This window comes from Spea bombifrons, chromosome 2, assembly GCF_027358695.1.
Source record: "Spea bombifrons isolate aSpeBom1 chromosome 2, aSpeBom1.2.pri, whole genome shotgun sequence".
Lineage (NCBI taxonomy): Eukaryota > Metazoa > Chordata > Amphibia > Anura > Pelobatidae > Spea > Spea bombifrons.
Genome location: NC_071088.1, coordinates 64,887,634 through 64,959,722, shown reverse-complemented (window position 1 = coordinate 64,959,722; position 72,089 = coordinate 64,887,634). Strand labels below are relative to the sequence as shown.

General features: G+C 39.1%; 3 protein-coding genes across 3 annotated transcripts; all 3 read left to right on the top strand.

Moving 5' to 3' along the window:
- Positions 1 to 13,257: 13,257 nt before the first annotated feature.
- On the top strand, positions 13,258 to 14,849 carry GJA9 (gap junction protein alpha 9). The gene has a single exon (XM_053454576.1). It carries the CDS (start codon positions 13,273 to 13,275, stop codon positions 14,833 to 14,835), a length of 1,563 nt encoding a protein of 520 aa, XP_053310551.1. The 5' UTR covers positions 13,258 to 13,272; the 3' UTR covers positions 14,836 to 14,849.
- Positions 14,850 to 30,837: 15,988 nt separating this feature from the next.
- MYCBP (MYC binding protein) lies at positions 30,838 to 34,931 on the top strand. The gene is made up of 5 exons (XM_053454579.1): positions 30,838 to 30,977; positions 32,493 to 32,565; positions 33,783 to 33,831; positions 34,018 to 34,147; positions 34,733 to 34,931. Exons 1-5 carry the CDS (start codon positions 30,963 to 30,965, stop codon positions 34,775 to 34,777), a joined length of 312 nt encoding a protein of 103 aa, XP_053310554.1. The 5' UTR covers positions 30,838 to 30,962; the 3' UTR covers positions 34,778 to 34,931.
- A 2,407-nt stretch (positions 34,932 to 37,338) lies between these two features.
- RRAGC (Ras related GTP binding C) lies at positions 37,339 to 44,432 on the top strand. Its single transcript, XM_053454577.1, has 7 exons — positions 37,339 to 37,868; positions 41,409 to 41,612; positions 41,860 to 42,059; positions 42,352 to 42,466; positions 43,264 to 43,406; positions 43,523 to 43,671; positions 43,902 to 44,432. The coding sequence occupies exons 1-7, from the start codon at positions 37,683 to 37,685 to the stop codon at positions 44,051 to 44,053; spliced, it is 1,149 nt and encodes a 382-aa protein (XP_053310552.1). The 5' UTR covers positions 37,339 to 37,682; the 3' UTR covers positions 44,054 to 44,432.
- The last annotated feature ends 27,657 nt before the right edge of the window (positions 44,433 to 72,089 follow it).

The window sequence follows — 72,089 nt, the reverse complement described above, 5'->3', positions numbered from 1 at the left end:
GAGAGAGGAGTTGGGGCTTGTGTATGAGCAGAGAAGGACATGACACAGAAGTCCGTGCTCAAGCAGTTAAAAGGTTAAGGGATGGAGGGAGATCATCATAGGCTGCCGCACAAGGTTGGCGAGAAGAGACTAGTGGGAACCAAGCATGGTGGACCTGGTGGGGAACACACATGATATACAAAAAACAAAAACTGTCTGCGCTTCTTACCCTAATAAAGTTGGCAACAAATATATAAACATAATATAAATGAGAGGTTTTGGTTATATGAATTGGCCAAAGCATAATTAAGCTCACCCGCCACGTCAAGGCACACTCTCAATAGGGTGAGAACCTATGCTAATTATGCTTTGGCCAATTCATATAACCAAAACCTCTCATTTATATTATGTTTATATATTTGTTGCCAACTTTATTAGGGTAAGAAGCGCAGACAGTTTTTGTTTTTTGTATACATTGTACAGCCAATACACTGTTTCTTGCTGCATGCTTACACCTGTTTGGTAGGCCTCGTATTACACATTTGTATTATTTGAGCCTGTGACTAGCTTAGCGCACCGACATATTTTTTCTTTTCCCTGTTTGCACATATTTGAGGTTGTTGGCTCCTCATCAGTCTGGTTGCAGCTTGCTGTCCAGGGGTTAATGGGGAGGAGGTGTAATTGCACCTCCCCCAACACATTAATAAGGTTTTGGTAGCAGTATAAACTGCTTTGTGTGTCCACTATGTAGGAGGTGAGAGTAGGTTCTCACCCTATTGAGAGTGTGGCTTGACGTGACGGGTGAGCTTAATTATGCTTTGGCCAATTCATATAACCAAAACCTCTCATTTATATTATGTTTATATATTTGTTGCCAACTTTATTAGGGTAAGAAGCGCAGACAGTTTTTGTTTTTTGTATACATTGTACAGCCAATACACTGGGGAAAACACATGAGTCAGGTCAGGTGCAGCCTCAGGTCTACCCAGCAGCCTAGTATGCTGCTCAACACCCAAGAGGAGGGTGAGGTTCTTTCTGACATCTTTCAGAGTTCTGCCACACACTGCCATCTACAGGAAGTATGCAAAATATGTCTACAATCAATAAAGAAAGTGTGATATTTTTAATATATGCATTTAAAATATGAGATGCTGTATTTTAAAACTATTGAATTACAAGCAGCTCATTACTCCCATAATATATTTGTATTCTTAAAGTATGAAAACCATACACGTGCATGATATCGTTCTACCTCGCTTAAAACATGTTCTACCAATATACTGCAGGTATAACTATACTTGACAATGGAAATGATTAACAGAAAAAATACTTTTGCAGACTTTATCAATCAAAAGCTGTTTTCTCTAAAAAGTAAAAATAAAAATCTTAAGTCATCTCAAATGGTATTATCTTTAAACAAGAAAATAAAATGGTCTGTTCATAACAGAGCAGACCATACTGTATTACATTTATGAAAACATAAATATAAAAAAAGTTAAAAAGTGAAGCTTTACTCTAAAGGGCCATGGTATTTACTCTAAAGTGTAAGCTTGCAAACAGGGCTCTCTTTAGTATATTGGTTTGTCTTAGTCTGCCAATTCTAGTCTTGTCATACCCCTTGAATATATCTATTGTAAGGAGCACTGCATAAATTGTTGGCACTATATAAATAAAAGATAATGACTATTTTGCCATCTTTTCCCTACTTGGCACAGGATTTTGGGAAGCTTGTTAGTGGTTAGAGATTGGATATTGGTGCTCTTCTGTGTAAATCAAAAATTTGCTCCCACAAGTGGTCATCCTCCTGACAGCAGGATCCTTGGACGTCAGGTCTGTAGATAAAGGAGACGAGGGCCAGGTCTGGACCCTCGTCTCCTTTATAGGCAACCACCGAGTTTCTGTGGCTTCTTGGGTGAATAATTGGTGTGTGCGAGAAATGTTTGTTAGGAGCAAGTAGCAGGATCTTACGAGGGACTTAATGTGAGAAATTAAGGAGAAGTTTCAATCCAAGATGACCCCAAGGCAACGGGGCAGGTTAGTATGAGAGATAGTCATATTGTTAATAGAGATAGAAAATTTAGGTACAAGGGTGGAGAGCGAAGGAGGGAAGATAATGAGTTTTAGATAGATGAAGCTTCAGGTAGCATTGTGACATCCATGAAGAACTAGCAGTTAGTAATACGAAGAAGCATTTGGGGAAGATCAACTACATTATAGATGATACTGGAAGCCAAATGAGTTGATTAGTTTTCCAAGAGATGACATGTAGATAGAGAAGAGCAGAGGACCAAGGACTGATCCCTGGGGGTGCCAACAGGAAGTGGAAAAGGTGAAGATTGAACAGCTAGAAAGATATGTGGAGATCCAGTGGAGAGTTGTATCATTGGATACTTTTGTTAGAGTTGTTTCAGTAGAGTGAAGGGGTCTGAAATCAGACTTTACTTTGTCAAAGAGGGAATCAGAGGAGAGGAAGTTAGTTAAGATTGTATACAATTTGCTCAAGCAACTTAGAGGCAAAAGGAAAGAGTGGCCAGTATTAAGTCAACCAGTTGGGATCTTAGGTACCTTTCCAGAGTAGAGGGAATGGTTAAATAGGTGGGTAACTGATGGACAAAGGGAGAGGAAGAGAAACTTTGCAAGATGTGATAGGATGAGCAGGGACATAACTAAAAACCACAGAGCCCCAGTGCGAAAAACCCTGAGGCCCCCCAACTTCACCAAGCAACATTTGCCCCAAACAGCTTGTGAGTGCCACTTCACTTCATTTGCTTCAAGCAGCTTATCAATGCCATCTTAATCTCAAACACGTTGCCTGTGCCAGCCTTGCCCTCAACTTGTCATTGCACCCAAACAGCTTATCTGTGCCATCTTTGCCCCCAAACAGCTTGTGCGCGCCATTATTGCCACATGTACTCTGGCACATATATGTAATCAAACTTACACAAATTTACAATGCAGAGGCCTCCACTTCAGGACTTCAGTATGTAATATTTAGCTGGAGGTAGCTCTTAAAGTGAGGTGTTCCCATTTGTAGACACTGAGACATATCTGCACTGTATATTCAGGTTTTTGTATATTTTATGAAACTAATCCAGTAGTTAAAAGTTATTTTGCTTTCACACATTATAAGAGAAGCAGCAGTACAGTTTGACTCTATCTAGTGTTCCTCCTGTCATGTTTTGAAATGGTCTTTTTAGGTCATCTGACCGCAGAAAATATAAATCAATGCTATAAACGACAATGCTATTGAGCGAGCTGAATTAAAATGTGTTTGATCTTATGATACACAATGTTTCCACCAGCTCTCTCTATTCTTACTGTTGTTATGTAGCACTGAGAGGGTTATTGCAGCAAGGTAAGTTGTGTTGGTTTTCTGTCTGTGTTTGTAGCAAAAACTGGCAGAAACATTTTTTCCTAAAAATTTGACTTGAGGTTTTATTGCATACATTAGAACGCTAAATTGTAGTTTATGTATTCTGTTAATTCATTAGGAGGAATTATAAAATATATTCTTTTTTTTTCTTCCTAAGAAGTAAATTGGTTAAGGCATTGCATTAAAATGCCTTGAGAAATAGATGATAACTGCATGTAAGGGAGTTACTGTATAGGTCAAATGGTCCTTTAATAACTATAATCAAGTCTTGTTTGTTATTTTCAAAAAATGAAGCTGACTTTTTTTAAGAGACACTATTCTGTAGCTTCTCGTGGCCTACACGGAAAGATCTTGTTACTTGTTTAAATTACATTAAAGCAGCTATATGTTTTAACTTCATAGGTTTAATGACGCATGTTAAAACTGGGGCAGGGTTTTCATTTAACTATGAAATCGGACATGACCGATTGATTGACTTTCTCTTGCTCCGTGCCAGACTGTGAGGCTATTGATTGTGCTCGGCCCAGAGTAAATGTTGTGATTTTTTTTTTTATTATAGTCTGAATCCTTATATCACCAGCCTCAGTGGTAAATACTATAAGGATAAACACTGAGTGATGACCATTCATTTTATGATGTATCAGTATAAGTTAGCTACTGGTATGTAACCATTCATAATCAAAAGGGAATTTTTCATTTCAAATTTACTAGTTGGAGGATTTCTTTAAAAAACATTAAATGTTACAATAATGTTAACAAAAATGTTCCTGTTAGGTAATTATGTAAAAGCACACCACACGTAACATAGTTACCTAAAAGAGAAGATGGTGTACCGATGACCAATATAAATATGTTAATACCCACCTCTGAGAAAGTGGAGAATTTACCAACAAAATTCCCAACAGTCTATAAGGTGGTGGGCTTGTGCCTAAACACTGCACTAGTGGCCCAAGGTCTTTGGTTCCTCTCTGATATTTAGCCAAATCATGAGATTCTAAAGGGTCCATCATGCAAGTTGTCCAGGACCATCCCTGAATATTAGGAAAGACAATTGGATTATTCAAAATGCCCCTATCGACGCGTGAAAATTAAGTCAGAAAGTTTCCAGAGAGGGCTACTCTGAAATCCCTCCCCACCTCCTTAAAAACCCTATTGAGAGTGTGCCTTGACGTGGCGGGTGAGCTTAATTATGCTTTGGCCAATTCATATAACCAAAACCTCTCATTTATATTATGTTTATATATTCGTTGCCAACTTTATTAGGGTAAGAAGCGCAGACAGTTTTTGTATCAAGGGTTGACACTGCAAGATTGGTGCTGGTAGGGGGTTAGAGTGGGTATTAAAAACATTGTTTTCTAGATCACGTTTAATCAATTAAGTTTACCATATGTGTTACAAATTATCCAGATTTTTTTTACACCTTAGAAAAGTTCATACATTTTAGGAAAACTGGAAATGGATATAGTGTTTCTTAAAAATAAATAGCTCCATCTTCGAGTATGTCTCAAAGATGATGCTAACCATGCAAGCGGCACCTTAGCATGTGAGAGAGGATTAGCCAAGGAGAAGTGGTTGGGAGCAGAAGGGGAATTGAGAGTTGAGAGTGGCTGTCATGGAGAGAACCAGAGAAACAACAACCCAAGATCCACCTGGTGGAGTATTGCATAAGTGACTCACCTAGAATCCACAATGTTGCAGATTCCAATCCCTGCGGTTCCTGACATGCACACTCTGGTACACATATGTAAACACAGTTACACAAATTACACACACTTATTCATACTTACTAACATACCCGTGTACATATTCAATCTAACACACACTCCATTTCACCCACTTATACATCCATGCTCACACACACAATTACACATTCATGCTCACTCACGCACACACACAATTACACATCCATGCTCACCTACATACATATATACAAACACATTTACACATATACATACATCCTGCCTGCCCCACTTACCTCTCACCACTCCTGCAGCTTGCTAGCCTGCTTCTCGCACATTGTCACGTGACGTCATGTGATCCCAATACACTCCTATTTTCTTACGTCGGATAGTTTCTGTTGGTGTACAGCAACCTCTAAGTCATGCCACAGATTCACAATTGCATTGAGGTCTGGGCTTTGACTAGGCCATTCCAAGACATTTAATCGTTTCCCCTTAAACCACTCGCATTTTGCTTTAGCAGTATGCTTAGGGTCATTGTCCTGCTGGAAGTTGAACTTCTGTCCTAGTCTCAAATCTCTGGAAGACTGAAACAGGTTTCCCTCTAGAATTTCCCTGTATTTAGTGCCATTCATTATTAATTCAATCTTGATCAGTTCCCGGTCTCTGACAATAAAAAACATCCCCACAGCATGATGCTGCCACCACCATGGTGTTCTCGGAGTGATGAGAGGTGTTGCCAGACATAGTGTTTTCCTTGATGGCCAAAAAGCTAAATGTGTTTGCTTTATTTTTTCTTTAAGCAATGGCTTTTTCCTGGCCACTCTTCTGTAAAGCCCAGCTCTGTGGATTGTGCGGCTTAAAGTGGGCCTATGGACAGATACTCCAATCTCCTCTGTGGAGCTTAGCAGCTCCTTCTGAGTTATCTTTGGTCTCTTTGTTGCCTCTCTGATTAATGCCCTCCTTGTCTCCACCATGAGTTTAAGTGATTGGCCCTCTCTCTGCAGTTTTGTTGTGGTGCCATATTCTTTTGATTTCTTATCAATGGATTCAGTGGTGCTCCATGAGATGTTTAAAGGTCCCTTGATCTTCATGATGCCGCTTGCTTGGTGGTGTCCCTTGCTCAGTGGTGTTGCAGACTCTGGGGCCCTTCAGGACAAGTTTATATATAATGAGATCATGTGACAGATCATGTGACACTTAGATTGCACACAGGTGGACTTTAGTTAAATAATTATGTGACATCTGAAGATAATCGGTTGCACCAGATATTATTTAGGGGCATGATAGCAAAGTGGGTGAATATGCAGGTACCACTTTTCCATTTTTTTTTTTTAACAATTTTTTTAAAAAGTTATTTTCTTCATTTTATGTATGTTCATTACTTGAATTCCAAATAAAAATCCATTTCAATTACAGGTTTATTGCAACAAAATAGAAAAAATGCCAAGAGGGGTGAATACTTTTGCAAGGCGTTTTATGTAGATATAGATTTAACCTCGGAACAATAGGGCAGTCTATCAATAGTGGCAGGACTCATAGAATAAAGTTATTTATATAACTAGTTTGACATTGTGTTTATGTTGCAGTGCCTGTCAATATTCAGGGGATACAGGGATGGAGGAAGGATGGTTTTGAACTATATTTGGAACCAGACATATAGTATACAGATAAAGAGCAGACACTGTGACTTATGGGTGGGAGAATGTCTATACACAGACATCAATACAAATTAAGTTTAGACTTGTGGATTTGTACAAACTTGTTTTTTTTTAACGAAAATTTACTGTTTCATACATTCATATGAACAGTGGCGACTCTAGAAACAATATACAGGGGGGGCACACAAGATACCACAGTCAAACTGGGGGGGCATTAATAATTTCCACCATTAATAATTTTCCACACACACACATATATATATATATATATATATATATATATATATATATATATATATATATATATATATATATATATATTGCCAAAAGTAATGTGCTATGGAATGACACTTTTGTTAATGATTTCAGGGCCTTGAATGTTTTGTCACTGCAACTTCAGGAGGGCATTTTATCTCTGGATAAGTATAAATGAAATAATTCCAACTGTAAGATACGTGCCAGGAAACAGATGACCAAACACACACACCAACACAGGCTCTGTCACACCGACACCCAGACACACACCAGGACAGGCTCTGCCACAATGACACCCAAACACACACACCAGGACAGGCTCACAACAACACAGGCTCTGCCACACCAACACCCAAACACAAACACCAGGACAGGCTCTGCCACACCGACACCCAAACACACACAGGACAGCCTCTGCCACACGGACACCCAAACACACACTCCAGGACAGGCTCTGCCACACCCACATCCAAACACACACACACCAGGACAGGCTCTGCCACACTGACACCCAAACACACACACCAGGACAGACTCTGCCAAACCAACACCTATACACACACACACCCCAGGACAGGCTCTGCTACACTGATAACCAAAATCACAAAAACAGCAGGACACAATCTACGTCACTGACATCTACATCTGGATGAATTTTTCACACTGCATTGTCGTTTATACCCCCTTAGTGTTTTTGACCCTTGTGTATCAACTGAACAAGACAAACAAACCCTGTATTTGCAGGCATACATAAATAATGCATGGAAACATAGCATAGCAGATATGGATCTACAGAATAACACAAAAACGCAGCTTTACAGGTATAGATCAATTGGAATTCACATAAAAACACGGCATTAAAGGTATATTTAAAACCCCCTAAATTACAGGCATAGATCACAGGTTGCACACCCCAAAGTCGGCCCTGGCGCCCACACTGCTCACATAGAACCTGGCCAACACCCAGATAACACACATAAGATTTGCCATCTTTTTCCCCAAATAGCCCAGCACAAGTCAACTTTGTCCCCAAACAGCCTGGCCTGTGCCATCTTTGTCCCATATACCCCCTGTATGTGCCATCTTGGTCCCTAAGGCTCAAACATCCTGCTAGGGCCATCTTTGCCCTTCCACAATTATACATCTATGATACACACAAACTCATGCTCTCCCTCATTCAGACAATTCATCCACATATTAACTCATGCTCTCCCTCATTCAGACTATTCATCCACATATTAACTCATGCTCTCCCTCATTCAGACTATTCATCCACATATTAACTCATGCTCTCCCTCATTCAGACAATGCATCCACATATTAACTCATGCTCTCCCTCATTCAGACAATGCATCCACATATTAACTCATGCTCTCCCTCATTCAGACAATTCATCCACATATTAACTCATTCTCTCCCTCATTCAGACAACTCATGCTCTCCCTCATTCAGACAATTCATCCACATATTAACTCATGCACTCCCTCATTCAGACAATTCATCCACATATTAACTCATTCTCTCCCTCATTCAGACAATTCATTCACACATTAATTCATTCTCTCACTCATTCACACAATGCATCCACACATTAATTCATACTCATTCACACTTTACTTATTTCAATATTCTTACTACCCTCTTTCTTACTTTGTACCCCCTCTCCCTCCCTTATCACTTTCTACCCCCTCTCCCTCCCTTATCACTTTCTACCCCTTCTCCCTCCCTTATCTCTTTCTACCCCTTCTCCCTCCCTTATCACATTCTACCCCTTCTGCCTCCCTTATCACTTTCTAACCCCTCTCCCTCCTCTTTCCTTACTCACTATCTACCCTCTCCCCCTTTTGTATTTCACTCACCTTCCAGTCCTGCGGCAGGAGAACAAGGCTTCTACCTTCCTTCTCTGCCGCGGCGCGAGCTGCTTCACTGCTTAGCGCTAGATATGATGTCATATCCCCCCCTTGCCCCCCTGTAGCGATGCCACTGCATATGAATCTCCAAAAATGAGGGCGATCCCTGCAGAAACGAAAATGAATTGCTGAAACCAAACCGAAAGACATTTTGGATCACGGAGGAAGAAAGAAGATATTTGCAAATTCATTTGCAGTACTTCATAAGGGAAAAACATAAACTAAATAACCTTCTAAAATGGACTTGACAGGCTGAAATATTCCGCCATTTTTCTTTTAAAAGAGGAAACAAATATTTTCTGCACATAGTGAAAATGCCATTCATCTGATCTCAAGGGATGTACAATCTGTATGTTCTATAATAATACCTGGGAATTTCCCAGTGCAGGCTAACTGGAGCTCTCCCACTTCTGAGAAAATGACTGGGGGCTCAGAAGAAGACACACATGAAGATTGTACTAAACCTATTCAAGGGTATATTGAAGATGGTGCTAACCATGCAAGGGGCACAGTTAAACATAAAAAAGGGGCTAACCAAGCAGAAGGGGTTCAGGGAAGAGGGGGAATGCGAGGTGAGAGTGAACATGGTGAAAAAAGTGACGTGGAGACTCTGGGTCAAACCTGGAGACTTTCTAGGTATGCCTATAATGTTAAGTCCTTAAAATGACCTTTCATATATGCTTTTGATCAAAAGAATAGTTATGTAGATATAGATTTTACCACAGAACAATAAGACAGTATATCAATAGTGGCAGGACACACAGAATAAAGTTATATAAATAACTAGCGTGACATTGTGTTTATGTTGCAGTGCCTATCAATATTCAGGGGTCACAGAGATCGAGGAAGAATGGGTTTGAACTATATTTAGAGCCAGACATATGGTATGCAGATAAAGAGCAGACACAGTGATTTATTGGTGGCAGAATGTCTATACATAAACATCAATAATGTAAATTAGGTTTACATGTATTTTGTAACCAACGTGTCAGATAATATAGCCATCGGATATCTGCATTTGATATGGGGTCACAGACTGAACCATGCCATCTGCATGTCTCCTATAATGTTTCCTATAGCATCCTAAGGTACATGCTGATAGCAGTTTAGAGCAAAAGTACTAAGAAGTAAAAGTATAGATCGAACAGAATGTGTTCCTATCTTGGGTGAAATTTCACCATAAAACCTGACTTGAGTCACCATTAATAACAAAAAGTTCTGATTGTCTTATTGGTGTTTCAGCTTTCAGAGAGCTCAAAACAGGTGGCTTGATTCACTAAAAGAAAAATGATAAACTTGACTAATTTCCCTTGACTTGAATCCCAAGCATGCTACAAATTGATAAGCAACTCCAATAATCATTAATATTCTAGTAGGATGAAAGTGAATGTTGGTGTCTTTTAAAAGAAAATTTCCACAGCAGAGTCTGGAGATGGTTGCCAATCTACAGAGGCAATCCATCAGAAGCAGCAGCAGTCTGGGTAACGAGGGCTGAAGTGGAGATGTACATCACAAGGCACTGAAATATTCGGATGGTTGAAAAGCTGGACTTGGATACCTCTGAATGGGAAGCTCCAAGGTTCAAGTTGATGTTGCCTTCACTGTACTAGGAGGGCCGGTTCCAGAAGAGATGTGCCTAGAATGGAGAGCCCTGGAATTGGCCCATAATATGCAAGCAAACCATTTTTAATGCCTAATACTCCTGTGGGCCTGATATGTGAGTTTGCATTGTCTACTGCATCGTGGGTGAGCTGTTGTTACTCCTAGATGCTTCCACTTCACAACAATAGCACTTACAGGAGACCGGGGATCATTAAATATGGCGTATTACCAAATGGATATTGTGCAAACATAGCTGATCAGCATAACAAAACTGAATCGCAGCAAGGTGTAATTTCTTCCTTGGTTTGATTAAAATTTCTTTCAAGGTGTTTTGATTCTTACCTCTTAGCCACTCTAGGTATTAAAATATAATAATGTCTGCTCATAACAATGGAACAGCTTGAGCTCATTATCAACCAAAGAATAAACACTAAGCGATAAACTTTTAGTTGTTCTTTATTTTTCTTCTTGTGTAAGTATATTTCTCTTGCTGTAAACATGAACAAACGTACTATGTTGAAAAGAAAAGCAACATAAACCCAAAGTCTTTCAAACTCAAGCTGTTCAAATAGTAGCAAACAAAAAAATTAAGCTGGTATTGCTCAGAAAGTGTGAAAAATCATTTTTCTTTCTCGAAGCAGTCAAAATAATCTCTGCGTTAACCACTACAGAAGTTCTACTTAAATTTAGCACATTCTTACAAATGGAAGTCCAAACACACAAAGCACTCCAGCGCTTTACAGCCCTAATATGCTTCTCTATTTAAAAGAGAATTGGATGAGATTTACTAATACTCTCTAAATTCTATGTAGAATTTGCAAATGAAACTAGATATCCATTCGTAGCAGTTTCCTTGGTACTGAGGGTAAAAATGAATTCATATTCTTAAAAATGTAAGCATTCTTTCTACTTTCTAATGTTTATGGTGAAGGGTTTACAAGGCAAAATCATGTTGCAAGCTTCTGGAATACAATTGGTTACCCAAACCATTCCTATTTAGCTGGGGGGCATGTCAAGCTGTCCACACATCGATTTTTACATGCTGACTATAAGTTGAACACACAACATCTATCTTTCCTGACCTAATCACGATGAATGCTCCACAGCAAAGGAAGGGATTCACTTGATGGACGACCACCTGACCAGCAGCACCAGAAAGGGTATTTTAATAGTATTTCTTAGAATGTTAACCACCGCCTTTAATATTTTGACTGTATGACCCTAAGTATTTTATTGTTTGTGTTTATGTACAGTATATGTGTTATACTCTGTTATTCTACATCCCTACTCCAAAATGCAATAGACTCGATAATGCATTTAACGTTCTGATCATTGTCGCATTTAAAATATATCCACAAGCAAACCACAAAATAAAATCAACAGGAGTTAGTTGAGTTTTGTGTCAATTTTCCCAAAAGAATGTTCTATATTTCTTTCTGTTGTAGGTCGGGAACACGTTAGACTTTTGAGTACGGGTGGTTGATGACATAATAAAGTAAGCCCAATGGTCAATAGATAATAAAAAAATATTGTAAATGTATATTTTTTTACATATAAAAAGTTGCACGATATGTACAACTATTCTTGCCCCTATTCTGGTCCCTTAACAATCATAGTCTTTAGTACAATTTTGTTCTAGAGGTCATATAATAATTTATTATATTTAATTTATTATTAATAATCATTAGTATATGTTGAAAATGCAATTTTGGTCCTAGAATATACTAACTGCTACTAAGTGCAATTTTTTAGAAAAGTAAATAATGGTAGTTCTCAACACTTTATGTTGTAGCTTTGTAACAACATTGGGTTAAAGACTGACAGTGATATGGTATGGATGATTGTATTATTCCCAGATAGTAATTCTTCTGAAAGTACTATTTTTACCTACCAAAGACAGCAAATAAAATTGAAACATATACTTTCTAAAGGAAAATGAACAGATGGATTGCATTGTGTACTCCTAACTCTCTTTTTTATATACTTGACACTTTAGCCAATGGTAAATGGCTAAAATCAATCTCAAGGATTGGTTATTCTGTTATCCTAAATGAAGTAATGGAGGTCCAATTCTAAGTAAATAAACAACATTGTGTTATCCCAACTGTTTTTCTAAGCTTGACTCTATGGCAAGAAATGAAATGCCGAAGTATAGCTCAAGGACTGGCGTTTCGGTAAAATAAAAGTACTATCCTAACCGGGAGTTGTGTGTGATATAATATATAAACTTGATAATAGCTCCAGGTTGAGAAGAACCTGGGTAAGAAATCGAACTTTAATGCACAAACACAAAAGATAAGGAAGAGTTAGACTACCGGTAATTTAAAAATAGGATAATATACCATAAAATCACATGTCAAATGGCATTTCTAATTTTGTATCCAAATTAAAATGTCACATGCCACATTTATTTGTACATGAACCCCTTTATTTAAATCTCTTGGCATATTGAGATTTTATAGTCCAAAAGGACATAATATTCTACTGTAGATTTACAAGCTAAATGACATGTCTGACCATTTGATATCTTTTGTGTAATTCTAATGCTTTCCAGCCAATTTCCAATCATGAAGCTATGAAGAAATTTGTGGAACTTTACATTACAATTACCGGTAATATGATTTTATTTAGTATTATTGTTTACTTATTCCTTACCTTGTCTGTATGGTTACAAACGTGGATGGCGTACAACACATGATATTATATAAATAACTATTTATAAATACATTTTATACTTCTGCACTGATGAATATTACCCTTTTCTAAATTGTATGTTTCTTTATACTTTGCAGTGTTGAAATGGTGGACTAAAAATGGGAGACTGGAATTTCCTTGGGGTCATCCTGGAGGAAGTCCACATTCACTCCACCATTGTTGGAAAGATCTGGCTTACAATTCTGTTTGTATTCCGAATGCTTGTACTGGGAGTGGCAGCTGAAGAGGTCTGGAATGATGAACAGTCTCAGTTTGTATGCAACACAGACCAGCCAGGGTGTAAAAATGTCTGCTATGATCAGGCTTTTCCTATATCTCTGATTAGATATTGGGTCCTGCAGGTCATATTTGTGTCCTCCCCTTCTCTGGTTTACATGGGTCATGCCATCTATAGACTGAGAGCCCTAGAAAAAGAGAGACACAGTAAGAAAGCTCAGCTGAGAGGAGAACTTGAGAGTGTGGAATATGAGTTGACTGAGGACCGCAGGCGGTTGGAGCGTGAACTAAGACAATTGGAGCAAAGAAAACTTAACAAAGCTCCTCTACGGGGCTCACTCCTTTGCACATATGTGATACATATATTCACCAGATCTGCAGTTGAGGTTGGATTCATGTTTGGACAGCATATACTTTATGGAATACAGATGAAACCTCTATATAAGTGCCAAAGGGACCCTTGTCCTAATGTGGTTGACTGTTTTTTATCCAGACCTACCGAAAAAACAGTGTTCATGTTATTTATGCAATGCATAGCCGCTGCTTCTTTGTTTCTCAACATTTTAGAAATTGGCCATCTTGGGTTGAAAAGGGTCAGAAAAGCATTGCTGTTACGATACAATATTAAGGATGAATTTGATGATTTTTATGTAAGTAAGCCAAAGAAACATTCCATCATAACTCATACCTGTATAGGTACATCTTCTAGTCCACAAAAGACTCTCCCTTCAGCACCCAGTAATTATACACTTTTGATGGATAAACAGAATGATCCGGTTGTATATCCAATTTTGAATCCACCATGTGGGTTCCACCCAATTGGGGATGCACTCACTGAGAATGGTAATACGTGTGCTAATGATGAGCAAGAAACCAAATCTGTCAATGAGGTGAACTCTACAAACATAGTAGAGAGTCACTTCCACAATACAAGCTCCAACAATAATGAGAAAATCAATAAAGTGCATGACCCTGATCCTAAGGGAGCAAAAAAACATGCAGAACGAAGAAGTGGTTGCATAAGAAGTACTCGTTCAAGTATAGAAAGTACGCTTGGTCTACAAATGGGAACAATGACTGAAATGCCATCTGAGGACACAGAGGATTGTTCCATGCAAAATATTTCTTACTCAACAACTAATGCAGTCCATAAAACCAGACGGGTCAGTGCTCCCTGGAATTGCTCCAGAGGTGGATTTGTTCAGGATTCTGTAAGCTGCAGCAGAGGACGCTCAAGCTTCAGTGCTAGTAGATCATGGGCACTATCCAAGTCTGAACTTCAGGGAGCTGGCAGGCCAGTTACTCCGGACTCTGTAGGAGAGTTGAGTTCAGAATACAAAGAGAATAAGGCATATGATGGGCCTGTGACCTTCTCTCCATCTCGGCGGATGTCACTGGCAAGTAACGCCAGCAGCCGGCGTGTTACCACTGATCTGCAGATCTAACCGTTAGTTAACTTACCTGCCCATTACACCCAATTCCAGACACGTATAACACTGGTTTAAATATAATGGTTCAATTCAATGGCTTGTCTAAACTTTCATTGATTTCAATGGAGGTGAAAAATGCATGGGTTTGTAATTTAATGAGCTATCTAAAATCAAATTACCAGGGGTAAATCCACACAACATTAAAAAATACACAATCAAAGCCAGGGCCACCATCAGGGGGGTAGAACCATAACAACTGTAAGGGGCCCGGCTTTCCTTGGGGTCCACCTCAGCACTGGGGTCCAACACTCTGCACTGGACCAATAATTAGAGGGGATTGGAGGAGGAGCCCTCACTATGGTGAAGGAGGTCTCAGCCAATCAGGAGGGACTGAGTGTTCAGAAGCCTCTCCTGATTGGCCCAGTCCCTCCACACAGGGCCCAGTGTAAGCTGCACAGGACCAGGTATGAAACCCACTATGTGTGTATACGAGGAGGGGTGTTAATTGTCTGAGATAGCTCATGTCTGGTAATGACTGTATCTATATTATAATATAAATATATTATTAAATCTGAAGTCTGTATGATTCCCAGGGCTTCCTAATAACTTATATAATATAAAATAGATTTTATGTGTATGTGATGGTGTGTGCATATGTGAATCAGTGTGTATGTCAGATATATATATGATATGCCTGTGTGTGTAATCTCATGCGTTCCATACTGTGTCCATACTTCGATTATGTCTTTCTCCTCACGGCTTGCCTGTGCCATCTTTGTGCCCAAATGCCTTTTCAGTATCCCCAAATGCCTTCTCTGTGCCATTTTTGTGCCCAAACAGCTTGTCAGTGGTCCCAAATGGTTTGTATGCACCATCTTTGCCACCAAAAAATAAGTAGAAAATCCTGGGTCAACTTGGGATGGGGGGTCATCTAGGGAGGAAGAGGTATCTGGGAAAGGGGCCCAAATCATTTGTTTTGTAAAGAGTCCAAAACTTCTCATGGCAGCCTAGAAGAAAGCTGATAGAAACATTTTACATATATATATATATATATATATATATATATATATATAATTCAACAGAGCAGAAAATCAGTGCATGCCGTTTAGTCAGATTTAATAAATGACAGATCTAAGCTCAATTGCAGAGTTAAAGGTAAAACTAACACTCAACACAATATACTTAATCAAATTGAAGCAAATTACAAGAGGTTTTTCAGCAATGAAGATTGACAGGCAAACTCTGAGAAAAGGGTGAATGTGGAAAACTAATCTTAACTAATGTTACTCAGAAAAACTATTTCGAGACAATAACCCTTGCAATGCTGGCACCTTTTTAAATTGTGAACTATGATTTTTAATTAACCTATTTAATTTAGTTTGCTTTAATGCCCTATTTGTGTTATTTATTCAGAGGTCATTTCTTGCTGTTATTAATATAGTAATACTTCTGTTTTATTATTACTGTTAATAGTAATTATTAATATAAATTATACATATATTTGACACATAATTACTGCCAACATCTGCATGCACAACAGTTGCAACATACATATGATGATAATGTGTCAGATTTTTAAATATATCTGTAAAGGCTTTGTTGTATGAGTCTCAGTTTGGATCAAAGGGATCTGGACACATACCTATGACAAGTTTACCGTAGCAGGACCTATTTATTCAATTACTTTGATCTTAGTTACGTTTTCAAAAGGATTGGTTTGACCTGATTTGACAAGTAGTATTTTTTTTTTTCTGAAAATTGTGTTGAGAGGAAATACAATGTTAAATGCAACAACCCTGTAGGCAGGGCTGGTGCAAGGATTTTTGCCACCCTAGGCAAAACATAATTTTGCTTCCCCCTGGCCCCACCCCCACAAGCCCCTCCCCCTGAATGACCGCGGCTGCCTGCCTCCCATCAAGTGACCGTGGCTGCGCTTCTAATGAATGACTGCGGCCGGTGGTTCGCGGCTGCAGGCTCTGCCTATAGGTATAGTTAAGCAATTAGCGCATGTTAGCTCCTGACAGTCTAGAAATTAGCCGAGTAATTGAATTGGGCCCAATATATTTCACATCTCTTTCAGGTGGTTACCCAATTCACTAAATGGCAATACATTTTTAAGGATTTTTTTTCCTTTATTTTTTTTTTATTTATACTTCAGCATGTTACAATATTTTATATGACAGCAATGCTTTCTTGAAGTTTTATAATGATAACTTGGGTAACTACAAAACTTATATTATTGTTGGTATCTTTTTTTGTTTATATATTTTAAACCTCAGCCTGAAGAAAGCAGAAGTAAATGCTAGGTCAATTTAATAAAGTCGGTCTTTATTAATGGAAGCCTGTGAGCTATTTCGAGTATAGTAGAATTTCAAATGTCCCTTAAAATAAAATAAAAATATTGATGCAAAGAGATAAATAGCCATCTGGCTGCTCTTGAAAAGTGGTCAGTTGTATGAACTAAGGTTCTCAAGATACTGAAGAACTTATAGTGGAACTGTGTCCATGAATGGCTGAAATAGCCTTCACTGGTAGAGGTGTCGCTAGTCTACTGCGACAATTCGATGATGTCTTTCTCCTCAAACGGCTTGCTTGTGCCATCTTTGTGCCCAAATGGCTTGTCTGCACCATCTTTGCCACCAAAAATATGAGTAGATAATCCTGGTGGTGTGGATGGAGGGTCTAGTGGTATGACAATGCATGGTAACCGGTAAACAAAACAATTACTAATATTGTAGCGCTGGGAAAGCCATAATTTAATATGCTTGGTGAAACTATGGAGTTCTGTGACTGGGCATAACCCCTCTCAAGAGAGCATCGTGATAAATATTAATGTGGAGTAGGTGGTAGTAAAATAGATTTTTACGGTGGGTTTTATTTTATGGGTTTTATATGCAGTTAAGGTTGTGTTCAATAAAATATTTGCATTTAATTTAGAACAATGTCTCTTGTTGAGAAGATGATGCATCTCAGCAAGAAACCCCTTAACACACAATATAACTATCTTTAAAATATTTATAAAAAGCTACACTGTCATTTCCTTATCTCATCTGCTGAGATGATATAGTCTAGCAATCAATAAAGAATGTATTACTAATTGATAATCATAAGTGATCACCTAGTGACAACCAAAAATCTAAATAGTACTTCCCAACAATAGGCAGCTGCAACCCAAGAAAATACACTTTCCGACTGTCCAACACAGTCAGAGTGGATCTATCTGATATAGTCCAGTACCGATCTGCACCCCTGTCAAAACAAATACTTATTTTCTAACTAAATCCTTGTAAATTGTTCTTTAATTGTTACAAAGTCCAAAAAGTAGGATCATACTCTGACATGCCCAAGCCATACATCCAACCATTCTAAATGGCCATAACGTTTACAAGAAGAATAATATAATTTATTTAGACAATTGAAACATTTACCACTGTTTTGTACCTTTTATTGTGACTTTATGGTTGCAGAGCAAGATGATACACTCATTCCCAACAAATATTCTAATTTTGGGGCACATGGGAATTATGCCAAAGCGTAATGTATTTCATAACAGATTGTTGCACATTGTTTACTGCAAATATTCTAAAAACAGTGAAGCAGTGTGTTAAAAAGTGTGAGCAAAAATTGTTGTTTTTTTTTGCTGTGTCAGAATATCAAGTTTATTTCAGATCCTCTTTAATTCCTTAAAATCTTCATGATGTTCCATACTGTTATATATATATATATATATATATATATACGTATGCATTTACATATATATATATATATATACATATACTGTATATAAGGCTTACATTTACACTATACTTGAGACTCCATTCCTGGGGAGTGACTGCTGCTGATCGGTCAGAGACTCTGTTGCAGAAGACACAGAAATAATAAATACATTTTTCTATGCTGCAGTATGCGTGCCCCTGTGTGTAATGGAGTATGCCCTGTAGCTTCCAAAAAACATGCAATAACCTCCATTGGTATTTCTATAATCTGGAGATGCAGCTGAATATGTTGTGGTGATTTGTTGTGCACTTGCATATAATATTGACAAAACAAAAAAAACCTGTTATAATAAATGTAAAAATAATGCAAGACTTGCAATGTATTTCTTCTTCCCTATAATTGCCATAAAGATATGGGAATTCTATACATAAACTGTATTTCAAAACCTTAAGGCATTTATATTAATATATGTTAATGCTGTGACGTGCCAGGCACGTCATTGGTCGTTAACTGATCATTTTTCTGTGATGTGCATGGCAAGTCATTGGTCATTAAGGGGTTAATTATACATGATAAAAGATATGTTTTTTATACTATTAATAAATGCCCTCTCAAAGTGATCGTGTACAGGTCACTTTGAAATTTTCCAGGTAAGGTGAGCTGAAAATATGGGTTGCGCTGTAATGAGCATACCTGGAAATTCTCAGGGTTTGAGTCTCAGGGTTTTTGCCCCAATCTTAGGATGAAGGGGCAGATTCTTAGGACCACATTGTCTGAAACGGACTGCTTCATATTCTACACTTCTGTGACCATATATAAGACTCCCAGTTGGTGCCTTTTCTACAGTCTGTTATAGTTGATATCCCTCCTTAAACGCAGGTGACTTAATTAAGCATGTGTTTAAAGAATGACAAGTCAAGGTTTCCATGGAGACTGGTATTTAGCTTTTTAAATATTGTTTGCCTGAGATCCATTTATTTATTTATCTATAATTTTATTTCCACTATTTAAAAAAGTACTTGCTATTTCTCACTTTCAACCCCACTGCAACTGATCCTTGCATTGTTGATCACAGTACATGTGATCAGCATACAAGAGGAGGTCATTAGAGGTCCGGCAGATCATGTATAGACCTGCTGGGAACCCTTTCACTTAGATCTTTTTTTTCTGGCAGTGCCAGCACAAAAAGTTTTGACTACTATTTAACCTCTTCAGCCCCCTATGGACGTATCCAAAAAAACGCATCCCAAGAATCCCCTATGGACGTACCAGTACGTCCTGCCCTTCTTGCAGCGGCAGGGACACATCCCTGCCGCTGCATGGGAGATCAGGCTGTCGTTTGTCTCTATGCAGGGACTTGCATAGAGATCACAGTGTGTTTGGTGCAGGGGGGTTGCAGGGAGGAGAGTGAGAAACCATGTTTCTCACCCTCCTCCCATGCTGAAAAACGAAACAGAGAAAAAAAAGTTAGGGATCTTAATTTTTTTTTTAAAAAATCACTAAATGATACAATCAATAATAATTTAAAAAAACAATAAAGTGAGCTAAGTGATGTAATTGTGACATCACTGGCATTAATAACATGTTCAAGAGGTCCCTAAGAGGACCACTAACCATTTAAAAAATAAAATAAAAAATTATATTTATATATTAAAAAAATACAAAAAATAAAATAATAATAATAATAATAAAAAAATTACATCCCATTGCCCTAACACAACATCTACCCAGTATAACCCTCCTGCCCCCGTTCACAACCCCCAAACCCGTTAAGCCATAAGCATAACCATTCCATGAATAATGTACACCTTATAGTATGTTCCCTATAAGTGCTGCAAAGTATGGAAAATCTATATAAATTAGGTATTTCTGAAATCAGCAGCCTGATCTATTATGAATTTATGGTAATTAGTCAATGATCCATAGGACATAATAGTACATTGTAAGATCATAAACAGGTTAATCACTGTCTCATCCAAAGTGATGCACAAACACACAAAACACTCTCAGCCAAAATGGTGTTCACACGCACACACAGACATATACACCATTTGTAGGTTATTATTATTATCTTTTATTTATATGGCACCAACAATTTACGCAGCACTTATTACAAGGGGTATGACAAGACTAGAATTATTCAGTTCATTTAAGAACTTAATTATGCATCCTATTTATTATCTGTATTGTTTTGAAACAATTCATCATATTTAATATAATTATCCTGGCAATCACTTTACATACATGCAATATATCCTTGCCCCACAAGACCCTTTCACTACCACAGTTTTTCTATACGTTAAATAATGGAGCTACTTTGCCATTTTTGCCAAATGTTGGTTCAACAATTATTCCCCTTTTCTATAAATAGTGCATCCTTGTAAAATATACATTGTTTTTTTTCAAGGAGACACAGAGCTTTCTTTTGATACCATAGTTACATGATTAGCTGATTATTTAGTATGAGTAATTTAGTAAAAACTACAGAAAAATAGAAAAAAAAAACAAATCACAAACTTTGTTAAATTGACAAAAAAATACTCTCAAAATGTAACAATTCAGATACCCTGAATAGGCACATATTAAGGGGTGTACATTACGGTTCAAAAACTAATTTTTACATTTGGTATACTAATTGGTATACTAATTTTTACATTTGGTATACTGGGTTTGCAACTCCAATTAAGAAACCCCAAAAAACCACAAATGTATATATTTTTGTAAAGTAGAGAAACCAGATTATTTCATTAAAAGCATCTGGACACATTTTATGCAGCCATTTGGCCACCAATCACTGTCAAAGTAGAAAAAATTGTTATGGCAGAGAAATCCAGCCAAACTTGTTCAGCTGCATCTCCAGATTATGGAAATATCCTACATGGATAGTTTTGATTTTCATTCAGGGAGAGAATGTGAGAGATCATCTGATTATATGATCTCTATATTCTCCCTCAGGGGAGCAGGCAAACACATTTTACATAGTCTCAAACATAGATACACAATCGTTCTACAAACATGGAAAAACAGATAACACATATATATGCTACCACACTGAAACTTACACAGACTCATGCAAACACACACATGTACAAACACACAATTTTGCTAATATACAGACCCACACATACATTTTCCTGCTAGCACACTCATCACACACAGTTACACATACACAGCCATGTCAACATGCACATTAACTGTTACACAGATACATGCATACTCTCTCTCCTTCCCTGCTTGTCTCCATCACTCACTTTCTTACACTTTTAGGCTTCTTTTCAAGCAGCTGCACTTTCGCCACAGGGTCAAGTGACTCCGACGCATTTCCGCAAGTGGGATGGTCCAAGTCGGACTGGTCATTTCTGAACCTCTAGTTTTTGGCTAAGACCTCTTGATCTAACATTTCTCTACCTTTGCAATAAACAAGTATTAAGTAAGCTAAAGGTATTTAAAGTTTCTATCACATCTTTTCTTTCTCTTCTACAAGCTATACATATTACATTCCCATTTACCAATTTGAAAAATGGGGCCAGGGAATAACCTTTGGTTGCTGCTGTGTACACTCTCTACAGCTCTCTGTGAGGTAGATTTTCAGTGGATTTCTAATGACGTATACAATCTTGGTGGGCACGGTATATTGTCTTCTTGAAGATGTTTGATATTGACATATCATAGCAGAAACCATCTGTTTATACACAACATTATAATAACTGCATATAAAAAGGTGTTCTTTTACCATTTAATCATGTTTAAATGATCACTACTCACATATTTATCATGTCTACTATTCTAAAAAAAACTCAAAGTTTAAACAGGCCATTGAATCAAGTCCAAGATGAATACATCAATCAAGTAGTTTCAATCAGTGCCAAAGAACTGACACAGTAGATTCAAAGAGTGCCACCAGATTCAGTAGCATCATCGCACATTAAGGATACAAAAACAGTAACATTTAAGTTAACAATGACATGGAGACACTAAAGACATACTGGGACGAGGTTGAGGGGGAATGGGCAAAAAGAGGCCTCAGCTAGAGCAAATGAAAAATAAATATGTATTAACTTTTCACAGAGGTCATAAAGACATGGTGACTACGGCCTTTAAGTAATTTGTAAAGTCAGGCACTGATGTTGGATGAGCAGACCTGGCTCTCAATCTAAAGGCTCATCCTAAAGGTGTTTGCTGGGGTTAAGGTCAGGGCTCTGTGCAGGCACTTCAACACACCAAGACATTTTGGACAATGCTATGCTTCACGATTTGTGTGAACTGTATGGGGAAAGGCCATTTCTATTCCAGCATGACTGTGCCCCATGCACAAAGCAAGGTCCATAAAGACATGGTCGGATGACTTTGGTGTCAAAGAACTTGAGTCAGGTGTCCCAATACTTTTGGTCATATAGTGTATAATATGAGTTGAGTTTTGAAATGAAAAGCATATATAACAAGTAATGCCTCACATAACAATTAGGACTCACAGAAGCAAACATTTAAGAGGGCTTACTAGTTAAAATGCATTAAGCTATAAGGTGAACCGGAAAATACTAATTTTATTTGTTTTGTTGCTTTGTAGGTATCCTCTGTCTTGCAGTTGTCTTCACTCATAAAGAAGCATTAAAAGGAATCATGGCAACACCCGGGATGAATGTCACATAAAAACACCAGCTACGGTTTCAGCAAAAAGAACAAGGACTTATGTTTTAAAGACTGATAAAAGTTCCCATAAAAGCACTTATTTCAGACATACATTAAACTCATGGAAGAAGCTGAGAAAAACTAAAGGTTACTAAACGAAGGCAAAATATTAATATTTGATAACATCCCTTTCTTTTGTATCGTGAAAGTCTAGAAAAAGTGTTGGCTATTTCTTTCTCCTGAAAATTAAAATAGAAATACAAATAATAGACACCGATTTATACGTTGTCTAAGGGCTAAAAGTATCATTTGAAGTTTTTAAAATAATTTACACTCAGTGTTTAAATAACACAAACTGATGCCCAACTGTCTCAGATGTCAGAACACGCCATCGGTGAAGGTGTATATGGGTATTATTATGAATGAAAAGCAAAACAATTAACAAAGAAAAAGCGAAAAAATAAGGGTATATTAAAAAGTAACAATTTAAATCAAGATCCAAAAGCCTAAAGAAGCAGAAACCAAAATGTAGGTAAAACTTTTATTGCTCCATCGGAAAATCATGATATCAGGGATGTAAACGCATACATCATGTTTTAATGCGTTTCATTCATACTCACTGGACTTAATCATACAATTGTGTTATAATAACATACAAAATTACATTACTAATATAGTGCTAGCAGATTCCAATCTAGTCGGTGGTTGAGCAGGAAGTCAATCAATAGGAGAGGACTGCTTGGATGGGGGCGAGTTGATAGGGTCCTGATGATCTGTAGGGGTTGTTAGTTGTTCGGATGGCTTGATTAGGATGGTGGCAGAGAGTGTTAGGAAGAAAGGTTGTACGCTTCTCAAAACAGGTTTTCAGAAAGCTTTTGAAAGTGTGGCGGGGGAAGGGAATTCCACAGAACAGGACAGGTGAAATCCTGAATGCAGGAGTGGGAAGAGATAATGACAGTAAAAGGCTAGGTTTCCACTTGTTTTTGCTATAAACGCCCATAAAAACGCCAATTCAGCCACACGGCGTTTTTTTAGTGAAAAAACGCTGCAGCCAGATGTCAGCTGTTCTTCAATAGGAAATCGCACAATGCCATATCCACTTGGCGTTTTTCTGTTTGGCGTTTTTTCAGTCCTCTTTGGCGTTTTTTTGCTTTTTTGGGCTCTGTGGCAGTTTTTCAAAATCGCAGCATGTTGACACTCTGGAGTTTTTTGCAAGGAAATCTTGGAGTTTTTCTCCAATAGAAGTCTATGGGAGAGAAAAAACGCCATGAAAAAGCCATGTGGGTTTTTTGCTTTGGCGTTTTTTATGGCGTTTTTTTCCACAGTTACAATGCAGAGGATGGACCCAGTATCTGTGTGTCCTACGAGAAATAGGCTGGAAACAAACAGTTTCACACAAAACAAAGTTCATATTGAATTGTACACCATTGGGAACAAACATGCCATTACAAACAAACAAACCAACTGGATCCTGCGTGCCGAAAGCAACAGCAACCAATTTGCACCATCATTTGGGGCCAATCTTCCTCGAGGAGCAGACATTCGGAATAAAGCATGCCTTACAAACCACAGAAAAGAGACAAAAGGGTCCGCCGGGCCGTGTTTAAGTAGAACTCTACCAAGTAAATGACATCAGGAGGGGGCAGATACTTGCCATTTATCCCAATCCCTTTTAGCTGGGTGAAACTTCTAACTTGTAAAGGCTGGAAAAACTGCCTAAGGTCAAAAAAAGCAATTTCCACAGGAAGGCTAAAACGCCAGAAAAAACTCCAGAAAAAACGCCAAAACGCAGGTAAATGCAGTGGCAGTTTTCTTGGCGTTTTTCCTGGCGTTTTTCATCAAGAAAAAAACGCAGGACAAAATCCCAAGTGGAAACCTAGCCTGAGGCTTGGTTTCCATTGGGGTTTTTTTTGCTAAAAACGCCTATAAAAACGCCAATAGCGCCACCTGGCGTTTTTTTGTGAAAAACGCCTGCAGCCAGATGTTAGCTGTAATTCAATAGGAAATCGCAAAATGCCATTTCCACTTGGCGTTTTTCTGTTTGGCGTTTTTTCAGTCCTCTTTGGCGTTTTTCTGCTTTTTTGGGCTCTGTGGCAGTTTTTCAAAATCGCAGCATGTTGACACTGGCGTTTTTTGCAAGAAATCTTGGCTTTTTTTCTCCAATAGAAGTCTATGGGAGAGAAAAAACGCCATTAAAAAGCCATGTGGGTTTATTGCCTTGGCGTTTTTTATGGCGTTTTTTCCACAGTTACAATGCAGAGGATGGACCCAGTATCTGTGTGTCCTACGAGAAATAGGCTGAAAACAAACAGTTTCACACAAAACAAAGTCCTGGACTGGTTCATATTGAATTTTACACCATTTGGAACAAACATGCCATTACAAACAAACATACGCGACCGGATCCTGCGTGCCAAAAGCAACAGCAAACAATTTGCACCATCATTTGGGGCCAATCTTCCCAGAGGAGCAGACATTCGAAATAAAGCATGCCTTACAAACCACAGAAAAGAGACAAAAGTTGTATGTAAACTGTTTGAGGGTTTCCTAAGAGATGCTATTTTGGAGTATCTCAATGAAAATAAATGTATGACTCCATATCAGCATGGGTTTACAAGGGATCGGTCCTGTCAAACTAACCTGATCAGCTTTTATGAGGAGGTGAGCTCAAGACTGGATCGGGGAGAATCGCTGGATGTCATATATCTTGATTTTTCCAAAGCATTTGATACGGTGCCACATAAAAGGCTGGTACATAAAATGAGAATGCTTGGGCTGGGGGAGAATGTGTGTATGTGGGTAAGTAACTGGCTCAGTGATAGGAAACAGAGGGTGGTTATTAATGGTACATACTCTGAGTGGGTGACTGTTACTAGTGGGGTACCACAGGGGTCAGTTTTGGGTCCTATTCTTTTTAATATATTTATTAATGACCTTGTAGAGGGATTGTATAGTAAAGTATCAATCTTTGCAGACGATACTAAGCTCTGTAGCGTGGTTAACACAATAGAGGACAGTGCACGATTACAAATGGATCTGCATAGGTTGGAGGCTTGGGCTGGGATGTGGCAGATGAGGTTCAACACGGATAAATGTAAGGTTATGCACATGGGGAAGAAAAATCCAGGCTGGGAATATGTATTAAATGGGAAAACACTGGGGACGACTGACATGGAAAAGGACTTAGGAGTCTTGGTTAACAGTAAATTTACCTGTAGCGACCAGTGTCGGGCAGCTGCTGCTAAGGCAAATAAAATCATGGGGTGCATCAAAAGGGGCATGGATGCCCATGACAAGGAAATAATTCTACCATTGTACAAGTCACTAGTCAGACCACACATGGAATACTGTGTACAGTACTGGGCACCAGTGTACAAGAAAGATATAGTGGAACTGGAGAGGGTTCAAAGACGGGCAACCAGAGTAATAAGGGGAATGGAAGGACTGCAGTACCCAGAAAGATTATCAGAATTAGGGTTATTTAGTTTGGAGAAAAGACGGCTTAGGGGGGACTTAATAACTATGTATAAATATATAAGGGGGCAGTACAGAGATCACTCCCAGGACCTATTTATACCCAGGACTGTATCTATAACAAGGGGACATCCTCTACGGCTGGAGGAAAGAAGGTTTCTACACCAACACAGACGGGGGTTCTTTACAGTAAGAGCGGTGAGACTATGGAACTCTCTGCCAGAGGAAGTGGTAATGGTAAACTCAATAAAAGAGTTTAAAAGGAGCCTGGACGTGTTTCTTGAAAGCAATAATATTACAAGTTATGGATAGTAGATTAATAGGGACAGAACGTTGATCCAGGGATTTATTCTGATTGCCATATTTGGAGTCGGGAAGGAATTTTCCCCCTGGTATGGGGCAATTGGCATCTGCTTCATAAGGGTTTTTTGCCTTCCTCTGGATCAACACGGTAGGGACACAATATGTATATAGGTTGAACTTGATGGACTTTGGTCTTTTTTCAACCTTATGAACTATACTATGCTATGTTAAAAGGGTCTACCAAGTAAATGACATCAGGAGAGGGCAGATACTTGCCATTTATCCTAATCCCTTTTAGCTGGGTGAAACTTCTAACTTGTAAAGGCTGGAAAAACTGCTTAAGGTCAAAAAAAGCAATTTCCACAGAAAGGCTAAAACGCCAGAAAAAACTGCAGAAAAAACGCCAAAACGCAGGTAAATGCAGCGGCAGTTTTCTTGGCAGTTTTCCTGGCGTTTTTCATCAAGAAAAAAACGCCGGACAAAAACCCAAGTGGAAACCTAGCCTCAGAGAGACGCAGGTCACAAGAGGAATAAAGAGTACGGTTATGGGTGTATTTAGGAGGGTGCAGAATTGTTAAGGGCTCTGAGTTGTAATAGTCCAAGCAGGAAACAAAACGGTAATGCTGATAAATTAGCTCCTTATTTAATTAATTCTGACTAATTATAATGAACAGATATATTTTCAAATTGTGTTAGCTCCTAAAAATGTAACAATTTCATAAATGTTGCCATTATTTATACCAATATTGTTGTCTTAGACATGATACAAATAATTGCATTAGATATATATATATTCAAACATAATTATATATGAAATTTGAAAATGTAAAATGATAATTTTACATTATGTAGCCATAACATTATGACCACCTGCAAAGATGTTAGCAGCAGATTCTTTAAGTCCTGTAAGTGTCGAGGTGGGGCCTCCATGGATGCATTCTGGTGCCATCTGTTCTCCAGGGAAGCAACGCACCCGGCCATCCACATGATGTAAAAGAAATGTGATTCATCACACCAGGCCACCTACTTCCGTTGCTCTAGGATTCAGTTCTTATGTTAACGTGCCCAATGTAGGGCTTTCAGCAGTGGACAGGGGTCAACATGGACACCCTGACTGGTCTGCGTGTCTACGCAGCCCTGTATGCAACAAACTGCGATGAACTATGTGTTCTGACACCTTTCTTTCAGAACCAGCATTAACCAATTAGCTTGGCTGTTGGATTTGACCACACGGGCCAGCCTTCGCCCCCCCAAGTGCATCAACGTGACCTTTGCCACCCATTACCCTGTTGCTGCTTCACCGCTTTTCTTTCCTTGGACCACTTTTGATAGGTACTGACTCCTGAAGACCAGGAACACTCCACAATAGCTACAGTTCTGGAGATGATCCGATATAATAAATATAGAAATGGATCATAAATATTTTAAAAAGGGATATTATTAAAACAATTAAATATGAGAATAAATAATTAAGAACATACTTAGTTAACGAGGAAGTTATTATAACAAAACACATATAAATAAAAGCGCACACACCTATATTGACATAATTAGTCATAATTTTTTTGCCTGATCATAATTATTAGAAATATGCAAAAACACATAAGATGCAATGCTATATAATTTAGGCATTACGTATTCACAACAGAGAAAACTGCAGCACAGGACTTTTAAAAAGCATTTAGCGTTAGACTCCTCGCGGTTTCTCACATCGTTTTAGTAAGCTGAATATTTTATATTTATAATAAATACAATTTTTCTTGTATGTTCTTTTTGTCTTTCCATGCGTTAACTTTTCCTCCTGAATGTTTGATCGGATCCTCTATTTAACCTCTGGTCTGCCAGTAATATGTGTGGACCCTTGATCTGTATACGTTAAATGAGCAAATAGAGTCGCTCTATAAAGTGATGCGGGCACTGTTCTTTTCTATTGAAGCTCTTTTTTTTAGATCTTTTACGGAGAGCACAGTTGTTTTATTTATTTTTTGTTGCACGTAAACTGACTTTATTATACAATTGGAAGAATTCTATATTAGATTTTTTCAAAGAAATTACACGAAATACCTCCAGTATAAATTCTGTTTACTTTTTTGGGGCATTTATACCTACTGATTATTAATAATATACACTAGAGGTGTATATTTCTTTCTTTATAGTTTCTTTATATTCCTAGCTTTATAAGGCTAGGTTTCCACTTGTTTTTTTTTTGCTAAAAACGCCCATAAAAACGCCAATTCAGCCACACGACGTTTTTTTAGTGAAAAAACGCTGCGGCCAGATGTTAGCTGTTCTTCAATAGGAAATCGCACAATGCCATATCCACTTGGCGTTTTTCTGTTTGGCGTTTTTTCAGTCCTCTTTGGCGTTTTTCTGCTTTTTTGGGCTCTGTGGCAGTTTTTCAAAATCGCAGCATGTTGACACTCTGGTGTTTTTTGCAAGGAAATCTTGGCGTTTTTCTCCAATAGAAGTCTATGGGAGAGAAAAAACGCCATGAAAAAGCCATGTGGGTTTTGCCTTGGCGTTTTTTATGGCGTTTTTTTCCACAGTTACAATGCAGAGGATGGACCCAGTATCTGTGCGTCCTACGAGAAATAGGCTGGAAACAAACAGTTTCACACAAAACAAAGTTCATATTGAATTTTACACCATTGGGACCAAACATGCCATTACAAACAAACATACCCGACACATCAACTGGATCCTGCGTGCCAAAAACAACAGCAAACAATTTGCACCATCATTTGGGGCCAATCTTCCGAGAGGAGCAGACATTCGGAATAAAGCATGCCTTACAAACCACAGAAAAGAGACAAAAGGGTCCGCCGGGGCGTTTAAGTAGAACTCTACCAAGTAAATGACATCAGGAGGGGGCAGATACTTGCCATTTATCCTAATCCCTTTTAGCTGGGTGAAAATTCCAATGTGTAAAGGCTGGAAACACTGCCTAAAGTCAAAAAAGCAATTTCCACAGAAAGGCTAAAACGCCAGAAAAAACTCCAGAAAAAACGCCAAAACGCAGGAGAATGCAGTGGCAGTTTTCTTGGCGTTTTTCATCAAGAAAATAACGCAGGACAAAAACCCAAATGGAAACCTAGCCTAAGTGTGGTTAAAGATTTGCTACATTTTCTTGTTGAGCAGGCAAATTTTGATATTTTTTAGATATTTTAGATATTTTTTTATCAGTAGCACCGTCACTCTCTACACTGCTTTATAGGTAAATCGTGCAATCAGTATATACATAACTGAGACATCTGCAGCTAATGAATGTGGGAATTATTTATCACCAGCCGTGCACAAGGTGTTTGTTATCATATAATTGACTTATTGGCAAATAGAGTTTATCATGTCAACAATTTGAGCTCTGACTTCAAACACATGGGATGACATACTCAGAATTACAGGCATTCAGATCGACTATGGGATCTGCAGGATCTCACTAAATGCATTTGCCCTTTCCCCATCCACTTGCTGTTTGGCTTGCAAAAGATATGTTTGGCTGTTTGATCCACCCGCCAATTAATATACACACTACCACCTATAAGCTCCAGGGCCCTCAGGGAGGGATCCAGGGTAACAAATAACCCTCTGTGCGTATGCACAGAAAGCTTTTTCATTGAGTTCGATGGGAGCACTTCCCTGCCACTGACTGGCTGCTTCATGTGTGCACATATATTATTAATGCTGACCTTTAATTACATGCGCTTAGAAGAGATACAATCTCCAGGCCAGCCCTACAGCACTATTTCCTATCAGCACCACTAACGTCCGTTACGTAGTTGCCATGGGAAACCAAGCGATCACACCTAAACTAAAATTTCGGCTTCCTGACTTTCAAGCCGTGCGCGCGCTACCGGCCTCTATAAGGCGCATGCGCAGGAGTCGGTCAACCGCTGACGCGCGTGACACAGTGCTAGGCTCCGGCACGTTCTGCGCATGCTCTCTGCGTGTTGATAAAGCGGGTTACTGGGGAGATAGTTGGCTAACAAAACCAGAAGCCCTTGAGAGAGTGAGGAGCGAGGATGGCAAACTACAAGGTGAGTTATGTAACCCTCCGGTGCGGCTTCTGCTCCTTTACGTTATTTTATTTATTTAATACATAGAATTGAGTAACGAATTGCTCCTCTTGTCGTATTGACCGATAGCACACCGGGTTCAGTGCGGTAGTAGTAATCAATGTAGGGTCCCAGCTGTTGCTTCATGAAAATACATTCTAGTTTATACCTCCGAAGCAATGTATCTATCAGTCTGTTTGTATAGAAGGTGCAGGGTGTTCTGGGTATTAATTTTACTCCCTACTATGCTCTAACCTAATCCATGTTAAATTTTATTTGAACGATTTGTGTAATTCACAGTTCTGAAAGTAATCTTTTTTTCTATCGGCACTTGAATAATTACACTAGTAACCCCTTAAAAGCCAAGTCATTCTGCCCAAACATAAATGGCATTTTTGGTGACTTTGGGTACTTTATAACCCCCTTTATACGTATATAGTTGGGCACTATGGATTCATACCGTATAGTCTACATATTTGGGGTGTACAGTACACACCTGTGTGATATAGGCAGACACTATAGCCACGTTTTGGGTTTGTGTAACAATATATGTATGCATTTTTGTGTGTCTGTGTATCAACACAGACATTATGTGGTTAACATAGGAGGCAAAAAACAAACTCATTAAATAAAACTTTGGATAAAACAGGCCGTGGTCTTGTATTTAGTTTACCAAAAAACTATAACTGACAATGTAACCATTCAATAATTTAATAACAAATATATATAACTATATACAAGCTCTTGGCCAATACCCAGAGCGCCCAAAACTCAATTTAGGTACCTTGCCAGCCCTATAAGCCAACAGGCTCACCCCATGTGTTATAGGGCAACTTTACCCCAATAAAAACCACAACAATATATCGAAACAAAAATCTACATATTGCTATATGGGCGGGCAGGAGGTTGTGTTTTCATCAGCTCTTTCATGCCGTCTTCAGCTCACCCGCCTCACTGCTGCTCACCAGACTCCAACATGGCGGTTCGCTTATAATACCGCTGTTTATAATGAAAATTTCCGCCGATGGCGCAGCGCGGGACAGTAAAAAATTCTGACCTCTATCTAATGTTGCCCCCACAACCTCATGTTGCCCTGCCCTAAAGTTGCAGGTTTCTCCAAAACCTGATTGATTGAAAGGCAGTCCCTTGCCTTTCTCTTTTTTATTTTTTTTTTTTTCTCCTCCCACTCCCATGAAATTCAGTAAATCTTAAGCAAAGAATAAGCAGTGTAAAGATTCTTGATATCTTATGTCGATTCCAATTAATCTTACGTGTAGCCTCAAGCGCAAAGCTGAAGCAAACGTTTTGGATACGCCAAAGACCTAGTGCTAGTGTAGATGTCTATGTGAAGTTCTCTTTACTTTGGGAGGCCGGTTGAATGGACGCTGTACTGATCTTCACACAACGCCTGTACTCGCTAATCCATATGCAATACTAATAATCTAACAAAATAAGGTGCCAATCATTAAAGCACATCATGTTTTTGCTTTGTTGTAGGCTGCAGATTCCAAAAGGGAACAATTCAGAAGATACTTGGAGAAGACTGGAGTACTTGACACCCTTACAAAAGGTATTTACCGTATTTGCTCGATTATAAGACGAGGTTTTTTCCAGAGCAAATGCTCTGAAAAATACCCCTCGTCTTATAATCAGGGTCGTCTTATAATCAGACCTCAAATAGGTCTGATTATGAGACTAAGATCCAGATCCCCCGCAGCGATGCAGGGGACCGGGATCCTCCTGTGTTAACCCCCCCCCAACTTACTGGTGCTTCTGAGTCCCTGGTGCTTAGTCCGGGCTGCGTGTAGAGCTCGACACGATAGAATCGCGTAGAGCTCGACACGATAGAATCGCGTAGAGCTCGACACGATAGAATCGCGTAGAGCTCGACACGATAGAATCGCGTAGAGCTCGACACGATAGAATCGCGTAGAGCTCGACACGATAGAATCGCGTAGAGCTCGACACGATAGAATCGCGTAGAGCTCGACACGATAGAATCGCTAGAGGTCCAATACACGCTTCCCGGACTAAGCACTGGGGACCCAGATGCAGGGGACCTGGATCCTCCTGTGTTAACCCGCCCCCCCCAACTTACCGGTGCTTCTGAGTCACCGGTGCTTAGTCCGGGCTGCGTGTAGAGCTCTACACGATAGAATCGCTAGAGGTCCAATACCAGCCTCGCCCGTCTGCTAACAGTGAAATGAATAAATGTAATTTTTAGTACAGATAGCACCAGTACACGGTGCTTAATTAGGCTGCTTATTTAAAAATTTGAAGGATCCTAATTAAGTACTTGGGACTTGATTCGCAGTTTGTTTGTGCGCTGGTTCTATCTATGCTTAGAATTGCATTAATTCACAGCAAAGCCCTGCCAAATAGTCCAGTGTGGAGGGCTGCTGGGTAGTGTTGTGTGCAGCAGGTAAGGGAGGGTAAAAAAAAAAAGAGAGAAAATGCTAGATTCCATATTAATGGCTTGCACATATGCTAGTGTCTTTACATAAAAATCTGCACGTGCTGAGCAGTGGTAGGATCTGTGCTGCAATCTGAATGCCAATGAATAGGATTTTTCCCTTGAGCTTTAGATGTAATGTAAATGGTACTTAGTGTTTTTTAGGACTTCAGTTATTTGTCTAATAGTTTTCTATTCAATTACTCTTTAAAATTTGGCATTTGTTATAATTGGGCTCTTCTTGCACATACGGCACCTTAGAAATATGTATTAATCTATTTAATGGTTCTGAAACCATTAAATGAAATATTTGATTTTTTTTTTTGTTTTCTCAGTGCTGGTGACACTTTATGAAGAACCAGAAAAGCCAAACAATGCATTGGAGTATCCTTTCTTTTGTGGAGGGGGGCTAATAGGGAATATTCTGCTAAAATTATTTGTTCAATGATTTTCTCTGGGGTGCAACACTGTTTATTGAAAGTAAGGATGATGGTATATAATCTGCAATTTTCTGTTGCATTAATAGCTGTGCACCTTTAAGATTTTTCAGTCCTTAACCTGTAAATTCAGCTTCCTGAAACAGCACATGGGAGCTGCGGGGCCTGAAACGCCAGACGTGGAAGCTCTGCGCTTAGAACTTGCAGAACTAAAACAGAAGTATGAGGCTGTACTAGAAGAGAACAAAGACCTGAAAGCCAAGGTTGTTGTGTTGTCTTTTGGAACCTTGTTTCGGCCCGTTTTCGATAAGGTGTTCTTGAATATATTTGACGTGTATTAAAACGACCCTTGCAGTGGGTACTTAAAATACAGCTATGACAATGCATTAAAATAAAGCCAACTCATCTAGAATACTAGGGCTGCCAAATACTGATTAAAAAAAGCTAGCTTCTGGTCTCTTACAAAGTTGATTAGTGCAATGATGCTGTACTTAATAAACGTGGAAAAAACACTAGTAAGGAGAGTCTGAGATTACCTTTTTAGGAATGCTTGTGGTGGTGAAATAGAACTGATAGGAGTCTGTTTACGATCTGTTGCTCTCTCTAGGATGGTAATGAATATGCACATACAAAACCTAACACAAAAGTCTGAGTTTTTTTAAAGTGTATGAGACACTTCTGACTACAGTTGAGTTTGATAGGACCTGTGTTTTTAGGCAGTCTTACAGTTACCCTCTGTATTTAGTCGGCTGTAGTTCTGGCAGCATAGCCACCCAAATGAAACAGTCACCTTTTTAAAGTGTCTCGTTATGACAAATCTAACTCGTTCTGTGTTCATTCTTTTTTAGCTTGCACAGCATGAGCCACCTCTTGATGAGAAACATCCGGAATAACCATCTTTGATGTCCTACCAAACTAAAACACTGCACTGGGAAAAAAAAAAAAAATTATGTAAGCTTGGGTTTTGTTAACTTTAGGGTACAAATGTTTGTTTCTAAATTTGTTTTCTATGTTCACTCTGTCAATAATAAACTATTTAATATAGCAGTTTGACATGTGTATTGGTTACTTTTACCACATAACTTACCAAAGGGTCAGATGCTAAAAGTAATTTCATTGGACGTGTAAGGGAATCTTGAAAATGAGGCCAGAATAGCCACGTTGGGGTAACGGCTATATTGAAGGCTTCCCTGCTAAACTATTTTGGCCTTGGTTGGGCCTTTAATTCCCCTACGATTCTCTTGGAGTGTGTTCCCTGTCCACTACTCCTTTCTACATAAGTACTTATCAACCCCTTTCCTGATTTCTGCTCCTACCCCTGCACTGATTACAGGAGAAATAAATGGGCAGACTACATGGATGAATGGTTGGCTTCTGCCTTCAAATTATGTGCTTCTCTCCTATTCCCAGGGTGCTACATTTTCTATGAGAAATTGGAACAATATTTTGGTATAACTAGTTAACTAGTATAAAATAATGCATGAACTTCTGCAGATGGACCAAAAGTTATCAGAATTGTTTTTTTTTGTTTTTTTTTTTGTTTTTGGCTCATTCATTTTCGGTTACGTTCTGAAACAAAATTATTCTGCCATTTTCCACTTCTCCAAAAAGTCTTGGTTCTTTGTGCACAACGGGACATGGACATGACCTCCCAGTGAAACTTCTGCAAAATGGCAGAGCTTGTGTGCACATCCTCTTCTGCGATTGGAGGAATGTGTACCTGCTGGCTCCGCCCCTTTCCCCCAAAGTAATCTCCAAGTCAACTTCGGCAAAAAGGTGGTGCTTCCGGGCGCATCCTCTGTTAGAGGGACAGCTGTTTATGCTCTCGCTGTCATTATGTAATTTCTCCACTAGATGGCAGACTCTCTCGTACTGACTGTTTATTCTTTGCCGAGGCTGTCTGTCTACATTGTGAATGGGAGGATGCAAGGTAGACAGACACTTGAACCATACTAAACAAAGGACAAATATCACCAGCATTTCTGTAGTGTTTGTTAGAAGAATAGATGGTTACATATACATCCCCTGTAAATGTGTGCTATGTATGAGGTAAAGGCACTTTCTATCTAGTTGTCCCTGTGTATGTTTGGTTTTTTTTTTTCTAAAGAAAAACGTTGTTCCCTGAACACTTTCGGGTTTATACAGCACTCTTGTTAAAACTCCAGTTGGATAATCCATTATGTGGATTATTTCTCTATGCTGTATTTAAAATAGTGTTCTGTATGTAGAGTTTAGATTGTACATGGTATATATAAAATGGCTTGGATCTTACAGTGACAAAAAAAATAAATAAAAAAAATACCGGTATTGGCATCTGTAAGAAGCTGAGTACGTTGGGTTACTGACAGGGTTAAACCGGCTGTCCTACTTCAGTCAGTTTCTTAAGCACATGATGTGACCAAGTAATTTCCTCTTTTAATAATCAAAAATGAACAGATCTAATTCTAGTTTAGAGACTGATGGGGAAATGGGAACATGTGCAATTCATTTTATTCAGTAATTTTTTCTGATAAACTCCCACCCATATATGTGGCACACTTTACTTTTTGCAGATCAATCAAAAAAACAAATAGGTGTGACAACTTTTCCAAGGCACAGAACAGAAATCAAAGAGCTCAGCCATGTTACATATGCATACAAACTTAGGATATGTTTGATTCCTCTTTTTATATATAACGTGTGTGTAATATATTACACACACACACACACACACACACTCACACTCAGGGTAGCCCTGCGTGCTAATTACGGGCAAGGATCTGTGGAGAACATATAAAAGTGTATGCAAAGGGCTGTGTGATGGTATATATGTTTACATAAAGAAATTGCTCATCCCAATGTGAATTTGTTAACGCGTTGATACTCTACTGCATACCTACCAAGTGTCCCTGTTTAGGCGGAACAGTACCTTTTCTTGCCCAGTGCCCCTCTTTCCTAACAAGCCGTAATGTTTGGAGAATAGTAATGTATCACAGTATTCTACTGCTCTAAATAGTACAATACATTAAGGTGACCAGATGGTCATGTAGCTGAAATAGGGCCTATTTGCCAATAGGACTGTTGCCAACACATGATTCATACTGGATAAGATTCATAAGATATGAATTAAATAAAATTAACTGTACAGGTGCCCTGTATGTAATTAATTTTATAAGCACAAAGCTGCTTACCTAGTAGCTCTAATACTACCGAGTAAGCTATACTATTTGCTATAGGAAGGAGTTTTCAACACTGTAAGGTCAAGGGTCACGAGGAACATATCCAGCAAACCCTCCCACACAGTCAGGTGATTTAGAACCACATGATTGTAGAACAACCGAAAATGCTGGCTACGGAGTATGAGCGACCACACTTTTAGCCAATCGAAATGGCCAAATTAACTCCGGTACAACCAATCAGGCAGCGAATAACAAAAAAGGGGTGGGCATTACGTGCGAAGGTTTGGTAGCACTGAGGAAGAAGGAGGAGACTGCAGTAACAGCCAGAGATAGAGCTTGAAAAGCGTTTGTTATTAGTAACTATTAAACCGTGCGAGCCGGAGCCGTATTACTGGTAATTGCTAGGAAGGCCGTGGCTCTACCGGCAGGCGCATTCACCGGGGTACGGTGGTTTTCGAAAGTGTCTTCCTTAAAGTGACAGTAAATAGACACAGGAGGTCACGGCTCACACCCCAAAACCCATCGCTTCAGACGGGATGGTGACTTCTCCGTTACCCGGGCAGCGCGAGTAAGGCGATAACCAGCGTTCCTCAGCCCGGCATTACATCCCCTTCCTGATTCCCTTCAGCCTCTATCCGACATGTCCATCCAGTACACCGGGGAGGACCAAATGGCCGACAGCTACGGGGTGGCCGACTCCTTCCCCAAAGACTTTGGTTATGGAGCTGACGAGTCGGAGATAGACGAGAGCTCCACGGCGTCGGACAGCAAACCCCGTATCTTGCTCATGGGCATGCGTAGGAGCGGGAAGTCATCCATCCAGAAGGTGAGATCACATTGGCGGCCGTCGATTTCCCCGACTCGTTGGCGTAGGAAGCAAAGCTCTGCCACTCTAATGATGCTCAGCCACCCACAATGCTAGCTGTGGGTTTGGGGGACATTGTGAGTACATCACTTGATGATTGAAGTGAGGAACATCGACGTCGACCTTTTTTTAAGGCAGCATAGAAACAGATGTTCAGGATCACAGAGGTTTCTAGGTCAGATGAAGAAGAGACCCATGAGGCCCTGACATATCTCTCCTTATTCCAGATGTAATGATAGGCTAAGTAGTCATGGAAGCAGGATGACCCTGAGAGTAACTATCCCCAGGTCCTCCTAGGTGTTTCTGCTGTCAGATGACTGTGTGGATGTCTGATGTCAGGTACTGGTTGTTTCCTACTATGCCTGGCGGAAGCTTCTGTCCTGGCCTGTGACTAGTGTTCCAGGTCGCCTAAGCTGCGCGCTTCATCCGGTTTCATAAGCCCCAAATGTCCTGCATTAGGACCTAAACCCTCTTTCTTCGACTAAATGTGTATGAGTGTGTCGCGGTGTTCTACAATAGTGTGCATGCAGGCTATGTACACTAATAGAGCAAACAAAGATCTGTGAAAGCCTTGCCCCCCCCCCTCCTTGACCACTTGAAAGGTTGGTAGATCAGTAAACTCTAGGCCCGTTATCGGCCCTTGAGAAGCCTTGGCTTTTACTTTGCACAAGTTGAATGTCCACGTGCGCTTCACAGTGTGAGTATCTGAATTCACTATTATGTCGAGAGAACGGCCCCACCCCAAAATGCTAAAAAGTGCCTTGAGGTTGAGGTATGTGGCCAGCAGAATAATATGAATGAATGGTGCATAGAGTGTGCATGGAAGGGCGAACCCGAAGATCAAAGTAGACTTTAACCTGTGGCTTTTTTATTTAAGATCAATTGGCTCCTATCTGCCCTCTCGGAGATGAAACGAGTGATGGTCACTGCAGGGGTAGTTAGAGAAGATCGGTTTGTTGGCATTGGGTCTCATCTGACTCTTATAGGCATCATTACTGCAGCTTGTCAGCTGGGCTACTACAAAAAACAAGGTGCATCTCAGTAGATGTAGATGCAGAATCACAGAATAAGTTAGTGACTTATATAGAGAGCTTATATCCTTCAGGACAGCAGTGATTTTACATGAAAAGTCAAAAACAAAAACAAGTGCTACCGAAAAGCAAAGTGTGTTTTTAAGGGGTAGAAGGCAATAAATCGTGGAACTGTACTTTGTGATGACATCATTTTTTTATTTAGGCAGTAAATTACTATTGACACTGGAATCCTATCACACGTTGCGGTGAAGTGCAAGTCAGCACTTTGAGTGTTGTGTGTGTGTGGGTGCGCATATCTGCCTGTGACCGGCTGCTGTCCGTGTAGATGTCATGTGCTTTTTGTTTGTGTAAGATATTCTCATCGCTGAGTCGGTTGTGTGGAAGGTGGAGAATCGCAGCACACAGCATTACCTATGCATTATATAGGGCAAGGAGAAACTCACTAAAAAGCCACGATTCTTACCAAGTAAAGCCTTCACCTAGACAGCTCTTCGCTGCTCAGCTCGAAGGAGAAAAACATTTAGTTTATAGCTGTCAAAAAACCCATAAGCTGATAAATCACCGGCGAGTGGTACGCTGAAGGCTGTGTGTGTGCAGAGAAAAGGTGCTGTTGGACAACTGCCCACCAAGAACTTGCCCTTCTAGGCCTGATTCGAGAATCCCAGCTTCCAGTAACTATCATATTACCGTTAATGGAGCTTTTCTCTTGTACGTTGCTGTATTTTCCATTGGTTTCACCAGTTGACTGTAGGTCTTTTACACTTGCGTTAGTACTTGTATTAGTTATTTTCTGTCTATCTTTTGTGGTGGCTCTTCTGTATGCTCCCACGTGAATACAAACACAAATAGATGTTTGGCAGTCCCATGCTGCACATGCCTAATAGATTGGATCTTTAAGTGGACTCTTTAGTCGTTGTACACATTTTAATGCACATGGTAGCTGAGTGGTCCCTTTTTCATGCTGTCCACTTTGCAAATGCATGCGGGGATTCTGAAGAATACCCCCTTTTTCCACCCCTGGGATTTGGCTTGCAGGAGATGTTAGAAGGAACACATGTCCTATCCCATGATCCATTCACCACCAGTCAGCTCCAGCGCTGGCACAGTGAGGGTCCTGGGTGGGTGGGGTAGGGGCAGTTTCTTGCCGTTGATTGGCTGTTCCAGGCAGCCAACCAGTAGTTTAAAATGTTGGACCATTGAGGAGGTGTTATTCTGTAGCTCCTTCTAAAGGTAAGTTTATTTTTAGCTTTAATGAATGCATATTAAAGTGTGTGTACATATATAATATAATATATATTAATATGGATTCTGGGAGTGTCCCTTTTTAACAGTCACATTGTGAGTAATAAAGCCAGTGTAATCAGACAGGAGATGCTGTTCGCTCATTGAAGTATATGAGCATGGTGCTTTCATTCAGTCAGCTGCTTCAAATGAGTAATGAGTTCTTCCGAGTCAGCATATTACACTATATGATCGTACAGTCAAAGATGTAGTGCAATTACACTTTAAAATTACATGGGAGTGCTTTTTCTTTTTGGCGAATTGCATTTATTTGCAGATCTACTGTGAGCCATTGTGATTGCATAAAAAAGCTTGCTGTATTGGTCCACTCGTTGGCCTGCTGATTTTAATGACCTAGGGTAGCCCTTCTTGAAGCGCTAGATCATCATAATCATCACCTTCACATTTGTACATGTGTGGCCTCCCGAGTGAAGGGTGGTCCACATCATGCATGTAATATGTGAAGACCCAGGCTGACTGCTCGGTACCGTGCATTTATCCGACGTGCACAAAACCTCATCCATACATTCACCTGAGCATCTGCTTGTACGCTTACCCGAATGTTTAGAATTGCTTCAGTGAAAGCCGAGCAGCATTTCAATTAGAAGTGCTACTTGTTCACATACTTTGTGGCATTCGGCAGCAGTGAATCGACAGAGGCCTCAATAGTTGACTTCTGCCTGGTGCCATGCGTCCTTAACAGATGGAGCGCCAGGATACGTATGGCATCATATGCCTTCGCTCAGCTGGAAGGAAGGAAGGAATCAAGCACAGAGGGGAAGCTGGTGGCCCTGATCTGGGTTAGGTCTAGGGCAGCGCTGAAGATGCTGCTGGTTACATTATATCTTTGAATGCTTTCCGTTTGGCCTATTCAACTGCGTTCCTTCCAGCTATACCAGATGCTAGGATTTGGATTGCCTATAAATTTGTGTCCATAATTATTACCCCAAAACTATAATCTATTAGAAGCTGCAAGAACTTGGTTTTGAACGTTATCCAGAGTGAGATCGTAACTATTTCTTTGCTTCCCTATTGCTGGTTTTGTGCGACATGAAACTGGTTGTTTAAAATAATCAAAGTTTAAGTGCAACTTCACTGTAATAGTAACACATGGGATTGCTTATAGCTGTTGTAGGGTACTGTGTGTATGCTGATCTTTTTCCTGATCTTTCGATTGCTCTTTCAGGTGGTATTTCATAAAATGTCTCCCAACGAAACCTTGTTCTTAGAAAGTACCAACAAAATCTACAAGGATGATATTTCCAACAGCTCCTTTGTGAATTTTCAAATATGGGATTTCCCGGGACAAGTGGACTTCTTCGACCCAACATTTGACTATGAAATGATTTTCAGGGGAACTGGAGCATTAATATATGTTATCGATGCCCAGGTAAATTCTGGATGTAACATTATATCAACGGGGGGGGGGGGACCTTACAGTGTGCTAAATGATAAATACTATCTATTTACTTTTTTCACTGAAAAGAATTAACTCAAAATCAGCTTCTGTGACATAATGCAAAGGGTTGGCCATTAAACATGCCTCCAGGCTGGCATCTGTCTCCATGTCTGCCACTTGGGCTACAGTGTCGTATAATATTGTTTTTGTATAATTTCTTCGCTGATTTTTTTCATAGGATGATTACATGGAGGCGCTGGCAAGGCTGCATGTCACGGTTACCAAAGCATATAAAGCGAATCCCGATATGAACTTTGAGGTATTTATTCATAAAGTAGATGGTTTATCAGATGACCACAAAATAGAAACCCAAAGGGACATCCACCAGAGAGCGAACGATGACCTCGCAGATGTTGGACTTGAAAAACTTCATCTAAGGTAACTTGGTATTTTTTCTGGACATCTTGAGCACAAAATGTATTTTTTTTTTGGCCCTGGTACCTTGGTGTAAAAGTGAACATAAACACCTGGTTTTACAGGTTAGATGTTTGCTGAATTTCTGGTGAGCGTTTCCATGTTTGGGACAAACGTAAAAGAAAGCTTTACTCCTGGCAGGAGTAAATCTGATTGTAACTGGCCTTTTTGAAGAAGGTTGGCTGATGGGGTGGGGAGAAGAATGTACAATACTTCCGATGATCTTCCCTGACTGTACCCGCTTGTTTCCTTGCAGCTTCTATTTGACTAGCATATATGACCACTCTATATTTGAAGCTTTTAGCAAAGTTGTGCAGAAACTCATACCACAGTTGCCGACACTGGAAAATCTACTAAATATATTCATATCTGTAAGTATTCTATTTTGTGAAACTTAATTAACCCCTTAAGTCCATACCAACCTCATCCAAGTTCAGATGTAAAAAAAATTGCTTTTCAAAAACACTTTGCAATACTGCTTTGGAATTCTTGTGCAGGGTATCTCCAACCCCATTCAAAAAGAATGAGATGCTCACCAAGAACAGACAGCTGCCTCGTAGCTTGCCCTATGGTGCGCCCCTGCTTGTGAGCATCTCAAGGTGTAGCTCTCTTGTGTAAAGGTGAATCAAGACGTGGACCTACTTGCTCTCTTGTCCCGAGAGAGATACAAACCGTACCCCACTGACGAGGCCGAGGTTGTTGGTACCCTCGTGCAGAGGAAATTTGTCTCTCGTTTAGGTTCTCCACTGCCATTTTGGGTGGGATCAGACGATTTAGATTGAGATTTTTCCTCTGTAATGGCACAAGAGGGTTAAAATGTGAGATGCTCCCAAGCGGGGATGCACCATAGGACAGGCTATGAAGCTGCTGTCTGTTCTTGGTGAGCATCTCGCATTCGTTTTGTATTGTATGTCCAATCCCAGCAAAAAAACACAGATTTGTGTTCAGCAATGTTCCCTGAGAACAGAAATGCCTCACATGTATTTCTTTTCTGTGTAAATAGTGTTTTTTTTTGGGGGGGGGGGTTCAGATCACAGGCATCTGTTTTGAGACCAAGGTAGGCCTTGTGATGGCTTGATACCATCATTAGTGAGGTTTCACTCTGACACCAAAGTTCACTGTTCATAGAGCGCTAAGTACCATTTTTTGTTTCTCTGTTTTCCCCCAGAATTCCGGTATCGAGAAGGCGTTTCTATTTGACGTTGTCAGTAAAATTTATATCGCCACCGACAGTTCGCCTGTAGACATGCAGTCTTATGAGTTGTGCTGTGACATGATAGATGTGGTAATAGATGTATCCTGTATATACAGGTAAGTGCATATTTTGATGCACAGTTCACTCTGTATACGCTGTTGTTACTGTTTTATTATCAAACCAGTGTTTATTATACAAAGTGTATGACATACAGATTTTCCTGTTTCCACAGCCTGCATGCAGACTGCAATGGAACTGCGTATGACAAGGAATCCATGGCTATTATCAAACTTAACAACACAACGGTGCTTTATCTAAAAGAAGTGACCAAGTTCCTGTCGCTCGTGTGCATTCTTAGGGAAGAGAGCTTTGAAAGGAAAGGTGAGCATGGAGTAAGAAGTCAGCAGTCAGAATTGATTATGAATTTTATGTAGTTGGATATCTTTTTTTTATGCCCAAATGCAAAGAGAGATTCATTGGAATCCTCTCTGTACAGGGCCAGTGATTTTTCTTTCAAATGTATGCGTTGTATGCTTTTTATCTTTATTTTGCTGATTCACCAGTTGCTAATGCTTACAGTTAACCTGTTTTTTATGTATATATTTGTGCAGGTTTAATAGACTACAATTTCCACTGCTTTCGTAAAGCCATCCATGAGGTGTTTGAAGTGGGTGCTGCCACACACAGGACCTTCAGTCACCAGGCTAGCAGCCCAAACCTCAAAACAGTGACTCACAACGGTACTCCAGCGAACGCGGTCTAGGCCAGAAACGGAAGGCTCCCACATCCAGTCGCAAAGAGAACGCTGCCTAAGAGGCGATGTACGTCGAATTACAGAGCGGCCAGTGCCAGAAATACAGGGTACTACAAACAGTGCAGACTCCATACCTTGCTGTACCGCAGCATCTGAAAGATGTGACCATTGCCAGAAGTAACTTTTATTACCAGAGGCTTTTTTTTCTGTGTAATTTTGGCATAAAAGGTGATTTTGTGCAAACAAATTCTTGTAGATTTGTTTTTTTGAAGTGCTGCACCTTACCCATTTCATTTTTGTTGTTGTTTACTGCTGGCTCTAGAGACTATTATACTTGGTGTTCTTCACCTTATGCCATTAAAGTGTTCTTCAGTAACTTTGGAGGAAATATGGACCCGCTTATCATTTGGGAAAATCTGGCAGTTTGTGTCTCTAGGCAAACATTCCTGGAAGAATCACTCTTATTTCAGAAAAATAGTAATCTGGAGCAGCTTCAGTCATTCCGTTGGCAACTGGCCCCTCTGTGAAGGCTTGCAGCTCATTTTCCCTTTGGAAGACCATTGTCGGACTATTCAGTAGTTTTCACTGTATTGCTCTTGCCCACGAATGCAAATCCCAGAATGGTGGCCAGATGGTGAATTTTAAACGCTTTGCAAGTGTAGAAACTACTAAGTGACTGTGGCTCAGCTGAGAATTACACGTTTTCTATAAATTCCCCAGCAAACAGAGGGTTCGAACCAAGTGTGACTTGAGAATAATACAGCTTGATTCTTCAATCTTTGTATAACGTGTCTCATTTGGTCATGCTTGGTCCTCCCAAACTATGCTGATATCGATCTAAAAGGCCCTATACCTACTAGTTTAATGTAACGTTAATAAGAATGGATGAATCAGAATAAATTCCAACATTATTGGAAGAGCTGCTAGCCAACTGCACTGGTTCTGGTGAAAGTTTCTGTTTTTGTTACTGCAAATACTGCATATAATTTTGCCAAACAATGCTTTTTTTAATCTCTAAATTTAGATATTTGAAATAATGAGTATATTTCCATTTAAAATTTTAGAAGGTTTCCTTTTGGCTTTGCTACTCTTGTGCTACTTTTGATTGCTTTACATATGTAAGGCATACACATGTCATTACTTCAAAAATAACAGCATTTGTTGCAATAACACTACATTTCCGTTTTTAGTTCAATTTGGATTGTGCAGTACAAAACCTGATCTATATATATATTGTTTTTGCTTCTTCCTGACTTCTTTTCTCAAGTTTGTTTTCTCCCGATTGCAATACAGTGAGTGTTTTGAAAAACATTTTTTTGCATCTTTTGCGATAACCAAAGCCCCCTGTATTGCTGGAAGCCACTGGATCATTGCCCAATTAAGTGCCACTGTAAACTGTTTGTATATGATGTATTTACTTGGCGCGGTTGACTATAGTGTATTCTGCAGACGTTTGCTGTCTTGCTTGAATATTTACATGGACCAGAATGACAGACAACAAAAAGTGCTTTTATATTTATATTTTTCCTTCACTGTGTTATGTACAACGAGGGTTCTCAATAAAACATATTTACCCATGACATTGATCGTAAAGCTTGTATGACTGTGTTTAGGCTCTTGTTTGTCCTGTTATTGGCTATGTTGGAGAATTATAGACATGATCACTGCATTTAACCCCTTAAGGACAATGGGCGGTCCCTAAACCCATTGAAAACAATGCCCATACATGTACGGGCTTTGTCATTAAGGGGTTAAAGTAGGTTATTCAAATAATCAATGCAAAATATGAACATTTTCATGCATAGCCACCTTACATTTGAGGCAGCACCAAGTAATATATATATAGCAGGGGGGTAAAAAAAAACATGCTATTGATACCGGAGCCCTGCAAAAAAAAAATCTACATCCAGCTTGGACTGACCATCTATATATGGAAACCCATGCCTATAAAATGCTGCCCCAAAATCGACTTGCATATACATTTCTCAACAAATGAATTATGCTTAATAAATAATACATCCATACTTGGCAACATTCTATCTTCCGTGATACATATACAATCATGCGTTCAGAGTGCTGGTGGGAAAAGTAAGTGGACCCTTGGATTTAATAACTGCTTTAGCATCCTTTTGGCAGCAATAACATTAAACAAGAGCTTCCGGTTGCTGCTGATCAGACCTGCGGAGCATTCAGGAATTACAGACCGTTCTTCATTTACAGAACTGCTTAAGATCAGCCCTATTCCCAGGATGTCTGGTGTGAACAGCTCTCTTGAGGTCATCACACAGCATCTATAATGGGTTAACATCCGGGCTCTGATTGGACCACTGCAAAAAACAGATTCTTTTTTTTTTTTTCTGTAGTTGATTGTAGGGCTGCAACCAACGATTATTTTTATAATCAATTAGTTGGCAGATAAAACAATAAATGTAATTGTTTGTTTTTTAAATAAACAGCAGAATAAAAAACGGAGAAAAATGCACTTCTTGTTTTTATTTCCCAACCTGCCCCCCCCCCTAGTTATGCACATTTGAGCCCAGGTTGCCAAACTGCCTCCCAGATATGCCTTATACCCCCTGTATTCTTTATAACCCCAGATATGCCACTCTGCCCCCCCAGATATGCCTTATACCCCAAATATGCCACTCTGCCCCCCTGATATGTCACTCTGCACCTGCCTGCAGACTTACCCCCCGTGCTCCAGACTCCTTAGTGTCAAGTAGGAGCAGCCGGTGAACGTTTGTGCGCAGACAAACCTCTGCTGCTGGCCGGCACTTTAACTGGGGCTTCTATGGTGGAGCACCGGAAGGTCATATCATGCTGGTGCTCCATCATAGAAGCTCCTGCGGAAGTAGAGGGTAGTAGCAGAGGATGTCTGCGCGCATAGCACAGACGCCCACCGGATGGCAGAGAGGAGGATCCAGGTCCCCTACCGTGCTGCGGAAGATCTGGATCTTAGTGTTATAGTCTGACTGTTATCGATTTTATCTATTAGTTGTTGCAGCCCTAGGTACTTTGACGTAATGGAGGGCTAAGCAATATATACTATTTAGTATATAAAGTCTGCAACTGATATAGTACTGCATAACATAAGACACTTTTTTGTAACAAATACCCCCCAAAAATACTAAATTGAAACTGGGAGTACCCGAAAACAACTGATAAAAAATAAATGTGTAAAGTGAATATGGTTAATATTTAACTTTTAATAATAAAATCTAGTTTATTTCCCATCAAGGGTATCAAAATATAACGTGTCATCATTCCCTTTTACCATTTCGATCAGTGAAATAAGTAGGTTACAATCTGTTCAAACGTGCTGTATTCAACTACTCTAATAATATCAAGGGAGAGCAATGTACATCCCTCAGAGTCATCAGAAATCAAAACTAAAACATTAAGAGTGACTGTATTAAAGTTCCATAGATCTTTAACAACAAGACAAAAGAATCCCACTCTAATTTAGGGCACTTTTGGGAGGTGCACATTTTTCAATGTTGAATTTTGACATATGGTGATTCTGTGTCCATGCTCTATGTGAGACATATTTGAACCCGGTCAATTCCATTTAACCCATCAAACCATATGTATTTGAAAACTTGAGAGGAGAGACACTCTCTTATTTTAAATAAGCGCCACCTTTTTGTTAGAGGCAGCATGTCTCTAACAGGTGGAGTTTTGAAAAGCTCCTAGGAGCGCTCAAACATGACCCCTGACTTTTTGTGCTGCTCAATGCCTTTATATTGGGGCACTTCAGCAACACTAGCTAAGCTTAGGAGGCAATCATTGATGAGTAGACATTATGGGCAAATAGTACGTGCCCTCTGTTAACTACAATTAATACTTGGAATACATGTGTCCTGATAATCAGGGTCTAGAGATAACAGGTGCTTCTTGATAATATCACAAACCTGACCATAGTGTTTGCAATCCATCACAAAGTTCACTTCAGAACCCCTCATACATAGATAATTAGCACTTCTTCCACTTCCAAGAGACTTTGTTCAAGAAAATGAAACTGTCAGCAGATTTAGTTTTCTTAGAAAAATGCAGCCTTTGGGAGCAATGTTCCCTCTAATTGTTAGTTTTTGTGTGCAGAAATCTTACGTTGTGCAATTATTTTTCCTGTTACAAAAGTATGTGCACATTGAACTTGCAGGTATAGATTGGATAAATTACCAATCAGCATGGCATTGCAGGTATAGAGCAATTAAATAACACATAACATGTATAAATCACATAAATAATGTACGGAAAGCCTAAACTGCAGGTATGGATCACAAGTCACACACACTCCGAAGGCCAACCCTGGTACCCGGATTGCATGCAAAGCACTTGCCAAGCACCCACATTGCACCCACAGGACTTTGCCCCAGGATATGATTTCATATTCAGCACCTCAGCATTATTTGCCAGCAACAATGCGAGAAAGCAGTGAAATGTGAAATCTGTATGAACACACCTCTCACTGCTCTATTGTGATGCTGCTGGCAATTGATGCTTAGCACCGGATATAACGTCTCGGTTGCCGGCAGCCTCAGAATGGAGCAGTGAAATGCAAGGTCTGTATGATAAGACCTCACACTTCCTTTAGTTTGTACCAGCTAGAGGAAGATCCACATATGGTGCGCTGTGCAACAGCATATGCATATATTTTCTGCACCCCCCTTAGCTAAAACACACACATACTGTACTAATATGCAGACTCACTCTAGCACCCACTCATTCTAATACCATACACTTATGCGTACATATACACACTCTCCTTCCTCTCCCTTCCATCAGTAACCCTAAACCCTAGGTTCACCATAGACACTCAAGCATCGCATACTGAAACACACACACACCATACAATAACACACACATGTTAACACCACATACTAACACATACACTCATGATAACAGCATACATTAATATACATACACACTCATGCTAACACCCACTCACACACTCATGCTAACACCATATACTAACACACACTGTACACACTAAATCACCCAAATGGGTCTTATCGGCTGTCAAAGTTTATGTTTCTGTGTTTCATAAAGTATGTTTTAGCTGCAGCATTATGGAAAGATGTGACTACCCGGTGGCAAATTGTCCTTGGACGTTTTTTATTCTTCTTAAAAATAATTTGATGCCAGATGAAACCCATACTGCCCCATGTAGTCTGCCTGTTTTTTTTCTGATGTAAAGGCTCAAACATGAATAAGTACTTGGTCTTGCCTTAGATTCAGGAGCTATGTGCCAATCCTATACACATTTATATTTCCTTCTGTATTATAGCTTCTGTTGGGAGGCTGTTCCAGATATCCACCACTAGTAAAGTAAATCTTCCATAGATTAAGTATTTTTTCTTACATTAAATAAAAGTTAAAATCTCAGGGGTTCTGTGGAATTTCCTATGTTACTGCTGTGGAGGCAGCACAAAATTCCCCCAAATTAGTGGCTTGAATAGAAAACGTATGTTGACATACTCAGCTGCCCTAAAATATAATAGAACACTTGTTTGACCTCAGAGGTTAAAGGAAGGGTCAGAGCCATAAAAAAATTAATACAGTACAAAAAATCCTGAAAAACCAAATAGTTGAAAATGTACATGACACAACACAGTAATCAAACAAATTATATGCATTGGCTGTGTGAGATCCAATCCACATTTCAGGGAATAGAGTCTTTCTCAATGTTATTGCTGGCTTGAGGAGGCAGTTTCTTGCATTCACAGTTTCAATTTCCCGAATGCATAAATCTAAATGTATACTAATAATCAGCCACTAGATGGCAACATAGCATCAGATTTTCTTTGTGGAAGTTGGTGGATTCAGTATATTATATGTAACATTGAGAAGATGGAACTTATATTTTAGCTTGTATGTAAAGTATTTATTTATGCCTATTACAAAATGTAGCGATATGCGTTTCTAATAACGTACCAGATTCTATTGCAAATGTTGTATCAGCCTAACAAATCTATAATTCAAACATAACTAAAGTTACAGTTACTAAATTAACTAAAGGCGCTGTATGCATTTAAAAGATTCTGTGCTGTGTTTATCTGATTCCTTCTTCAGAGTTGAGAATAAAATGTTATATCTGTTAAGGGGTTATTGGTTAATTGCTTAACATACTGGATGGTTATTGACAAGTACTAGTGTAATTAATGTTTCGTAGAACAACATGTAACTCAAATGATACATAACTTTTTTATCAAAATCTAAATGAATGGAGCGTGTGAACTAAAACCAATGGATTGCCTGGATCTCGAAAAAATTTGGAATCTTTTATGTGTATACATAACCTGAAGCTCCACCAACTCAATCTAGTAACCAAAACTTCATAAAATAAGCATTCTTAACTGCCATTGTGAAAATGGTGTTCTGTAAATATCCTCATCAATTAAAGGCAGGATAAGGTAGTCATCCTTTTGAGATTACATGCTACTGTCAGGCGGCGCCTGTTATTCCAATATCAAAAATTACAACCCAAAATGGAAAATAACATTACATCACAACCAAATGAAAATAACTCCTATGATTTCACAGATTACCATTAGCTTTGACAAAGGGCTACATTTAAACCCAGTTGACCCCTAACTGAAGATTATTGATCATATAGTATGTTTTTACCAGAAGATTGGTAGGCAAATAAGCCCAGGAGTATGTGTTAAAAAAATAATTAAAAAAAAATCAGGAAAGGTGTTGGAGAATACAAAATATGTGAACATATTGGTTAGATTGCGAAATAAGAGACATCTAATGAGGTGAGAAAAAAACAAGGTCAAGTGAACATGTGGTGAGAGGTGAAGAGGCAAACAGCTGAGAAGCCTCTGACTGTTTCTGTCTTATCCTAACAAAGGGGCATTGGCCTCTGAAATGTTCTACAGAAAAAAACTGTAAATGAATTGCTAAAATCACCTTTGACATGTGTGATCATGTAAATGTCTGTTGCTAGACAGGCAATTTGTCTATGCGTCTGTGTCTGCAATATGCACTTCTAATTGTTGTTAAAATGCAGAAGGATAAACTGAAATTGAATCTGTGCCACTACATGGGAACCCACACTAGAAATTCATATTAAGGATTGTATCTTCCACATGTATGGAGTTACTCAGCATCCAGAAATTGGGATCACTGTCTTCAGGCCTACAGTCTGGTTTGTTTTGAGGCTTTTACACCAAAGATGGGCTGGCCAGGTGGGAAACGACCCCTCAGTCTCTGCAAACTCTTGACAAAGTGCAGATCACCTTGTCCCAATTCTACCCAGGGTGTCCTTTAACTTTGGACCAGAGGCAGGTGCTCAGTGGAGTTACCTCATGTAACCCTGTGGCCGGAGTTTGCAGAAGCTTTAGTTGATAGAGGGTATATGTAATTGGGAGCGAGTGATTGTGTCTGAGGGAGTGTCAGAGAGAATGTGCGTGCGAGTGTATGGTAAAATATTACACTAGGGAACCTCACATATAGTCGTGGGGTGGGAGTGCCACTTAGCTGTATTTGTCTCCCTAGCTAAAAAATATGCAAGCATTGTTTTACACACGCATGTTACATTATGCATCAATTCATTGGAACTTCACATTGTACGGCGCTACGGAATATGAAGGCACCAGGCAGAATTATCACTCCCTCATGACTGGAAAATATGACTCAGATGAATAAATTAAAACGGACATTACCTCAAATCACCTTCAACACCGCAGACTTTCAATTTAACACCTGCTGGACCCTCACCCTTGCCGGTTTATCTGTATTAACTTACAGATAAGTTGAGGAGGCTTTTTAAGAAGAGGAAAAAACGTCCAAGGACAATTTGCCACCGGGTAGTCACATCTTTTCATAATACTGTCTTATCCAAATTATTCAAAACTATTGCATTATGGAAAGAGATAAATTATGTTATACCAAGATATGTATAAATGCTATCTATGTACATTTGAACTCTTTATTGTACCTAGGGCTGTCATCAGGGGGGTACAACCATTACATCTGTAAGGGGCCCAGCTGTCCCTCAGTGTAAGCTGCAGCCAGCACCATATCTAAAACTCACTGTGTGTGATACCTAGAATAGAATTCTATACCTAGAATATTTGGCACCCGGGGCGGATCCTTTATGTGGCACCCCCAACACAAAAAGATTTATGTTATTCAAAATATTTATTTTGCAAATTTTTATCTTTATGTCAACTAGAAAAAATATAATGGAAAAATAAATTAAATAAGTTTCAATATATAACATTTACTGAACAGATATGGTACAGCGTAATTCCTACTACTACACACTGAACCAGACATTGACGGTAGTGCAGCATAACCCCTATTACTATACACTAAGCCAGATATTGACATTGCCCCTAAAACAGCCTGCCTGTGCCACCACAGCCCATTTAGCAGCCCCTGAAATAGTCTGCTGGTGCCACCTCTTCCCCTGAAACAGTCTGCCTGTATCACCTCTTCCCCTGAAATAGTCTGCTGGTGCCACCTCTGCCCCTGAAGCAGCCTGCCTGTGCCCTGAAGCAGTCTGCCTGTGCCACCTCTGTCAATGAAACAGCCTGTCTGTGCTAACTCTGCCCCTGAAACAGCCTATCTGTGCCAACCCTGCCCCTTAAGCAGCCTGCATGTGCCATTTCTGCCCCTAAACACTAACTTAATAAATTTAGTAACTTCATTAATTCACCCACTAACTAACATTCATTCACCCACTCACCCATTCGCTCTCATCCCCTTACCTCCCCTTACCCCTTGCTGATTTCCCTGGTCCTCATACAGTTTCCTCATACAGTGCCCAGGCGCAACAGCAGTAAGCTGATGGCCTGTATTAGGGGGCCGTCAGGCCACCGGGCACCCACCTGATGAGTGGCACACGGGGCGTACCGCCCTCTCACCCCCCCTTTAGGTACCCTGATGTGACTCTGTTTGTCTGTTTGAGTAATATATATACAAAATCGTGAACTGAAAAAACTAAAATCACGTGTCACTTAGGTAAGGTGCAAATAAGAAATAAAACTTATGTAAATACTTCCCTAATCGGACCGCAGCTGCCCAAACTACACTTTTCCTCAAAGTGTAAGGATACAAATAAACCAGGAATGTATGGGGCGCAGGAACATATATAGGGAAAAAAAATAAAAACAACACAATATAGTGTAGACCGTACTTCAGTGTAAGTGATAAAGTGATATATTGCACTCACAAGTATACGAGGCAAATCCAACCCATCAACATGGACTGTAAAAAGGCTTTTAATATTCTTCAATGAAAATCTAAAAAAACAAGCTTAAAATGGTGCAGTATCTTAGGTAAACCGAATATACCAAAATAGAAATGCACTCACATATTTTCCATGCATAAAAATGCATATACAGGCATAGGTTAAAGTCCAATTGAAGCCTGAGGGCGAAACGCGTAGAAAAAGATTCAATTGGACTTTAACCTATGCCTGTATATGCATTTTTATGCATGGAAAATATGTGAGTGCATTTCTATTTGGTATATTCGGTTTACCTAAGATACTGCACCATTTTAAGCTTGTTTTTTTAGATTTTCATTGAAGAATATTAAAAGCCTTTTTACAGTCCATGTTGATGGGTTGGATTTGCCTCGTATACTTGTGAGTGCAATATATCACTTTATCACTTACACTGAAGTACGGTCTACACTATATTGTGTTGTTTTTATTTTTTTTCCCTATATATGTTCCTGCGCCCCATACATTCCTGGTTTATCTGTTTGAGTAATGTCTGGTAATGGAGGGGGTTATTAGTCTGAAACTGCCCAGTGTCTGAAAATGGTGCTGTAACTGAGACTGCTCATATTTTGTAATGGAGGGGTTAATTGTCTGAGACTACTCCTGTTTGGCAATGGAGGGGTTAATTATATTAGACTGCTCATGTCTGGTAATGGAGGGGTTAATTGTCTGAGACTCCTTATGTCTGGTAACAAAGGGGTTACTTGAGACTTCTCATGTCTGGTAATGGAGGCAGTTAATTGTTTGAGACTGCTCATGTTTGGTAATTGAGGGAGTTAATTGTCTGAGACTGCTCATGTCTGGTAATGACTGTATGTATATTAGTATATAAATATATTATTAATTCTGAAATCAGCATGTTTCCAAAGGCTTCCTAATTATTTATATGTGTGTGCTTAAGTGAATCAGGGAGTGTGTGAAGAAAAAGAAGAAAAAAAAAATATATATATATATGTTGTCTCTGTAAGTCAAATTGTTATGTTACATATTACTTGTTTTGTCCTGTCCACCCATTGTACAGCCCTATGGAATTTGATGGCGCTATATAAAACAATAAATAATAATAATAATAACAATATAGATAAATACAGTCACTGGCCACTTTATTAGGTACACCTGTTCAATTGCTTGTTAACATAAATAGCTAATCCGCCAATTACATGGCACCAACTCAATGCATTTAGGCATGTAGACGTGGTTAAGACAACTTGCTGAAGTTCAAACCGAGCATCAGAATAGGGAAGAAAAGGGATTTAAGTGACTTTGAACGTGGCATGGTTGTTGGTGCCAGACGGGCTGGTCTGAGTATTTCAGAAACTGATCTACCGGGATTTTCATGCACAACCATCCCTAAGGTTTACAGAGAAAGGTACGAAAAAGAGAAAACATCCAATGATCGGAAGTTGTGTGGACAAAGGTGCCTTGTTGATGTAGGAGGTCAGACTAGAATGGGCAGACTCGTTCGAGATGACAGAAGGGCAACAGTAAAATAACCACTCGTTACAACCAAGGTATGCAGAATACCATTTCTGAACGTACAACACGTCGAATCTTGAAGCAGATCGGCTACAGCAGAAGACCACATTGGGTGCCACTCCTGTCAACAGGATACTGAGGCTACAATTTGCACAGGCTTACCAAACTTGGACAATGGAAGACTGGAAGAAAGTTGCCTGGTTTGATGACTCTTGATTCCAGCTACGGCATCCAGATGGCAGGGTCAGGTGTAAACAACATGAAAGTGTGGATCCATCCTGCCTTGTATTAATGGTTCAGGGTGGTGGTGGTGTAATAGTGTGAGGGACATTTACTTGGCACACTTTGGGGCATTGTTTTAACGAGACAGCCTACCTGAGTATTGTTGCTGACCATGTCCATCATTTTATGACCACAGTGTACCCATCTTCCATCTACTTCCAACAAGATAATGCACCATGTCAGAAACCTCACATTATCTCAAACTGGTTTCTTGAACATGACAATGAGTTCACTGTACTCCAGTGGCCTCCACATTCACCAGATCTCAATCCAATAGACCACTTTTGGGATGTGGTGGAACAGGAATGATATTCGCATCATGGATGTTCAGCTGACAAATATGCATCAACTGCGTGATGCCTTCGGGTCTATATGGACCAAAATTGTAGAAAGTATGCCACGAAGAATGAAGGCAGTTCTGAAGGCAAAAGGGGGCCCATCCTGGTGCTAGCAAGGTGTATCTAATGCCAAAATGAAACACTTTCTAACATAAACTTTTAAGCCGGCACTTATAAAAGTAGACTTTAGTTTTGAATATTTGGTATCTTGCTGTGTTTAGCATTGCTATAAATACTGTAAAGTACAAAGAGTTCTGTTTTTATGAACGTCTATACTGGAACATAATGGAGTACCTATAAACCCTGGACTCCTGGTATACAATAAGGAAGGCTTGTTAACCACAAATTTAGGAATTGGACTAAAAATGTCAGCTTATTTGTGGAGTAACCAGCACTACCTGATTTCACAACACAGACTCATGCTTTCTGATGTCACAAAATGTCTTGTCCACATTTTGTTGGTGCCGCACAGTGCCTTCTCGTTGTACATATGTATGGAATGACAAATTACTAGTGGCCCCAAATTGAGATTGTGAAAATGTGATAACTAGCAGTAACCAGCAAGCCCTGCTATTTAACCTGCCCAGACCAAACTGCTGGCCACCATCAGGGCCGGACTGGGAATAATAAGGCCTCCCTGACACTTCCCTGGATCTGACAGCCCGCACGTTACGTTTTTATGCTCACGTAGTGTGTGTGGTCAGGCATATTGTGCTGGTGGCCACACAAGGCAGCACCTGATCTACCATTGTAATGTATGAGGAAGCATTGGCTCAGGGGACATTTGCCTGCTGTGCCAGATTGCCAGTCTGAGCCTGACAACCAAGGTCCTTGTACTAAAAAGGCAGCATAAAGAATGTTTAATCTATTTTTTGGTAGCGCTAAAACCTCACATCTTCTAATACAAGCTTTTTCTCTCTCAGCTCTTATGGGCCTTCTTTGCTGTCGAAATGCTGAAGATCATATCATCTTCCATCTGCCAATAAGAGAGCAATAACTTAAGATGCGCTTTTCTTTAAATTCCAATTTCATCATTTCGCAGAAGTCAAGATCAATAACCTTGCTGTTAACAGCTTTGTTAAGAACTTAGCTGTAAAATGTAATAATGCTTCTTCTTCTGGCTGAAAACTACAGAGATGTTAATTCATTGGATCTCATGTCAGTTAAGGGCAAATTAGCCTTCCAGCTTCCAGTCATGACTCATTATACCATTACACTGCCATGCAATTTAGATCCAATAAAAACTATGACAGCGTTTTTATCCACTTCATTAAGCTACTAATTTCTTTAAAAAAAGAAAAAAGTACATTAATCTTTTTATAGCCTCACATCGAGTGGCATATTTTCAGTCTATAACACTGATTCCGTCTTGGTGAAAGATAATTTTGGTGGCACTTATTTTAATGTAAATAAAGTTCGCATAATTTCATTTTTCAGTTCTCTGCTGACAGTATTGATCGTCCAATGAGAAACTTTGCTGTGGGATAAAAAACAAAAAAATTGGAGAAACAGGGATGTATAGGAACGATGGAGATTTTTTATGTTAAAGACATATTCCATATTCGTGCAGAATGTCCTAAACTACAACAGATTGTCATCATTATAACTAATTTGTAGAGCCCAAATTGTAGTGCTTTACATAAAACATTCCGATCCAGTCCCTGACATGAAATGATTGACAGTACACTGTAACAGTGCGTGCAAAGGATTCGGGGAGAAGGGACAGTTGCCTCTTTCCATGGGATATTCTGTACTTGTGTGGGTGTACGTGGGAGGATAATGGCTCATTATAAAGAAACTGAATTGTGACGGAGAAAAATAAACATAGTGGAGGCTCTGTACGAAAAGTGGTGAACATTCCCTTTGGTCTTAGGATTCGTGAATGTACATGGTAGCATAAAATTGTCAGACTGATTTTTATACATGAGAAGAAAAAAAGTTAAGTTTGTGACTCTTTGCGGCCAAAGTGAGAATTTTAATGTTCACAATGCGCAATACTGTGTCTTTTTCTCTTTTGTTGCCACATAAGTGCAGACATCTATACAAAAAAGCAAAGCATAAGCATACGTTATTTTTATACACGCGATGCACACCTAATAAAGATGTAAATCAAGCACAGACTTGTAATTTGCTACAGTGGCCAAATGCCTGTTGGCCGATAGGGAGGTATGGTTACTGATATCTGCCTCAGTTTTTTAGGGCAGCACATAGATAGAGCGTCCGCTGGACAAAGGATTTTTCGCCGATGTATTTGACATCCGGAAGGATTTAAGAATCAGCATGTGCAGTTCTTCATCGGAGTGGCTGCTACACTGATCTGCAATGATCCGCTACACTGCGCATAATGAGGTGTAAGGCTGACAAAAGAAATAAACGTGGCAACATGGACTCGTGTCTGTACTTATCAAGGGTTGACCTACACCATGTAAAAGTTACGTAATCAGGTTTTAAATGGCTAGTCTGAAAATATGATGGCCATACCTGGGAACTTTAAGGCTCTGGCTATCCAGGCTGGGACCATGACTTCCAGCTGACGTCAGTGGGTGGTCCCACTCCCATAACCCAAATGGTTAGGGTGTTGACCTGGAGAACCAAAGTAGCGGCGCTTCTCCTGAAGTCTCCTGGCGAAACCCAGAGAGTTCCCACTTCAAGCTAGTCCAACTGAACAGTACTCTTGCTGATACATGAGGAGGGGAGATCTGGACAAAATGCCATACATTGAATACATCAAGCTTTTCATAATCTAGGCCTGGAGCCACAGGGGGCACAGTTTTCATCACATGATCCTTACCAAATACTAGGAATGTTAATGTAAGGCAGTTAACATATAAAAATCCCAGTTTTTCTTTGGTACCATATGCCCCTGTGCAGGCCTTGACATCAGTACACAACACCATATAATAAAATAATGCACCAGATGTAATTCCAACAACCTGGTGGGCTAAAATTAATAAGGTTTATTCAGGCACTTCATAAGCGGTAAAGTCATTATCTGTCAGCCTAAGGCTGCCTGGAATCATATGCATATAGTAAAATTATCACCCCTTCCCTGCCCCCAAAGAACAGAGGCTGATTGTTATGTGAACATTCTAAGTCATTAGTTACGTAAATAATACAGTCTAATATCTCAGTTGAGTTCTTATTTCAGAATGGTTTGCTTGTTCCTGAGGTGGGTAGCCTACATATCATTGCTACCCATTTCCAGCACTGGTGGGTATGTGCAAAGTACATTTTAAAAATACTATATTCAGAATACATTAACTACTGCTTATGGATAAGATATATCCAAGCACTGTCTTTGCCAAATAACTACTCTGGGCCCTGCTTTGAGAGATCCCTTTGACTTGTATGAAGGTAGTGGGGACCGTGCTGACCTCAAAACAAATTATTACCCCCCTTCCCTAGAAACCCGAAACCCACCAAAAAAACCACACCACTGTATTATGGATTAACCGTTTTATTAAAACATAAAACATAATTATGCACTGTGTTGGCCTATATCTTTTATTTACAACCTTTATAAACAATGGAACAACATATAAATAATATAAATATATACATAACACATTGCAAGTCATACAAACTTGCCTAACACAGTACAAAACTAGCATCGTTCTTTTAATATCGGTTACAACCACACAAAAGTGGGAACTCACATCCCCCCTTGTCCAACAATACTGACAGCTCCCTCCACTGTCCCCAATCATGCTAACCGCCAGCCAACCTTAAGCTCGTTGGGCACATCTAAGGTCATTGACCATACCATTCCAGAGGTCAGGGGAGGATTCAGCCCAACTTCTCTTCCTTCACACCAGCAAAATAACCGTAACTTACAACCACTCTTTTACCGGCAAGGTCACACCAACCACCTGCTGTGAACAAGAAGAAAAACAAAATGTTAAAATCTCTAGAACAGACAAAAAAGGGGAGGGCTGATTGCTGGCCGTCTCAAATGGTGGCAATGACCGAGTCACAGAAAGGTCACCTTTAATCCCCTCAGGGGGACGTTGGGGGCGTTCCCCGCTGATGTTGGGAAACACCCTGATTTAAAGGAAAAATGGGCGGGGAGCGGGGTATGTCAAGACCCAGCTCCTGCGACCCGGAGGATTGTTAAGTTGAGCGCCCACTGTCAAAGAACTCAAGAAATATTTATTTGCATGTAACCAAAAGCAGCTCTAGTCTCCTTCATTACCTGTAGGTACAGGCCTGATGTTAGTTAGGCAGCCAGACTCAAATATGATGACGGGCATTTGTTCACTAAGCAAGAAGTTCAGATAACAAATCTAATTTATTGGCCAAACGGTGCTTGGTGAAAAAAATAGCATGAGTATGTTTTGCTCAATTTACTATAGGCAACTAACAATTTTGCTGCCCATTTTATCCTACGGACTTACACACATTCAAGAATGCCTTAACCAGAAATAGTCTATCTCCTATTTAAAAAAATCTAAGCCACTTGATGGTATCCACACCAATGTCCCTATGTGGGCATAAGGTAATGTGTGAAAGATTCTGGGGCAGAAGAGTGAAAAATACTCAACTGACTTTTGCCTTCCCATACCCATGCCAGAGGGCCATGACAAGCAATAACTGAATGAGGGTCTGCCATGCTAAAATAACTTTCAACCTTAATGAAGTTGAATGAGACACGTCTTGCTACCACAAACATATTATTGATGGCATTAGAGGAACGTATCCTACACAGTGTTTATTTAATCCCCTACTGAGTCCAAATAATATAGTCCAGATCTAAAAAGTTTGAAATGGTGGTTCATCTATCATAATTAATGAGCATGTGCTCTAACCGCTGGTAAAATGTATGGACTTCAATTGGTAACCACTTACAGCAGCCATATTCAAATACACAATAGTTTAGGTATATGGTTAAGTGTCTATATTTATCCTGGGCCCATGGATTGTTGTAACATGTAATATGTGGAAACAAAGTCAGGATTTTTTGCTGGGTGAATATCCCTAATTAAAAAAAGGTTTCTTAAGACTTGGTTAACTTTCTTCCTTTCTTCTCTGACACTACATGAAAGTATTCTATAATAAGCTGTGATATAAAATATTCCTGCTTATTCCCACCCTTTTCCACCCCAGAAATGGTTATGGAGCCTAATTGTAAAAACACACTCAAGATAATTCATAGGAGACATATCTCACAGCAATCTTCTTCTATCCAGTCTCCTTACACTCCTCCTTGTGCGCCATATGAATACTACATCAATACTCGACAGATCTTTTTTTTTTTTTTACAACACAACAAAAACACCTGTCCTCATATAATGTAAATTTTACTCCTTTTAGGGAGAATAAAAATAAAATGATGAAATTCTTTATTTTCTCTCATGTCCAATCTATTAAAATGCCTACTCACAGTAATGTCTCTCTGTCTGAGACATCAAAAACTACCTTTTTTTTCTACACTTCCTGGGGGAATTTCAGCTTCCTCCTATTAAACATGAATAATAAAAATCTGAAGCTTTCATCCTAATGGGGTTAGAAGGAGGCGTAGGCTTTTTATAGCTCTTCAGACGATCCAAAAGCAGATGAAAACCACACAAAATTAGGAAAGAGGATAAGTCAAACCAAGTGTCTTTAGACCAGCTCTGGAATTAGCTCAAAGGTTTTGTTCAGACTGGTAATGGATTCAAATTAATTAAAGGTTCAGTCCCTCTTTGCTGTAAGCTAACACAGAGAACACATACTTAAGCACAATTTCTTGGAGAAGATGTCAAATGTTAACAATGTAAATTCTCTGTTAACGTGCAGATAACCATTTTAATACAGATGTAGACAACTAGTCTGATGTAATTTAGGTCTGGTTAATGTTAGCATTTGTTGGATGTTTATAATAACTATAATATGATTCATATTGAAGGTGGGCATTTGCTGTTTCTGATGCACATGTCAAATTGGAAGATTCCTAGGTTTCAACTTTTGATCTATACATTTTTTTTAAAATTTTGTCTATAAAGCCTAGTCTGTGTAAATTTGTTTTAAACAATGCCTTTGGTTTCTGCTAACCTAGCAATAACCATTGCATAGTATCACATTCAATTTGTATAAACCCAACTATGCCAATAACTTAATTGGAACAATTGTAAGAAAAATAGATATAGTCAAATTAGTCTAAGAGAAACAGTAATAGTTAAAACCTTAATAATGTGACGTCTTGAAAACTTTTTCAGTATTTACTTAAACATCTTGCCACTCAGTCTACTACATAAGTTTTCGTATAGATGTTTTGTGCATAATGTGAAAGGAATACCCAACCATGCAACCACACAATGGGTGATACCAGGGCTAAACTAATTAAAGGCTCCAAAGTTTGCCCTTTACGTCAGATTTCAGCCCTGTGTTATGAATTGTTTTAATGTTTGCAAACAGTATCAAGTATGATGGATTTTGAAAAATGCAATGCACAAGTGGATATCCTTCATGTAAGTCAACAGAGGTTTAAGGCTCTGCTGGCCAGTGACTTGCGCACCCACCACTACCCAATCTCATTTGTCAAGTATGGATACACCCTCCATCTACCATCCAGTCAGTGGCGACTCTAGAAACAATATATAGGGGGGGCACACAAAATACCACAGTCAAACTGGGGGGGCATTAATAATTTCCACCATTAAATCATACCACTGAAAACACACACACACACACATATATACACACACATATATATATATATAGCCAAAAGTAATGTGCTATGGAATGATACTTTTGTTATTGGACAATACAATACTTGATCATTCAACATGGGAAGCCTGAAGCCACAATTTAGTACGACTAATCATTGAAATCCTTTAAACAACACAATACCTTAACTTTTGCACTAAATGATTTCAGGGCCTAATATTAGATCCTGCTGCTGATATATATATATTAGCCCCTGCTGCCCATATATATTAATATTAGCCCCAGTTGCCGATATATATAAATATTAGACCCTGCTGCCGATAGCAGGTATAGATCAACACATTAACACACAAACCCAGCTTTGCATGTATAGATCAATTGAAATTCACTTGTAATCTCAGCACTGAAGGTATAGATCAAATAAACAGAATCAGACATACAAATCCTGTATTTGCAGGTATACAATAATAATATATGAAACGTAGCATCGCAGGTATAGATCAAATAAATACATGGAAACAGCATTGCAGGTATTAATCAACTGAACAAGACATACAAACCCTGTATTTGCAGGTGTACATAAATAATGTATGGAAACATAGCATAGGAGATATGGATCTACAGAATAACACAGAAACCCAGCTTTGCAGGTACAGATCAATTGGAATTCACATAAAAACACGGCATTAAAGGTATATTTAAAACCCCCTAAATTACAGGGATAGATCACAGGTTGCACACCCCAAAGCCAGCCCTGGCGTCCACACTGCCCACATAGAACCTGGCCAGCATCCAGATAACACATACGATTTGCCATCTTTGTCCATATACACCCGGCCTGTGCCATCTCGGTCCCCAAGGCTCAAACATCCCGCTAGTGCCATATGTGCCCTTCCACAATTATACATCTATGATACACACAATCACATTAACTCATGCTCTCCCTCATTCAGACAAATCATCCACATATTAACTCATGCTCTCCCTCATTCAGACAATTCATCCACATATTAACTCATGCTCTCCCTCATTCAGACAATTCATCAATTTTAAGAAACTGCGCCCCTTGGAGCTTCAAATGAGAGGCTACATGTATTTCTAGGACAAAAGTTGAGTGCACAAATAATGATGGAATCTGTCGCTTTGGCTAGAAAATGTTTTTTCTATCCATAGCGACGTTCATTTGTGTCTTGTGCACACCAGGTTTGTACTAGAAACACATACAGCCCCTCATTTGATGCGCCAAGGGGTGTAGTTCTTGCAAATGTGTACTTTTTGTGCCATAATTTAACTTCCTACATGAGCAGTAATGCCACGTCAAGGCTTCAACCCTAATTACTGATCATTCACACGCCTTTCATATCTCCATTCACTCGCAGAAGCACGCACCATACTTTCCATACATTCACTCGCAGAAGCACACACCATTCTTTCCCCTTACAATCCCAAAGAAATGATGGTAAAGGGAGAAAAAAAAATCACTTTTACAGCAAAAATAAGTTTTGCAGTAAAAATGCAAGGGATGAGATGGTTACTCACGTACCGCACAGGCTAAATGGCTGATTTTAATAATATTTGCAGTTCATCAGGATTTCAAAAATTGCCTCCCTCTACCGTTGGCTAAATTTAACCCCATGATCAAAGGGATCGTGGGATTAAAAATTAGTATCGGCCATTTTTAAAAAGGGAATGTGACTTTTTATAGCTATATGATCGCTGTGGTAACATTGGTTATCACAGTGATCATTTAGCTAGAATACTTATACTTTTTTTTTTTTTTAAAGTTTAACTACTTTATGTTTAAATCATTTTTTTAATTTTTTTTAAACTTAATATTGTTTATTATTATTATTGTTTTACAATCTATATACCGTTGGAAAGGTGAGGCGATTACCTTTCCAACGGTATATGTTGGGGGTCTGTAGCTGCTTAGATGCCTGAGATACAGGCATCTAAGCAGCATGCCCCCATACCGCTTTAACTGACAATTGTCAGTTATTAATAAAGTTGCGCGGTGACGTCATCGCGTCATTGCGCGTGCCGTCACCGGCCGGATCGGGTGGGCCCAGTGATGCCCTTCGGCGTGAGGGGCAGATCGCCAGGGTAGGTGGTGATGGAGGTCCACAGACCTCCATCAAGGTAAGATAGTGCTAGCGACGGCATGGTGCCGTCATTAGCACCCGACTGGGACTGCTAGCGACGGCACCATGCCGTCGTTAGCAGTCAAGGGGACTGTCCTGGGTGGCTCTAAATTCGGCGGGGGGGCAACAGGGGGGGCAAGGAATATCCTAAGGGGGGCAATTGCCCCCCCTTGCCCCCCTGTAGCGACGCCACTGCATCCAGTAGAAGCAGAATATGCTGCTGCTGCTAGACTCCTCTTGCCCTACTACACAATGGGGAAGATGTCAGCAGTGGCTACAAGGATTTCCCTATGGCAGCCTACAGCGACATCATAATGTAGTCCAGACCCATTCTTGATTTTTGGGTGAACTGTACATCAGTGGGCCAGATCACCTTGTGATCTCCTCTGTGACCGCTAGACTTGAAAGAAGTGATGGAGTACCACTGGAGTACATCAATTCCTCCCTAGTCAGTGTGCTGCAGGAGTCCCTCCTTGTGGCGCTTCAGGTGCTTTTAGTGAGGCTGGTATGGAGAAAGGTGATGCCTGTGTGGTTCAGATCCTGTGGGAGAGACATGGGGGGGGTGACAGTGGTGAGTGGTGACAGTGAAGATCATCAGATAACCTGGCCCACCCATGATCAGTTCTCCCAAGCAACTGCCGGAGCAGTTTTATGCTACATTCCACCTAGTGCTGCAGGTAGTGGAGAGATGCCAGGCTTAGTGCAGGGCTGGACTGCGCATAAAAATTGAACACCAGCTCTTAAAACAATATTTCAATTATTGTACAGCATACATTTGTAGGGATCCTCCATAAGTTTTTTTCCCATGTTCAGCCCCTCTAACAAATATCCAACCACCACTTTCATGATGTTGTCACATGCATTCTTCCCCATAACCTCTTTATAAGATCCTGATTCATACTAACTGCATTGCGCCACACTGGAACACATTGACTAGTATAAGCCACACTGACATGAACTGGACACCATCCATAGGCAAGGCCAAGAGCACAACTGACAGGTGACTGTAGCAAGAAAATATAATGGACAGGTGCCAGTGGAAAAAGATTGATGGACTGATTTTGCCTGGAACTATATGAACACTGAAAAGAATCCCAGCACTCCAAACAGCTTCCAATCCTTAGGTTACTTTATTTAGAGAAAGCACTTTATATATATATTAACAGCCAATCAATATACGCTGCCATCTAAGTACCCAACTATGTACCCAACGTACGCCCACCATACACTGCCACCCGATGATCATACCTACTTACTTTGCCTTTCCCCATACATTGTAAATTAAGTACCCAAGCATGACTGTGAGCATGATTTGGTATATTGGTTAATATCTATTGTTACTGTAATTTTGAATTTGTACATTTTAGTCTTGCTAGTGATATAATAATCTGTGGAATTACAAGGGGATGACTGGCAAAAGTTTTAAAATGAGAGACTGTTGAGACTAAATTAAGTTGTTCTTGTCTTTATTGCATCCTAAAGGAATAACAGCTATGTAAACATTTTTAATTAAAAAATATAAGATATAATCTTGGATGAAGTATGGCGCTAAATTTTCAGAATAATTTAGCACCATGATATAAATGTCAATTAGAGGGAATCCTGCACTTTATTAAAATTACAGCAATTTAGAACTGAGTTTGACAAGCCCTACTATAATGAGAACACTTGAGGCAATACACAGAGAATCCTCTAGATGGCAATATTACTCCAATGCAGGCAGGGCAGTGGAATCCCTTGAAGTTTAGAAGTCTCCTTTGGTTACCAACATTGTTCACGCAGGAAGGAGGTCAGGCTCGCGTGCCCACACCATTGTAAGCTTATTGTGAGCAAACAGGCGCAGAAAACAACTGGCTTAAGTGTATATATGTATATGTATATGTATATATATACACAGTATATAAAAGAAAATAAGTGAAAAAGATGATTCTCAAGGCCAGTGCGGCTGGCAAAACATAACATTTCTCGCTACAGCATTTACCCCTTATTTAAAGTAGGGAAAAATGCATACTAAATTATTAAAATAACACAATCTGTACAGTTTTGTCTTTTAAAGGGGACAGCTTTCTTTAGTAGGCAGGGTCTACAATGACGTTTGAACCCAGTCTGTTCGCTTGTATACAATATCAATCCTTATAGAAAACTACACTTGTGTGAGAGGCTATAAGAAGTGATGGACACTTGCCAAACCAAATTTATATTTCAAAAGACAATAGGAAAGATACCTGTTTAGGACCCCTATCTTTACATTTTATACTAAACTTATATAATAATATGCTATATATATATATATATATATATATATATATATATATTTATAAAATATATATATATATATTAGAAATCATGGAACTCTCACGGGCAACAGCTGAATGGCCAGTGCCATGTTGTTGCCTCTAGTTTTGGCATCGTGTAGAACAGTGCATCTCCCAAGGACTGAAAGGAGAATACAAAGCACCCTCATACCCTTAAGTTTCCCAAACACATTTTCCTATAAGAAACATATTATTTCAATACTTACAATGGGGTAACGTCATCTACATCGGAGAAAGGATAAGCTAAAATTCCTTTTGTTCTTTTCAGTAAGTGGCAGGGTACATTTGTAATTAGAAAAAGCAGTTGTACTGTGGGTGAGAAAATAAAAAAAGTTCCTCCTTGCTCACACTTCCAACACCGTGCTTTGCATAGGTAATTGTATTCTTAGTTAGAAAGTACATGGATTTTCGTGTAATATATTATCTGTGACTGACACCCTTAAGCCCATGTATCCGGTGTGAACTGCATAATAGAGGCATAGAAGGCGTATTTTTTGTTTAACATAGTTTTTTTGTTTAACCAGTGGGGGAGGATAATGATGCGTTGGGTTGCTTTCCCCTCCTGAGCTGCAAGGGTTAATGTGGACTCTTGTTCCAAATGAGGTTTACAAATCCCAGAAGCTGGAAGCTATAGTTTTCCCTGCACATGTATCCTGCAGCTTAAATATGCTTTTCTGGATGCGGAGCTGGTGTGATTTGGCATTTTACGGACGGAGTAAAATTCCTTAAGACTGTAATGTAATGATTTCATTTGTGACGGCAGAAGATGGTTGTTGATAGAGCGCGGGCAAGAGGAGGAAAAGTCAGACAAAAATGGGCAAATGATTGTTTTTCTGACTTTTCCAATTCAAAGAAATTCCTTTTTTTTTTTTTTTTTTTTTTTTTACCAACGAAAGCTTTCAAATTAACTGTGATTGGCAGTTACCGTCCTGAATTCCCAGAACCCTTTGCGGTACAGCAGAGAGCCGAGGTAGATAGCCTTTTAGCAAATATTAGGTCTAGACTTAATTGTCAATCAAATGGACCATAGTCATTTTAACACTCTATTCGGAGATCAGAAGAAATCTATACTCCTATTTTAAAATAATTCATCTTATTTCTTTGAACTTTTTTAAATATCCCAGAAAGAAAACACACAAAAAAAGTATATTTTATGAAGGACACAATTTCTTAGGTGAAGCCATAATTCAAAGGGGATATCTGTAAGAATTAGTTATTGCTTTAGTCAATATCTGTGTTGAAACCTTCATCCCCACTCAACTAATCCACAAAAAGCACTATATTCTACACTCTGAGTTTCTTTCATACTCCTGGTTTCTTTGTAAAAAGGCTCCCTTAGCTGTGAAAGCCAATAAAATTTAGATTTAAAATACGTTTTGAGGTTCGAGTATTGCAGTGTATGAGGTTTCAGATTAGGAAAAATGTTAAGAAATGTGAATTAATCCCTGCATTGTTATAAACTGTTTTGTTAAGTAACTCATCTGGAAAAAAAAAGCTATTGCTTCATATCCCTTTTCTAGTATGATGCGTGGATTTCCAGGCTGTGGGCGCTTTTTCTTTTTCTCGTCTTTTCTGCATATTTACAAATTAAATAAATGCAGGCCACAGTACCGCAAAAATATTTACCTACTTTTAGGCTACAAATAAATGTCAAATAATTCATCATCAGCCCAAGAAAATGTTATTCTTCAAATACGCTATAGTACATTATATGGGCTTGCAAATGACAGACTTTTGATTATAGTTTGGACCATCAGCGCTGCAAATTTCTTACTAAACCTATACTATTTCTGAGTAGAATGTAACCTCACAAGACCAGAGCCCTCTACTTTCTGCACCAGTATGCTTTTTTATATTAATGATAGTATTTTCAACTCCTTGCAACAGAACTATGATTTATTAGAATAAGTTTAGTGTGTAAATAAAAATTAATATATATATATATATATATATATATATATATATATATAGGTATAGAATTAAAAGAGATGGTTTGCAGGCTATCAATGCTGACATAACCATTTTTGTTTCGACAGAGAACATTTTTTTTTTCTTATGTTCATGCCAGTTGGAAAATAAATAATTGCTTTAATATAGAAGGGTACTTTAAAAGGGGTAATTTCATTTAACTGACTTTTAGCCTCACCTTAGCATCTCAAGTATGCATTTTTATATAAAAAAAAAATAATAATATACAACATGCAAACAGCATAATAGACTGTTCTAAATGTAGAGAATTCAGCAATGTATTTTAAAGCTATTCACTGATGGCCCATCAGTAGGGAGGGTTAGTTTAAAATATACCATATAATTTTCCCACTTTGAGGTAATAATATCTCCTTCTTGTCTGTGTAAAGCAAGGTAGGTGGTAATCATTTTAATAAAGTATAATGCTTTAGCATTTTCATTTAACTCTTTCTTTGCCAAGATGAGAAACAATTACATTCTTATCCATCATTTTTTGTTTAATTGCCATGTACATAAGCTTTTGATTTTTTTAAAATTTTTAATTGTACTTATGTTACAGTTTGAAGGATGCTCTTATTAAATATGTTTATTATTGATTATTATATTTATTATTATTTTTTTTTATACATTGAAAAGGGCTATTTCATGATTTTTTTTTCATTTGCCCCTACCAAATTAATAATTGTCAAAATATTATTAAACAACTTATACCTCTATTTTAAGGCTTCAATCAACCATACCTTCGAAGAGTATTTATTTTAGAAGAATAGTTTCTCTTTGGGACCCAAATGCCCCAGTCCTTTTTTTCTTCCCTGTTGTCCTTTTTTTTTTAATAAGAATTTAGAATGCTTTGTAAGAATGAGTGCATCACAGTGTTCTATGGGCCTAACATAATATATACAAATCTAATACTGTTTAAATAATCAAAGCTATTTGTAAACAAAATATACTATTCATCTTCTAAATTGAACTACATATATAGTATCATATTCTTAGTAAAGCCCTGCCACCCAACAACGCTTCTAAATCCACTCCTAAAACAAAAGTGTTCCTTTTTGGCCATTTCTGATATTGGAACGTATGTAAATTTATAATGTGCCAAAATGTGCCTCACTGTGGCTTTGTAGGCAAAGTTTAAATAAATGGAAATGCATAGAGCCACCAGTGTGTTTTTTTCTTGTGCTTCTTGGTGCTTCTTCTTGACTGCAGTCATTGCTGGAGAAAATGTCAGACCTTCCAAGAAATTGGAGGACATTATTAAAATGATATTTTTCATTATAACAGAACTGCTCACAAGATAGCACAGCGTAAAATATTTCAAATCATCTTAAAAACAGAGCAGTGATTTTTTAGGTGATTTCTCTTGTTTCCAGGCTTACTGGGTTTATATTACGTGACCATTGTGTCCCCTGTCCTTTTGTTTCTAGTTTTTCAAATTTGGTGCGCAAAAGATAGCACAAAAGTGGCAGGAATAGATTTGAATTGCAGGTGCCAGGAAATGATTAAAACAAGCCCCCCCCCAAAAAAACTGTCTTTATGGCACCCCTAAACAACACCTAATCTGATTCTTGGGAAGTTCTGCTCTTCACAGTTGGTGTCCCTCTCATTTTCCCCGTCGGCCTTAGAGGAGCTACAGTGGGCATTTTTGGGTTATGTACTATTGCCTCTCAAGATGACCCATGCTGCTAGTTATCACTAATGGATGACATTATGTATCATTATACCAGTTTATATGTATCATGTATGCTTTGTTTATCAGTTACTGTAAGAAAAATATTTTTATCAGTAACTAAATATTTCCAAGAAAACAACCAAACTATAGCCACCACAAAATGGAAAGGTTAGAAACACGTACTAACAAATAGGATGTTTCTATTATCTTAAGTCCCCTCATTCAGTAGCAGCTACTTGACAAAGTATCATTTATAATCCAAAAAATGAATCCCTACAAATGTAAATAAATTTTGTCTATGAACATTACTAAAAATACATTGTGTATTGCAGAAATGATTATAATCTCAGCCAGTAATATGTGTTTTCTGTAAGCATGTCAATGAAATATAGGAAATACTGTATTTCCCCATATATAAGACGCACCTTTTTTAGAAAAATGTGGGGTTTAAAAATTGGGTGCGTCTTATACAGGGGACCTGCTGCTTACCTTAATCTGCCGCGGGTGCACAGGAACCCAGTGGAGTCACGTGAATGCACATTGCATCACATGACTCCGCTCAGTTCCTGCTCGAGCAAGGCAGAGGGGAAACAGCGGCCCCCACGGAAGTCGGCGAGCGGCAGCAGAAGATCTGCAGTTCAGGTAAGGTGGGGGAGTAAATGAATGAATGAATGTATGTATGTATGTATGTATGTATGTGTGTGTGTGTGTGTGTTAGCATGGATCTGTGTGTAGGGGGGCACAGGGAGGGGGAACAGGGAGGCTGAAAGTGATGTGCATGTACAGGCTGTCTGAGCATGATAGGAGTGCGATTGCTAACAGTTGCTAGTAGCCAACATCACACTCATTTCATGCCCAGGCAGCCAGTACAATAACTTTATGTAATATTTTTTTTTTAATTTCGCCCCCCCAAAATAGGGGTGCGTCTTATACTTGGGGAAATACGGTACATCTTTTCTTGAGTTTTAAGAAAACTATTAAGCATGCCTTACTTGTAAAATAATCATTTACTTAACTTGAAACCACTTGAAAGGTAAGTGATGGTTACAAATTACTTATTAGTAGTCAAGATGCTGCTGCCTTTGTTTCATGTGCATCAAATACAATGTCTGTGGATGTGTAATGTATAGAAATATTAGAGATTACAGTCACTTTCTCAGTGGCAAATATAGTCCAGCACTATGGAGAGCTATTGAATTTATTGGCCCATTAATTAGAGACCATTGCAAAATATGCATTCTGCAGGTAAATGGTTATATTCATGCAGCTGTATCATTTTACCCAACAGGAGACACTATAGCAAAGCTAATTCAGTCCCGAATCTGTTAAAATCAACAAATAGTTTGAATCTGCAGTGATATTACAGCGATGCCTGTGTACTATGCTCTTTATCTGTATCTTGATTTTAATTATAGCTAGTAATGGCTTCTTACCATCACAGCCTTCTATCTCTACCATTAATAGTGCCCTATATCTAGACTTCCCATTCCTATCCAATTTCCCTTCTCTCATATTAATCCCTTCTGCCTGGTACCTGCATCTGGGGTGCCTACCCTACGTATTCAGCAATAAATGTATTAATGGTATGGAAAGCCATTACCCACTGTTCTATGTTTGCAAACTTCAACACTAAAGTGGGCTTTATTACAGTACTGGTTTTATGAAACCATCTCAAAAGTATTAACAATAAATGTAATACCTTTAAGCACTATTGTAAAACACTGCATGGGTTTCACTATGGATTGGTATTCGCTCTCATTGATATTTATACTGTATATTGAATATGTTATACAATAACTTTGTGTGACACTCCTGGGTCAACCAGTTAACTCTAAATGCCCATAAATTACAAGGCAGCCAAATTACATAATTGTGCTACTGTATGAAATTGTATCTTTCAACACAATTCATTCACTCGCACTGTTTTTTTTTCCAGCAGAGGAGGTGCGCTCCCTACCCTCCATGTTACT

Excerpts from the sequence above, each read along its gene's own strand:
- RRAGC (XM_053454577.1), top strand. The coding sequence starts at position 37,683 with ATGTCCATCCAGTACACCGGGGAGGACCAAATGGCCGACAGCTACGGG. Across the intron at positions 37,869-41,408 it reads GGAAGTCATCCATCCAGAAG|GTGGTATTTCATAAAATGTC; the intron begins GTGAGATCACAT and ends TTGCTCTTTCAG. Across the intron at positions 42,060-42,351 it reads CTTGAAAAACTTCATCTAAG|CTTCTATTTGACTAGCATAT; the intron begins GTAACTTGGTAT and ends GTTTCCTTGCAG.
- GJA9 (XM_053454576.1), top strand. The coding sequence starts at position 13,273 with ATGGGAGACTGGAATTTCCTTGGGGTCATCCTGGAGGAAGTCCACATT.
- MYCBP (XM_053454579.1), top strand. Across the intron at positions 32,566-33,782 it reads ACTTGACACCCTTACAAAAG|TGCTGGTGACACTTTATGAA; the intron begins GTATTTACCGTA and ends TTGTTTTCTCAG. Across the intron at positions 33,832-34,017 it reads AAGCCAAACAATGCATTGGA|CTTCCTGAAACAGCACATGG; the intron begins GTATCCTTTCTT and ends CTGTAAATTCAG.